A 72,089-nucleotide genomic window follows, 5' to 3' on the forward strand; every position below is an offset into this window, starting at 1 on the left:
TAAGGGAGAGGGAAAAAAAGTTTTAACACAAATGTATATTATAACTCCACTCAAAAATCATAATAATTTAGTCGATCTTAATGAAGAATTTCCATGTAATACCTCTCTTTTATCCTCGGTTGACTGATATGTACTACTTTTTTTTGATACATGATATGTACTATTCCTAAGTCCTATAATAACTGTATATTTAACGTAGATGAGGAACGTCCATATCAAGCATGAAGAGGAAATATTCTTCCAACGCAAGGTGGTTGAGCTGTTATATTTTCCTAAAGAAAAAGGAAAATGAAAAAGAAAAAGATGGAAGGCAGAGACTTCAGCCTAAGAGCACTATTAATTGATTATTTTTTTGGGGCCTAAATAAATTAAAGTCATATTTAATGCTGTTATAAATATCAAGATCCAATCTTAATTATTTTAGCAATGAAAAATCTTATTTAAGGTCCAAGTCTATTAGAAAAGTCAATAATTAGTATTCAACTACTTGTTGTTGGGGGCATTTTTCGTCACCCACATGATGTTAGGGGAGTCAAGACCGAGACTCAACTTTAGGCTTGGAATATGGCCCAAAGGTTATCGGTGAAGTGTGAAATGCTCATTTTGCTCAAGGTTTAAGTTGCATCCAACAAAGATTATAATAAGGCTCCAAAAATACATCTTGCAAAGATAAGCTAATACAAAGGATGACTCACTATAACAAATGCTTAAATAATAGTCTAGCGGTAAGTAAGAGAAACATCCAACGGTAGATGTTTGGAAAATCAATAAATGTATTTGCGTAGTAAAAATTATGCATTTCTTCCATAGTTGGTTAATATAAAAGTGGGTCCATCATGAGAAATATACAAGAGGAAAAATGGTCTAGCAGTGAGTATGACAGACTTCCAGTGGTAGACATCTGACAGTTTAATAAGTGTGTTTACATGGTAAAAATCATATGTTTTCCTTATTATTATTATTATGTCAACATAAGAAAAAACTTCTATAGTATCCAAAACATTATGACTTTCATTATAATAGCAATAAAAAAGAATTAAAGGCTTTATAATTACAAGTAAAAGAGGAAAAATAGAATAGAATGACGGGAGAGAGAGATTCCAGCTTAGTGTAACATATATTGAACTAAGATGTTTGGAGAATATATATGTGGGGCATGAATAGGGTTGTATAGGCTGTTTTGAGTGAGTGGGTATGTAAGCTTGTGATGGTATGATAGAGTTAATATTGAGACTAAGTCTTTAATTGGTAAAGGGTTGTTTATGACTAATTAGGAAGCATTTATGAGCTGTGAATATGCAGAAAAAGAAAGGGAATGTCTGAGGCTAAGTGAGTGTGGGCTATGGGGAATTATTTATGACCTTGGAGAGAGTTGAACCACAAGCAAAGTGACAAGAAAATCATAAATTTCAGAGGGGTTGGTGTGTCTATTTTAAGGTGCTGGGATTTTCTGAAAATATGGAATGTGATGTTTATGGGTAAATGTGTGTGAGCATTTATGGACTAAAGGTTAGTTTTTGAACTAAGGGACTAACTTATGGGCTGAAAATAGCATGATGGGTGAAGAGTTTTATGATAAGATTTCTTGTCTTCCATGAGTTGATGGTAGTTCCCTTTTATAGTGAAGCTTGAGGGATTGATTAGCAAAATTCTAAAAACGTAGAACTGATTAGGGGCAGGACAACAGACTTAATTATCCTAGGAGTTGGCCTAAAGTGGGAGATTTTCTTTTGGGGCTGTTTTGCTTCTTTGGGCAATGTTACACATGGGTAAAAATCAGCATAATCTTGCATTAAATGCTAAGAATTCTGAGATTGTGTTAAACCAATGGGATTAAGGCAGGTATTAAGGAGGAATCTTAATACTGCAATTGAGATTTGGATTCTAGGAAGTAGGATTCAACACCCCAAGCTAGGTGTTAAAGTTTAAGTCTACTTCAGAGGGTTCTGCCGGAGATCCCTTTTCGCCCTCCAAACCACATGTTCCCAAATTTTCCCCTTTAGGATTCATGGGCTTGGTTCATAAACCAATTACATACATATTTAGTAATAAAATAAACTATTTGGTTGAGGATTTCATGAGCTTGGAGGTCTTGGTTATGGCTTCCTTGAGTTGTGACTAAAACTTGGAGAAGAAGGGTATTGATTACCCTTTAGCCTTTAGGTGTTAGCTTCCGGTACTGTTCACGATAGAGTTGGCCGTGGGACAGGTGGCTAGCTCATAATTTGGTTTGGGAGGTTGGTTGCTTCTTGAGGTGACCTCTAGCAGAAGGCAGAACTAAATGGAGTTCTCTAGTGGGGTCAGTTTTCACACATGAGTTGTTTTGGCTGAGATTTCATGTTGGGCTTGGCCATGAGGGCTGAGTATTTTAGTTGGCCTTTGACTTGGTGGTTCTCTCCACTTAGGCCTATCCTTTTGCTTTCCCATTGTGAGCCCTACAAAATGGACAAAGCTATCATATATTGCCATGGATTTTTATTCCACACAGGCTTTAGTTGTTAGTGGAAATAAACTGAATCCATAAGATTTAATAAATATTTATGATAGGTTTTGGGTATTAATTTCCATGGGCTTTAAATAACAACTTGTATAGTTTCTCATAATTTTGCTATGGATTATTTCGTAAATGATATTTTCTTTGGGGCTTTTAAATAATGACCTCCAATATTTCTTGAGAATAATATTTACCATGGATTTTAAATAGAGGAAATATCCATGGGTTTCAAATAAAATATGGTAACAACCACAATAGTGGAACAATGTGCTATTCTCATGGGTTTTTCTATAGATAATCATTATATGCATGTAAGGTGAATAATCATCATGAGTTTTGGAAATAGATATTATAAATGTTGTGATGTAAGATAAATAGTGAACATGAGTTTATAGTATGATATGAAATAAATAAATGTCATGGGTCTAAGATAAATAATCATAACTTTTCATGGACTTTTATAAGATGATTGCCATGGTTTTTGAGAATAGATCATTCATAAATTCCATGAGCTTGTAATATTATGATAATAAGTTTAAGAATCTAAAGTATTGTTCATTATTGGACTTTTAAGTAAAATATTTATGATATAGTATTTTGCCAAATATTAATAACCTTGGGCTTTTGATAAAATAGTGCCAAGTAATTAGCTTGGGCTTTTAATAGTGCCAACGTAAGTTGGGTTTTTGATATTGTCAATGAGAATTGGGCTTTGATATTGGCAATGAGAATTGGGCTTTAAATATTGCCAGCGAGAACTAGGCTTTGATATTGCCAATGAGAATTGGGTTTTAAATATTACCAGCGAGAACTGGGTTTTGATATTGTCAATGAGAATTGGGCTTTAAATATTACCAACGAGAATTGGGCTTTGATGTTGCCAATGAGAATTGAGTTTTGATATTGCCAATATGAATTGGATTTTGGATAAATAAATTGCCATGGGTTTAAACCACGGGCTTTGATTATGGATTTGAATTCAATTGATAAAATTGCCATGAGTTTAAATCATGGGCTTTGATTATGGATTTGAATTCTATTGAGAAATTGCTTTGCCGTGGACTTGAATCATGGGCTTTTCAAATATTGCTGAGCATACGTATTCTTGGACTTTATATAGAACAGGATGTGTGTATTGGGTTCATAGGGCCAGTTTTGGACTTAGCTAAATAATGATAATAAAATTGGATAAAATATGAGTTTTTTGGGCTTTTTGTGATAGTTTATATCATGACCCAATTTAGATAATGAGATATGAAATATTTGTGATTAACATAATAATAGAGCAAAAAATATTTGGGAAAACCTAATAACTTATTAGTGGTATTTGAAAATAAATAGGTGGTACTTAAATAAAATTAGGTATAAAAAACAAAGTATCTAACACTTGTAAATGTAGAATAATCTTGATTCGTTATCCCACTTGTAAATGCTATTACTTATAAGAGCATTAGTATTGGAGGGTGTAAACACCCCCCCACTTGCTATTTTACAACCAAAACTACTAAAAACACGCTCCATCCAGGTTGCTAAATGCAAAAAATTATACAACCTGTGAACAGTAAGTTTCTACATTTACAACCAACTGTTCATGGGTTGTAAACTTAAAATTTAATATTTTATTCTCTCTCTCTCCCTTTTTTCTCTTGTCTCTGACTCTCCCCCACTCTTCTCTGTCTATCTCCTTTTCTCTCTTTTCTCTTCCTCACTTTCAGACCCTCTTCTTCCTTTTCTTTTCTTTCTTTCTCTCATTATCTCTTTGTGCTTTCTCTTCTCTTCGGATCGGCATTGGATTTGTGTAGTGGGTTTGTGTGTTTTGTGTTGATGGTGGTGGGATGGGTTGCAGATGTGTTTTGCGTGGGGGTTGTGGTTATGGCTACAGTTGGGGTTGGTGTGGTGGAGGCTTGAAGGTGACGGTGGTCGTGGGTTTTGGATCGTGGGTCGTGGGTTTCAATTCCTGGGTTAGTTTAGTGGATTGCAGGTTTTAATTCTTAGGTTGTGGGTTGTTTTAGTGGATCGTGGTTGGGTTGTTTCAGTGGCAATGAATAGGGTGGGTGCTTGTTTCTTCCAGGGACGAACGCAGGAATTCAAGCTAGGGGGGGCGGAAATAAGCATAAAAAAAAAAATTCGGGAAGTTGGGGCGGACATTTTTTAATGTAAGCCCGTCGAATTTCATCTAACAACTTATAAAAAAAATTGCTATATTAGGGTTGAAATTTTTTTATCAAGGGGACTCTAAAATTTTATCACTTTTTTATTTTATAGCAATTACAAAAAATTGTTTCGTTTGATAAAATTTGAAATCTATAGAGTAACATGGGGAGTTGAAACGATGACGCTTCTCTCTTGAACCAATAAAGTCACTCAAACTCAGTCAAGTGTCACAGTCACTCTCTCTCTCTTTCTCTCTGTCTCCTCCTTCCACCTCCATGAAGGAGAGGACTTTTGGGTTTCCTTTCTCTTCTTCTCTCAAATTTTGATACTTCCAAAACCCGAAAAAAAACAAAAACCTCTCTCATTTTGTTAAAAACTCATACATTTTTTATTTTCAGACATCCTTAATCTCTGTCTTTGCTTATGGCCAAACCTAGACCTGGGAAAAAGGACTTGGATGCCTATACCATTAGAGGCACTACCAAGGTTGTTAGAGGTAACGAACTTTTCAACTAACACAACCCCAATTCTTTGAAAAATTTTCAATTTCAGAGATGTAATTTGGTGGAGCCGTTGAAGTACGAGAACGGAAAGCCGTTGAAGTACGAGATGGGTCTCTCAACTCACAAGCATCACGGCGTCACGGCGACACGGCGTGGGCATCGGCGGCGGCGTCACGGCGTGGGTGAGTGGGTCTCCGTCTCTCTAAGTACTCTCTATCTCTACTCTGTCTCGCCTTTCACTTCTCTTTCTTTTTTTCCTTTGTTTCCTTTGTTTTTTGCTTTCTCCGTCTGGTTTTGGACTGTTGAGAGTGAGAGCTGAGTTTTTTTTTTTTTTTTCAAAGATTTACATGGGTCATGGGCTCCTGGGCTGTCCGGATGATGGGCTAAGGTTCATGATTTTTGGGAGGGGGGTCGGGCTAAAAACTCAAGGGGGGCAGAGCTAAAAACTCAAGGGCCCAAGCCCTTTTTTTGAAAATTTTACTTGCTAAAAAAAAAAAATTTTGGACCCAGGGGGGGCCCGGGCCCCCTTAGCCCTCTACCTGGGTCCGTCCCTGGTTTCTTCGATGGTGGGTGTTGGGTACTTGGGTCGGGTTGTGGCTGTTGGTTCAGTGGTGGGTTTGTGGTTCAACGATGGCTTGTGCATCAATGGCGGTAGTGGGTGGTTCGGTGGTGGTTGGTTGCATTTTGCATTTTGCTGTGTTTGGGTGGTTGCATTTTACTGGGTTTCAGTTGTTGACTTGTTGCGTTCTGCATTTTGAATCGTGTAGGTTTCGGTTGTTGTGTTTTGCATAGAGAGAGTGGGGTAGAGATCTATATGGTGGAAAGTAGCAGAGCTTATAAGCTCTGGCCATGGTGATTCAACCATGAAAGGAAGAGAGAGAGCTATGGTGGTTGAGAAAGAGAGAGAAATGGCATGGGAGAGGAGAGAGGGTAGATAGTTTTATGTTTATTTTATTATTTAGTTTATATTATTTTATTAAGTTGTATGTAAAGATAAAAACTGAGATGTGGAGTGAGTTGTAAAATGAGATGGTAAAATAAATAAAGTAGGTTTTGAGAATGTAAAATAGACACTATTTTACATACTCGGATGCTAATGCTCTAAATGCAAGTAAAATAGCACTAAAGTTATTATATATACTATTCAATAAGTTCAGGGGCAGAGCTATGTAACAGGGTGGCCTCCCCAATTTTGATTTTTTTAAATATATATATATATATATATAATTATTTTAATGTTTTCAAAATTTAGTCTACAAAAATAAAAGTTAACTCACCCAAATATTTGAATTAGCCCAATGATTCTCTTAAAAAAAAAATGGTCTAATAGTTATAGAGATATAACTTTATTTTTAATGATTCTATTTTTTATTGTAAAATGTGCTCTTATATCCGTTAAATATTTGATAAAGTTTGGTACCAAACATGTTTAAATCTATCTTTTTCAACCTGTTATGTGGTGACTAACAAATTTATTGACTCATTAAAAAAAATCTTGTCACTAAATCTACATGTGAAATTTCTCTTTAGCTACTACATAATGGGTTAGAGTAAGATATCTTCAAATATATTCGGAACTTAACTTATTTCTCTAAATTTTGGATCATTCATATTTTTGAAAATTTCATTAGTTTGATTGAAAGATTTTTAAAAAATTTGATAATTTATATTGAAAATGAAACATTTTAAGAATTTCACTATGAAAATGATAAAAATGAATTTTATTTTATCTTGCCATCAGACATAATTTTGATTGAAAATACTTTTTTTTTTTTTTTGGTTGGGTGTGTGTATATATAACTTATCAAATAAAAAAGTATGTGTATATATAATAAAAAAGCGTGTGTGTGTGTGTGTGGGGAGGCGGGGGGGGGGGGGGGGGGGGGGGGCGTTGTCTTGATAATATATTAGTGCCGCAACTTGGCCCCTCCAAACAAAAATTTATGGTTCCACCCCTGAATAAGTTCATTGTAATGCATAGATCTTTTTCTATTTATTTTTTAGAATCATCTTAATCGTAAATATACAATCACTACTAATATTTTATTTTGTATGTAAGTACCAAACAAATTCTAATTTTGCTTCTACTCTCTATCTCCCTCTCTTCTAACATTTCACACTTAATCAAACTAAATTTTTATCTTTCTTCTTTTTTTTTTTTTTTTTTTTTTTTTTTTTTTGAGGAACAACCCAACTAGGCATTTTATTTAATAGCCGACAAATCATGAACAAAACAATTGTAAAGATCTGGAGGAACATTCTCCATCTAGACCATAATAGGAGATAAAGGTCTTGCTCTTTGTGCTAAGGTATGGGCTAAAGCATTACCTTGCCTAGATGTGTGAGAGAAAGAAAAGCTCCAAAGAGAGCTAACATAAGACCAAGTGTCTTTTATCAAGTGACCAAAGGACTATAGGAGGTTGGTGGTGTTGGGCTTTGTGGAGCCTAGTTTTGTTTGATCCAATTCGACAACCCGACCCGATCCGAATAATATTGCGTGGTTTTTAATGGGAGGTTTACTGAGGCTTAGTCCATGGAGCGGAGGCTTGGGCCGATAGGAAGAAATTTTATCCAGGGGAAACACAGCTTGATGAACGGACCTTATTCCTCCTATTCCAAATTAGCCAACACATCATCGCAAACTGAGCTAGGCTATTGGGATTTTTAAGCACCAACCCAAATAGATCAGAAAAAGAGTGAAGCTAGTAATTAGCATCAACCAAATTCTTTAAATTTGTACATCCCCACAAGGCGTGAAGGGCATCCTCTGGAGCGTAAAGACACAAAGCACACAGCGGAGAGCTAATTATTGTCCTTTGCACCAACTTCTTCATCGTTGGTAAGGAATCATTGCATGCTCTCCACATGAAGGTCTTCACCTTATTTGGGACTGTCATCTTCCAGAGGCTAGTCTAGAAAGATTTTGAAGTTGCACCATCAAAGGCTGAAGTCGATTCACTACAACACTCCTTGCATAAAAACTGATACCCTGATTTCACAACATACAACCTAGAACTGGTATGTGGCCAAAACAGAAAGTCTACTTGGGAAAAGGAGGAGAGTGGGAGAGATTTGATTTTTTGAGCCTCAAATGGAGAGAAATTCTGATCAATAAGGGAGGTGTTCCACCAATTTGTGTTAGGATCAATCAGTAGGGATACCTTAGCTTCATTGTGTAGGAATTTTGGTGGTGAGACAGTTCGGCCACTGCCCTCCCTAGGTAACCAACTATCCTTGTAAATTCGAATAGACAAACCATCCCCTACTCGCCATTTTTCCCCCATGGCAATTACCTTTCTAAACCCAAGGATGCTCTTCCACACATATGACCCCGACTTCTCCTTTGTTTCAAAGATAGAACCATTCAAGAAGTATTTAGCCTCGAACACTCTATAAAAGAGAGAATTCATGTCATGGATTAGCCACCTCACTTGCTTTGCTAGCATTGCCTTATTAAACTTTGTCAGTTCTCAAAAACTCATACCACCTTTTGATTTTGGTTGACATAAGGATTTCCAATTCTTCCAATGGATTTTCCTTCTATCTCCACGTTGGCCCCACCAAAATTTCCGGATCACGGCTTCAATATTGTGACAAAGGCCTATAAGTAGTTTAAAGCAACTTATGGTAAAAGTAGGTATGGCTTGAACAACAGCTTTCAATAACACTTCTCTCCCGGTTTAAGATAGCAGCTTCTCCTCCCAACCTGAAGTTTCCCCCCATACCCTCTCTTTTATATAATTAAGGCTCAATCTTCCATTTTTCCCCCATAATAGTTGAAAGCCCAAAATATTTCTCATATTCTTTGATTTTTGGGACACCCATAAAAATTTGTATGGAATTTTTTGTGCAAGGTTTCTACCACTACTTCACCAAAAAATAAATTGGTCTTCTCCCAGTTAACCTAAGGCCATTTCGTTCTGCATTAAGATGTTTTGAATAGTTTTTACATCCTCCATATGTTAACTTTTGTATGTTAGATTCTTTCTTCCTTTTTTTATTTTTATTTTTATTTTTTATTTTATTATAACTTTGTAAGATAGACTCAAGTAGGGGTGTCAATGTTCAACCCAACCTGCGAACATGACACGAATTCGACACGGGTTTTTGCGGGTTATGGTTGGGCCTTAATGGGTTTGGGTCATAAATAGGTCGACCTGAAAGCGACACGATAAGAAACGTGTCATAAGCGAGTCAACCCGCGTAACCTGCAATAGACACGTTTGACACGCCAATTTATTTGTGTCAACCCGAAATGACCCATTTAACACAACTCGCTTAGCTAGTATAACAAATAAATATTCATTTTATTTTAGATTTGTCAAATATCTTTTATATCCAACATATATTTTAAATTTAAAAAGAAAAGTGAGTAATTACAAAAACTTATAAGGGATATAATTGGAAATTGAAACTTTACAAACCCTAGATCTCTAAACCCTACAAACCGTAAATCTCTAAACCTTCTTATAAATATCTAATTTTTTTAAAATTTTTTTATTTCAGCTGTACTACTCATTCTACTATCTTATAGTCTCACACCCAATTCTCAAACTTAAAGTCTCAAACCGGTTATTGCTCTCTGTCTCTCTGTCTCTCTCTCTCTCTCTCTCATGTGTTTAGAGAGTTTTAGAATTAAAAAAAAAAAAAACCGTTTTCTTGGTATTTTAAAATTCTGCAGTAATTTTTTCTACATAATGTTTTTGTTCTATAAACTTTAGTCTATTGTTTTCTCCAATTCTTTCAATATTGATACTTAGCATTTGGCAAGTTCTAAGGATGTTATATTTTTGTTGAACTATGTTATTTTATTTTTGTTAAACTATATTATTTTGAATTTGGGTTGAAGTGTATACATTTCTTTTGGAGTGTAAAGCACTTATTTCTAAATGAATGTTATATTTTTGTTGAACTATATTATTTTGAATATAGGTTGAAGACTTAAAGTGTATGCACTACTTTTGGGATGTAAAAAAAATTATTTCTAGATGGATGCTATATTTAATATTATGTAGGTTAAAATGAGTTGTGTTATATTCGTGTCAACCCAACACGACTCGTTTATTAAGTGTGTTAAATAGGTTGGGTTAGGTTAACCCGCCTTATTAACAGGTCAGGTTAGGGTTGAAAAATCATGACACGATTATTAAATAGGTTGGGTTAGGGTTGAGCTCAGGGCCGGCTGAACCATATAAGCAATTGATGCAATCGCCAAATAAAAAAAGGCCTCCACTTGTTAAAAAAAAAAAAAATTATATATATATATATATATAATATTTATCTATATATTTTAATTACAAAAAAAATTAGATACTTTTATTGGTCAATAAAATGCATTAAAAAAGTCACATTGTATTCTAAAATGCAGAATACTGCACACAACTTGATAGGACAAGACTGCGTATTGCACATAGCACTGTGCAGTCTTGTCCACAAGCCACAACGCATCACAAGGCCTAAGTTAAGCTGGCCCCCACATGACCCTACACTAATTAATAAGTTATCACATTTTTTTTAATGTAAACTCTTACTTTATCAATTATTATAAATTATCACACCAATTAATAATTTGATGTATATTATATCAACTTATTTGTATTATAGTGATACTAATTTATTGAATCATGTAATAAATTAATTTTTATTTGTACAAATTTGGACTTTAAAGTTAAAAAAAGAATCCACTTAAAATTTTCGCCTAAGACCCTCAAAATTGTTGAGCCGGCCTTGGTTGAGCCATTTAGTCGAATACCTTTACCTTGATACGACACGAACCTAACACGCTAATCCGAATTGACACTCCTAACTCAAGAGTGAAGCCTTTATTTGCATACACAAACAAGCTACTGCAAAAATCCAAAGGAAAGTGGAAACTAGAAACCAAGAAGTATCCATACAAAAAATAGCATTGTCCCAGCTTTTTATCATCTCATATAGTCATATATAATATCCTCGAAAAGAAAAAAAAAATATACTTTTTGATACGTTTGACCCCAAATTCTGGAAGAGTTTTTTATTTTGTATCACCGACAACCTTTTCTTTAGGTGCCTTTGCACATTCCACGCCTGATGTCCTGAACTAGGTCTATCCTTATTAACCATATTTATGCTTCTCTGGTCGGTTTGATTTATTTGCTATAAAACTTTATGGAACACTATTTGTGCGTTTCAAAAAGCTGAAAGTTACACAAGGTTCCGCGTAAAAATCTGGAACATTCAGGGCCAAGGCATCTGATCTGTACCAGAAACGAACAAGGGATTGCGCGTTTCAAAAAGCAGCGTTGTAATAAGTTGTAAATGAAAGTGGGTGTTTTGGATAGGAATTATATATATATATATTTTCACATATTTCAGTTTTTAGAGACAAATTTTACTGTTTATATACTGTCTACATATTGTTTATGTACTGTTCATGCACTCATAACTACTTTATTCAGAAAAAAAAAAAAAAAAAAAGGGATCCACGCACTATTTACACATTTAAAAATTATTTTACTACAATATTTTCAATTTTCAGCAAAATAAATTATATCCAAATAAACTTGAAAATTTTGGATAATTTTTAAATGAGTAAGTTTAGTACCACGCCTATTTCTATAACTTTGTCACAACCTTACCATATGATAACTTGTGAGTGGTGGAATCACATGGACCCATTATTCAATCAAATAGATCCATTATTTTATTTTCATCACCTACAACTCGTCACATTCTGAAATTGTGATAAAGTTGTAAAAATTAGTGTAATAATAGCATCTCTAATGATGTAGCTAAATGTATAAAAATCTCTATAATAGCGAATGACACCATAAAAATAGTCTCCAATGAACTCTCTATACTTGGAATTTTTTTTTACTCATGAATAGTAGCTCATCAAGTCTGATGGGCTACTGTTCATTCTTCAAATGTTTTTTTATCTATTATAATAATCAGGTACTAAATAAAAAAATGTTAGAAGATGTATAGTTGTTAAAAAAATAATAAAAAATAAATGAAAAAATAATATTTAAATGAGATAGAAAATGAGATAAAAAATTTGTTAAAAAGTGTATTTAAAAAAGTGAATAATTAAAAGATAAAAATTACAATTTATCCTCCAACCAAAATAAAAATTTGCCTAATTTACTGCTGAAGATGCGCTAATAGACTTATTTGCTGTTTATAGTTTGGCTTTCTGTCCAGCTTCAGAGTTCAGAGTTAAGAGAATTACTCTTAAGATAAGGTATTCTGACAATGTCAACCTGATGCAATTAGAAGATATGGCTTCCAGTCCACCAATTGCGCTAACGTATCTTGAGCTGGGTCCATCCTTTGGGTGGGCAAAGATTTATTGCTTTTTCTCACCTGTGTTTTTGTTTTTAATGAATAGATAATAGTTAGAAGTAAGAAGAATCCAAACGCGAAGAAACAACAGTACAATTTACAACAAGGCCTCGTCGGTCAGATTTACACTCCTGTTATGGCCCAAACCCGCTACCGCTAGACATGGGATGCTTCTTTTCACCCAGTTAAAGGAAATATTGATTAGGAACTAGCTGAGAAAGCATTTTGGCTTCATCAATATATAATAAATTAGATTTTTTTTTGAAAGTTATAATAAATTAGATTTTGTTATATATATATATATATATATATATTAACATGTATGTAAATTAGAACGAGAGGCTCATAATGTTTGTCATCCTTATTTAAATTTCTTGGGTCGTGTACAAGCTATGGGATTGATGTGCCTGTGTTCAATAGCTCGAGCCACTAATTACAATTGATATTAAAAGAGGGAAAATTCTTAGAATTTCTAATTTCAGCTGATAAATGAAGAGGGAGAGATTTCATGTGAGATGAGACCCTAAACTTTTTTTTTTTTTTTGGGTTAAAAAATGAGATCCTAAACATTTATTCTTTTCTTGATTGGATATCTTCCTTAGACTCTAGAGATGGATTCAGTCCTTCCTTTTTTTTCTTTTTCTTTTTCTTTTTTGCCTTAATTTATAATACTTTTTGTAACGGCAAAAAAGCAAGAAACCACCCTTGTGGTATTAAATCATGATTTTATTGTTTGCTATCACAATAAATTTCTTTAGAGATGGTAAGCCAAATCTATTTTATGATATCCAATGCAAAGTCTAAGAAAGCATATGTCATAGAATTGAATGAGAAATCGGTATTTATTTCTTTAATTTATAGTTTGAAAGTTGATTAAGAAAAAATACAAGTGTTGGTTCTCGGGTCTAGTTCAAGAACAAGGTTACAAAATGGATGAACTCTTTCTTTCTTATTTATTTATTTATTTTACTCTTGTTTCTCCCCCTTCCATTTGGATCTTCTTCTTGCTTTTATATCCAGCTACAAGGTATCTGGATCCTACTCTTGGAGGGCTAGGTTCGCACTCCTAGAACTTTTGTCCCATCAAGAACATACTAGCAAGCTTTACACTAAAATTTTAGATGTGTCGTCACTGTTCATGGTCATTTCCTTATTGATGTGGTCAAAGGAGTGGTTGTCTTGTATTTAATGCAGAGGGGATGGCTTCTATACCCTTTTTTCTTCATCCTTTTCGTATTCCGTCTCATGCTTTTTTTTTTTTCTTTTTGATGGTTTAACCTTGTGTCCCTCATACAACTAGTGCTCGTCCTCCTAGATCTGAGGTATGTCCTCAGAACCTTCATCAAGTGTGTTACACCAATCTCTTTTCAAATTGTGAGATCACTACCTTAAATCAATTGTCGAATTTTAGGTCATCGGAAATAACCTTGATTGCCTATTTAAATTGTTTTTGGGATCCTTGTCCCCCCACAATTTTACTTATAAAAAAGGGTAAAATATATTTAACACTTCTAAATTTTAACTAATTTGGTTGCTAAATGGATCAAATTTATTAGTTTAAAAAAATTTTGAACTTAACTAAAACTAACTCTCAGGTGTTAACTATATTTTATCGTATAAAAAAATAATGAAAAAGAATGGATATATTGACTCATAGATTTATTTACTTACACCATCATCATAGTTACGGTTGCAGGATGTTGCCACTAGAATTATATGAAATTTGTACATGTACATGTACATGAAAGTGAAACTAACCATTGTGAAAATAAATTAGTCATTTATGAGTGAATGTGTGAAGGAGTTTCTTTATAAGATCAAAAGTATACTATGTGATCTTTTGCACTTAATTATTCAAATATAATATAATATAATATATTTATCCTTCCTGATTAAAAATTTAAAAAGAATGGTTGAAGACAAAATTAATGACATCATACTAATCATTTTGGGTGTCAATATTCCTTCCTTAAGATGGTTGGTTTGATGCCAATGGCCAATGGGCAAAAAATTAGTTGGCCCTCTACTAGTCAAATACTTGAGTCCCAAGCAAAGAACAGAGAGTGACCTATAGAAGCAAGCATGCATTTTACACAAACCTTAATAAAAATGAGCAATGGAGATGCGTCTAGTACTTAACAGATTGATAGATTCCAAAAAAGGCAAAGCATTTTTTTCAAAAAAAAAAAAAATTCTTCGAGCGTGCTTTTGCTTGGTTAAATGAATTAATTTAAATTTAGTCAAAGTAAAGAAATAATGAAATATCTCGGAATCAAAAAGAAATATCTCGGAATCAACCCCAAATCTAGTCTGTACACGTTATGAGTTCACATGGGCAGACACCTCTAAATCTATTCTCAAATTAAATATAGTATCTTTAATGCTTCCTTCACTCAATCACAATCCCACCCGCTGTAAAACAAGTCACAGTAGTTCTATGGTACTGTCACACCCTTCATGTCAAGCAAAAGCTATGCTGTAATCCCATATACTCATAAACAGGTGTCCTTATACTCCTATAAAAAAAAAAAAAAAAAAGTCACACCAATTTGTATCTACATAGACAGGTGTCCATTTGGGCACAGCGAGTACCACTGGTTTTTTTTTTTTTTTTTTGGTACACACCCCCTAGCCCATATAATAAGACCTCTAGCCCATAAAATAATACCAACTCCGCATCCAACAACTTCATTATTGCTTATAACTTTTGTTTAGTATCAAAAACAGCGCTAGCTACTGATACAAAGAATTCAAAGAATCAGAATCTGAGTGATAACCCAAAGAGATGAGAAGTAGTAACCATTTGATTGGACTGCTAAACTTCCTCACCTTCCTCCTCTCAATCCCAATCCTTGGAGGTGGGATATGGCTAAGCACAAGAGCCAACAACACTGACTGCCTCAAGTTCCTTCAATGGCCCCTGATCATTATTGGGGTTGCTATCATGGTGGTTTCTCTAGCTGGTTTCGCCGGAGCGTGTTACAGAAACACTTTCCTAATGTGGCTATACCTATTTGCCATGTTCTTCATCATAGCTGCGCTTTTAGGGTTCATTATCTTTGCCTATGTGGTCACGGACAAAGGGTCAGGCCGGCCTGTGGCGAACCGGGCTTACGATGACTATTATCTGCAGGACTACTCGGGCTGGCTGGAGCAGCGTGTAGAAGATGCTAGCTACTGGGCAAAGATTAGCTCTTGTATCAGAGACTCTAAGGTTTGCAGCAAGTTGGGGAGGACTGTAGGTGGTATGCCTGAAACTGGTGATATGTTTGTTCGTAGAAAGCTCAACCCTATTGAGGTATGCTCTCTTTCAATATTTCCTCTTATTTTCTTTATTCGTTTTTATAAAATATACAGGAAAAATTATGTGACAAATTTTCATTTCCATAAAGAAGTAATAAATTCAACCTGTAACTTTAAAAAACATGAACCATGAAAAAGTAAATAGGCTTTGTACTGAAACTCTGTTGGTTCTCTTTCTTAATTTTTAATGCATCTTATTTCTACCAAAAAACAAAATCTCATCTAAGTGAATTTTATTTTAATTTTTTAATGTTTAATTTAAGTTCAGGTTTGATTTTTAATCTTTTTTTTTTTTTTTAATAAAAAAATTAAGGTTTAATTGGTTGGGAAATTAAAATTAAAATTTATGTGGGTTCTGGGGGTTCTCTTTGATAAATTATGAGGTGGTTTTATGGTTTTTTTTTTTCAGTGAGTTCTAATACGAGAAAAATGGGTTGGAAAGTTATGGGCCTTAGTGTTAAAATTTATTAATGATTTAAGGGCTTTAAAGTTATGGGCCTAACGTAGATTCACTTTTTGGTATTTGCTTTTCTCTCTCTCTCTCTCTCTCTCTCTCTCTCTCTCTTTCCCCTTCCTTTTTGAAAGCACATCTTCAAAGTTAAAAGATATTGTAGGAATTTAAGGTTTTAAATCCGATGGAGGAAGATGACTTTTATGTATATGTGAGGTAGTTCGGTTTTTAGGTGTAAATCTCAATTAGGCTCAAAGTTCAAGTGCGGATTGGAGTCATTCGAATCATCCTCAAAGATGCTCTGTCCCCATCATCACCATTGTTCCTGGGCCAACTGTCAACTGATAATTACATGTCGGCCTAACTTCTTTTTAAAATAGTTGTATTTACATTTTTCATTTAATATTTTCACAATAAATCTTAATTTTCACAATAAATCTCAAATGCAAGTTATTATTAATGGAAAAAAAAAAAATTCAGTGGTAAAGTCAGAATAAAATCAATAACAACTTCTCATTTAAAATATTTTTATAAAATATTGTGTACATCAGATTACTCTTTTTTAAATGATAGATTAGAAACCCACCACCTACAAAACCATTATTGTATGTGTCACAACTGCATAATTTTCGACTAATTATTTTTTTTCTACTTTTTTCCTGCAATCCAAAATATTTAACCGAAATTTAAACATCATATATATATTTGGCCAAACTACAATTTGTTCTCCAATAATAGAACAAAATAGTATTTGTAGCAAATGTATCTAGACTAAAACTAAAGTTTGTTTATTTGGGGGATGTGTTGAAAAATGTATGAACTAGATTTTTCACATTGATATAGATTTAACGTGCTATGATAGGGAGGTGGCCCCATTCTGAAATATCTAAATTCTAAAGTCTAAACCCAATAATTATGTCTACAAGACAGCACTAACTAGTAAAACAAGAAAAACCAAAAACCTGTCGTTAGCTTATTTAGCAGTCCAACAACCTTTTGTTTTTGTCTTTAATGTTGAAGATTGATGCTCTGAGCAAGATATTAATTACAACAATATAACCCAGTGCCAGTGGTTGCTGTCCTCTCCTTGTCTAGTTATCTTAGCCAAGAGATTTACAGCCCTCCAAATAAAGAGAGTTCTAGCTATGTTCTGTTTGGAAGTATTGGGTTGGTTAGCCTTGATTCTTAATCCAAATTCCAAATGGTTTTCTTTGGCGGAATATATATATATATATATATATTTTTTTTTTTTTTTCTCTTTTGTTTGGTTGCTTGTTTAGGGCTATAAAAATAAAAGGACAAAACTTAGTTACACTACCTTAGGTAGTGTTCCTTAAGTCCCTCTTAGGATTTAGTTATGTGGCTATTTAACTAAAAAATACACTTCCATCCCATGAGAAAAATCCACATGACAATCTTAAGAGGGAAACCAAAGAAATAGCACCTAAAAAGTGTACCTTAGTCTTGCCCAAAATAAAATATCTAAGGCAACTTGTTTGGTGGAAGTGGAACGATTATTAACATAGATATTATTTCATAGCTAGATGGCGAGGAGCCTTTCCTTCCCAAATCTCTCATCCCTACCTAAATATAAGTTTCAATAAAGTACATCTTATATAATCATAAAAACATAAAGGGACGTAATTGGTTGGTCCAAGCCTAAATTTCCATCACAACCCTTTTGATGGCCTTATACAAGGAGTTTTATTCTTACAATCAATATATATATATATATATATATTTTGGAGAGATTATTCTTATAATCATTTGGTATGTGACTATGTGTGCAAGTAAAGATTTATCTATTAGTAAATTAGTTAGTGTTCAGAGTAAATCAAATCTTGTTAGAAGAAAATTAAAATAATTATTAATGATGTCAAGAATTATATAGATTTTAACCTTCAATTCATAGGTATTTTTTAGTAAATTTATAGTTACAACAACGAGAAGGAGAACCTAATTCTCTTAATTAAAGAGATCAAGTTATACCACTGAATTATAAGATTCTTGACGTTCAGCTCATAGGTTTTAGTAATAATTTGATAGGCGGAGAATAATGTGTGTTACAGAATATGTATAAGTTTTATTTGATTCAAGGTTTTAAAAAGCATTCTTAAATTTCAACCTAGAAGATTAAAATGAAATAAACATAAATATGTATGTATGGGTATATCACAAATTTGAATGAAAAATTTGGGAATAAAATAACAACTATGCATGTCAAGTCAGTAGCATCTTATCATATCTTATCTTATTTTAATATTATTTCATAAGATATTATTAAAAAAATAAACTAATTAAGTATTGGTATTTTTTTTTCAATATTTGGTTGTATTTTCAAAAAAAGATAGCAAAATATATAAAACTATTTATAGTCCCATATTGCTATAATTTAAACTTATTTTTATTTAAAAATTTTAATATACGCCCACACATGTTATATTCGACATTAAAATCTAATCATTTAAATCTTATAGAAATTTTAATCAATGAAAGAAAAACAATTGAAGATTGTAATAAAAAATATAAAAATGTTGATATGTTATATAAATAGTAAAACATTGAACTAAAGATATTTATTTTAATAATTTTATTGTTGTATACAATGACACCTTTGCAAATTAAATAACCAATCATATGAGCATTAAAGTTTAATCAAGTTGGAAGTGTTCTTGTATTAGTATATATGAGAAACGTTGAATTACGTATCATATACTTTTAATTATAGATTTTTGTTTTTTGTTTCGTATGATACCAGAGTTGTTTATTTATTTTTATTTTTTTAACAAAAAAATATGTGCATCAGTGCATGTGTCATACTGTATAGAATGCATATTTTTATAACCATGATTCAGTAATTTTCTTTTCATGGCGCAATCGCACATGGTGGTTGTTTTAGTCATTTCATTCTTTGCCTTAATGATAGTTTAGTTATTCCGTTCTTTGTCTTGATAATGCTGGAGTAGAACTTGCATATTTTTGTTGCTGAGTGTGAGGATCTTTATTGAAGAAAGTAAGAGAGAGTAGATGGGGGATGGTAATCTATCTCTATCAGAAACAAAGTGCTGCTGGCCACATCATTTGCTATCTCAAGCAGAACCTTTTGTGTTTTAGTTGCTTTTGTTTTAAAACAGACAAAATAGAATGATGCAAAACCAAAGGTGCTAATTTCTAGTTAGATTTTTCCAAAAGCAATTAGCATTAATATTTTTTACAAACAGATATTTAATGATTTATCTCTACAAAATACTATGTATGTGTGTTTCTTAGTACGCATTAATTGTTCAAATACCAGCTGGTGTAACAATAATACTGTTTTGTCTTTGTATAGTCTGGTTGCTGCAAGCCCCCCTCAGACTGTGGCTTCGTCTACAACAATGAGACGTTTTGGACCCCTGGAACAGGAATGGTAACCAACACTGACTGCAATAATTGGAACAATGACCAAGCGCAACTTTGCTATTCTTGTAACTCTTGCAAAGCTGGTGTGCTGGCTAGCCTCAGGAAGAGTTGGAGGAAGGTCTCAGTGATCAACATTGTTGTATTAATCATCCTGGTAATCACTTATGTGATTGCCATTGCAGCGTTTAGGAACAATCGCCGGATTGATAATGATGAACCTTCTGGCGAGGCAAGGATGACAAAGGAAAAACCTAGTAGGATCCAGCTTTACTAAGATGGGGAGGAACGGGCACTCTGAAGCTTAGTTTGTCAAGGATTTATTTTGGGGGGTTTTGGTCTTTTACTTAAGGGCTGGTTTGTCATGGACTAATGAACTCGTTTGGTTTGGTTTTGGAAAGGTGGTGGTATATGTAATTTCATGGTGCTCTTTTTTGTTGTTATCACAATCTCACTAATAAGGGAAAGATGTTACTTGGTATGGAGATTGTGGAGGGATAGGATTTCATTTACCCGTTGTGAATTCATGTACATATATTATGGGTAAGATTGCTCTAGTAGAACTCAAATTTCAGTTGGCTTTCCAGGACAAAAAGATCAACATTTAAACATTGTAAACAAGAGCCTTGATAATGTATTTTAGGTAGCCAATCAAGTGCAGATGCTTTAGTTAAGCTTGGAGCTTTTCAATCATGTTCTTTTGTCATGCATGATAATCACCGCATGTGATGGAAACACTACTAGACTTTGATAAGATTGAGCTTTCTTGATTTGGATCTGTTAATGTCTAATATATGTTCACAGCAAGTTTACAACATAACCTAGGTGATAAGTACTTAGTGGTTTTAATTTGAGCACATTAGTTATGTTACTTTTTACCAGCCAATAACAGCTTATTACCTAAATTTTGTTATGAAAATATTGTGCTTGTATTTTTATTCTTTTGGAATTGAAGCTCATTATGGGATAATTCCGAAATGACAAATATTTATACCAAAATATTTGGTTTTAGTAATCAAATCCGAAATGATCTTCAAAACAGAATTCAAAACTATGTAGGAAATTTTATGAATTTCATGGGAGCTTTGGAAAATTGCTGGGGTTTGTTATTTACTTATTTTAGAACCTAGCGCCTGAAGAAGAATCGGAGAAATTGAACCATAAACAAAGTAACGCTAATTGAAGATTTGTGTAAAACTAAAAACTGGGCTACAAATTACGATAACGAAGTGGCACTGGCTTTTGTGAATGGTATCTCGATAGAGGTATCTCGATAGAAGCACCAAATGTCCCCAGACCGACAGACATGCAACAAGAAGCACGTGAAGAAAAGCACGTGAAGATTCTGTTCAGGTTTGTCCTTTTAACACATGCATGCTTCAAAACTGAGAAACTGCTACAAGAAAGGACACAAACAGCCAAGAGGCCTCTGATTTAGGACCAAACGGTTTCTTTACGTGCATATGAAGAACTGAAAGAAATAGAACAGAGTGCAAGGCAAGGTACATTAGATTAGATGACACCAATCCCATTATCATACACTTGAACTTTCATCAGAAGAGAACGAAATCGAAAAGGTAGCGTAGTGGGGGGTGAAGTTTTTAATGCAATGAATCCCCCCTCCCCTTTACCAGTAACTATCCTGGACAACTTTCACACGCGAAAAGAAAGTAGGAATTTTTGCAGCCAGTGAAGGATTTGTAAGCTTATCAATTATGGCACTGATACCTGTCCTTATAAATCCGATAAGAGCTGAGCTTGTTGGGGGTAGAAGTGCATCACTAAACAAGTCAATACAAATGCATTTCCAAATTTCCCACAAACATTTTCTTTTTGGCCAAAATTAATTCTCCACATTTTGCTAACCCCAAACATTTTTGTCCTGCAAAATTTATTTGGATGAAGATGTCTAAGGTACACACAAGCAACTTATCACTGGATTAAGGAATAGTTTCCTGAAATACGGGTAAACTTTCTCCCCATAGCAAATCTTATTCCCTACATCTTGATCTTATATTTCCCTTAGGAAAAAAAAATTGATGACTAGAGGTGTATTTATACTTCTCAATTGCTTAAATTCATGACATAAAGATACAGGTTGTAGGCAATGTTCCCCAAAAATACTATAATGTACATTATGCATTTCTTAATACCTTGTTCATTTGACCAAAAACTTCCATTAAATTTCTCACACATCTTAGAACTAATTTCCTTAATCACATCCCATAATTCAAAAATGCTGCAATTCTACCTCTATTATTGTAGCATGTATTCGAAGTTCAATAATGTCATGAATTTTCATTAGGAAGGCCGTCCCTTCCAATCAAAGCTTAACATGGCAACTCAGGAGTAAGAAGAGGAGGGCAGGAACTTCCACTTGGCAGAGAGGATAAAACCAACTCATGTGCCTTAGTGCAGCCCATTCAAAAAAATATTCTTGCGGATTTACAAGTATCAACTACTAGACTTTGATATGAGTGTCAATTTCATGCTTGGACTTTCAATTTGAACAATTAACCCCGTGCATTTTAGGTTTTGTGACAAATCAAACCCCTCCATGAAATATTGCAGTTAAAGGTTAAACAACATTTTCTGCCATGTCATTAATATTTTTGAAGTACAATTATTCCTACCCCTTATTATTGAAAAAAAAAGTTAAAATTAAAACTGCTTCAACTTAAAAGAAACAAATGTGGTTTGCCAAAACAAAAAAGAAAAAAGAAAAGGAAGCAAATCATTCTCAAAAAAAAAAAAAAAAAAAAAAAAAAAAGAAGAAGAAGCAAATGTTGATTATGGTTCAATAATCACTGAATCTTGCCTGCTTTTCTCAATTATGGCCTAACTCTTAGTTCAAACTATTTCATTTAGAGTTTTATTGAGAAATTAAAAACAACTGAAAAAGATGATAACTCAGAAGCAAATATACCAAACTTTGTCATTTGTGGACTTGTAGTTCTACAAAATTGGCTCAACAAAGTGTAATTCAATAAAGGTGTCAAGCACTTAAATCTAACTAAAGTGATCAAACCACAAACACTAAAAATCATAAACCAATTATAATTTCAATAATATACATAACAATGTGCATATACCTTAACAAATTGTTCATATAACAAACAACAATATGCACTATGTATGTGATATATATGTTGACTTACAGATCCCAAGATCTTCTTTTCAGGCCAATGAACACGAATAATGCAAATCATCTTCCCAGCTGAGTCCTTAATGTCCATAATAGAAACAATTTGCTCCATTTTACATCTTTGGGCGGTGAAATCCAATGGGCATTTGGTTCTCTTTCAGAAAGTCTTTTTCAGAATGGTATTTTAAAAAAGTATATATTGTTGACATGAAGAAACCATACATCAACCTTTAATGATAAAATTAATGGAATATTTGATTTGTTGCAAACCTAAAATGTAGGGGGTTAATGGTTCAAATTGAAGGTCCAATGACTAAATTTACACTCAAGTCAAAGTCTAGAGTGATATGTTTAAAAACCTCTACTTTATAACTCAAGAAATCTTAATTAGACCAAAACCAGCGGCTTACTATAAAGGAAATCAAGGCAAAAACAAGACTAATACTAACTAGACCAATACCTCGTTCAATTCCAACTAGGCCTGGCTTCAATTTCACATCATGTTTTTGAGTAAATTTGGTCTTTAAACTTGCTTTTCCAAGAGCTTCTTGTTGCCTGCACCAGCATATTAGGCATTAGACTCATTAAAAATACTATAGAAAAGGAAGAAGATCCATTTCATAAACTGAAAATACATGTCAAGTGGTGTGGATTATCAACACTTACTTGGTTCTGTTTTCCCCTATCATATTATCTTCACGGCATTGTTCTGGATGCCATCTCCTGATAGTTCGCTCTACAACAGTGTATTTTTCCAAACATGATGGAGAGGCAACATCATTACCATTTTTAGTGATCCTAAGAACCAAAAGTGTCTTCACAACACTTCCACTAACTCGAGTAGTGCAATGAAGATCAGACCACAACCTCAACCGGCCATTTCCCTCATCCTCTCCTTCCGATAACACAAGCACAGCATATTCAGAATGGACCAGAGACGGGTGGTGCCGGTAGGCAACAAAATCCACTCCATAATTCAAACCTGACTTGACAACCCAATTCTTCATCCGAAGATGAGAATAAGCCTTGTAGAAATCAGGGAAATTCGGTTTTCGGGATATCATGCACTGCCATAGCTCTACATCATTCTTTGGACACTTATCATCACCTACAACCTTGAGACACTTTAACGAAAAACATAGGTAAAAGGCTTCTTCTAGACCCAGCTGAAACCACTCATTATCCTTTTCAGCTGTAACAATGCGTTTACCAAAACATGCACGGTCAAGAAGATCAGTTTGCTCTGGTTTTACAGCTATGAGTACAGTACACCCAGTAAGCAATCCATGAGCATCTGATTGAATTAGCGAAGACTGCAGCTGGGATACTATCTTTGACATGGGCTCTGCAAGAGCTTTAGCTTTGAAGCCCTTCCCTTTCCATCTGGGCTCCATTTAATGCTGAAGAAAGATTAAATAATATGCTAAGCTAAGCTAAAATCAACCAAATTTACTAACATATGGGAACTTGCCAAAAACCAAAATAACTTGCACAGAAGGCCTTTTTACCAATATAACACAAGATTAAATGGATTCCATAAAGCAAAATTTCTCACAGGCATTTTTACAAATACTAGGAATACAAATGAAAATTCTCCAAAAGGTACAAGCATTTGGAATTTCAAAGGACATGTAGTAGTAGTTTCTTATATGAACGTAAGAATAGAACTTCAAAGAATTTATAATTACAGGTAAAAAATTTTCGTCATCTTAATGGTCCTAACTGGGTTGCACATCCACAAAGAGAGAGGAAAAGAGTAATACCTGATATGGTTTGGCCAGAGAAGGGAGGCGGAGGTTTCTGTGGACGATGACGCCGTTGCCAGAAGAGGGAGGCGGCGTTGCGTGGAGGAGGACGACGGGTCTAGGGCTCAACTAATCTCTCCTCCTCCTCTCTCTCCCTTAACGCCGTTGCGCGTTCTAGTTTCCAGACTCGGGATTTTGATTTGGTATTACCAGTTAAGAACCGGGTCAAGTATTTGGAATTAATGGATTTCTGATGTGTTAAATATACTTTCGTAATTTTTTAATCAAAAATATGCTACATCATTAATAAAAAAAAAAAAAAAAATGTCATGTTACTCACTACTCCATTAGTCATGTAAGTAATGACACTAATGGCAATTAACAAAATAATTAGGGGTGCTCCTTTTTTTTTTTTAAGAGAAATATATGTCCATAACATTTTTACAATAAATTCTAAGTAATCGATGTTATTTGCTGTTATTAATAGGAAAAAAAGTAATTTCAATTGTGTGTTCAAATTAAAACCAATAACAACTTACCACTAAGATTAATAGAAGGGGAAAATTACACTTTATAACCCAAAATTATATCTCATATTACACTTTACACCATAAATTTTTTCAATGCACGCTTTTTTTTTTTTGGTTAATTTGGACAGAAATTCAAAGTTTAGGGTGCAAAGTGTAATTATTAGTATAATTTAGGGTGGTAAACTGTAATTTCTTATATGTTTTTAAGAGATTGAGAAGATGGACAATTAGATCTTTTCACGCGGTACTATACTTTTCCATCCAAGTTAACAACAAACTTGATATTAGGGTGCAAAGAGTAACAAGGATCATATTTTAAGGTGCAAAACGCGCATTCGAAAAATTTAGGGTGTAAAGTGTAATCAATTATAAGGTTTAAAGTGATAAAGTGTAATTTCTCCTAATAAAAATATTGTGAAAATATTATGAACATAACTCTTCTCTTTTTGAAACTTGAGGACGAATAGTACTTATTTGAAACTTGAGTAACCAATTGCGTCATTTAAATAAACTTTAGGGATTAATAGTATATTTTGATCAAATTTTAATTTTAATATATTTATAGTTGGGTATTAGTGAGGATTCTTTCATTATACATGTGGCATAAGGGATGGTATCCATTTGTCACAATTATGATTTCTAAGACCTAATTTTTATTATATAGTATATGATTATAAACATCGCATTTTGTAACCTTCGTTAAACATTGCAATGGGCAAAACTACCACTTTAAGACATAAGGTGATTTTGATCGTTGGATTTCTAAATTATTCATTGAAAACAAATATAGAAGTCCTATCAATCAAAATAATTTATTATATGCTTAAATTGAACCACCAAATTAAAAGTTATAGTCAAATCAAAGTTTAACTGTTAATACACATTTCTATGATTAAGACTAAACACATGTGATTGTAATTGGTTCTTTAGAGAATTAATTCATTTAATTGTCATGTGACATAATTCCATTAGTCTGGGTTTAGGAAAAAAAATGTTGGAAAAAGTAGTTTTGCATCTCAAAAAAAAAGTATTGGAAAATTAATGGATCTACATTATTCACATGAGATAACATGGAATGTCTAAATTTTAGAAATAAAGAATAGAAAAACGTACCTTGATGTAGTAAAATTCAAAACAAATAAGAAGATTGAACTTGGGAAAACCTTGATCTTCACCCTAATTCCACATAAGCCCAAGACGTGTAGTCTCTCAATTAGTTCTGGACGTTCTTTCTTTTCTCAAAAGCTTGTGTTCTTCCCAAAAACTGTTTTTTTTTTTTTTCTTAAACATATAAATAACCAATAGGGGCAGCTATGTTTTTTAATAACTTTTATTAAATAATTAACTGATTATCTAATTGGGTTGATCTTTTAGGACAACTCAACTGGGTTAAGGGTTATAGTGTGTGGCTTAGGATGGGACCAAAGGGACAAATAAAGTTCTAACTCCAATGAGCTTCCGGCTTATCCGTCAATTTTTGACAAGCCCAAAGTTACAATTAATGATATTTAATAAAACTATAAAAATATAATTGTACTCTAAGCTTTATTAATAAAATTATATCACCAGACTTTATTATCTAATCAATTAACCCCTTCATGAAAATATTCATAATAATACAAAGTCATCAAATATAATTGTCACTTTGAAAATTACTATCTCTTGATCCTTGGGTTCATAATTTAATCCTTTAAGTTATTTATATATTTATGAAATCAAATCTTATAATATATAAAGTTGAGTAACTCTTTATTAAAGTGGTTTGACCTAACACTCTAAATAACTAAATCCATTAAACTTATCTTAAAAGAATATTTTATATCTCTAGAAAAAGATTATTTCTTGTCTATTTGGGAATAGCTTATCTAGCTTTTTTTTACTGAATTTTTTTTTTTGTTGAAAGTGTGCTAAAGTACACTTGTACTTCGAAAAATTGAGGAAAAAAAAAAAGAGGTTTTAAAAAATTATACATAAAAACTAAAAATTGAAAACTGAGCTTATAAGCTCAACCTAAACAGACATAAACATCTTAAGAATATGTGTCCTCTCAACACTACATGTGGTTGCCTAACATACCGAGATTTTGACTGTTAGATTAAATCTCATTTTTGATATATCAAAGTAACTTACATCTCATGATCGGGTTCACAATCCTCTTAGGATTAAGAGTTTATATAAATGAAAGTCGTGAGGTTTATTATCCAGTTGAAAGTCGTTAATAGAGTAATTAATCTCACTGCAATTTAGTTTAATATTTATTATACATTTAAGACACATCAACATATTAACTAAAAGTTTACAGTTTCATGATCAAGACAAATTATTTGAGTTGACATATTATGGTCTTCACAGATGAAATGTCTAATTTCATCACTGAATACAAACTTAGGTTTTGAGTTTTCAAGGAACTTAGGATTTATATCTTCTATGACTAAATCACATAAATGCATCTTAAGAACTATATGATTATATCCAAATATTCATGCTACCATTATCTTAAATAATAAAACAACTTTTATTATTTTAATACATAATGGCATACATAACAACATACAATAGGATTTTCTAATCCTAACAAAAAATTCACCATCAAATATAGGATCATTTTTAGTTCTAACGAATATATGGTCTAGGTTTTATATTTTAATCAAATATATTAAAAATAAGTGCTTAATTAAAATAAATTACTACTTCCTAAATATCCAACAGTCTTATTTGATCCCAAAACGGCTAAATTTAAGATCGCTCAATAAGATGGAACTCAAAAACGGATTTGAAAACATTAAAATTGCTGAGAAAAACAAGAGAAAAACAATTGTCAGACTCATGTAGGGGTGATTTTAGCATAGATTAGTAAACATACGAATTAAGATAAGCCTTTTTTCATAATAAAGTTGTTAAATTTGAATATTTTTTTTTCTTCTTCTAACTATACTATTTTCACCTCAATTGGAAGTGTGAATCGAAAGTTATGATCAAAACACCGAGATATGCTCAAACTCTAAAATTCAGCCGTTTTGACTCGATTTTTGCGATTCCAACTCATATCCAACAACTTTTTGAGATAGAGATCCAAATTTCTCAGTTTTGGAGAGTCCCAAACTCATCCAAACTTGTCAACTAAGGCCATCCTCTCCCTCTATAAATAGAATAGGAATTCATAATTCGAAGCACACAATTTCCTAAAAAATCCAAAGTAAAGCTAGTAATCCTTTCGTGTCTATTTGGGAATAACTTATTTAGCTGAAATTGAAAACTTTTTGTTGAAAATATTATAGATAAAGCTAAAAAGTAACTACAGTGAAACTTATGAATAGTACCAAAAAGTGAAATGGGACCTATGAATAATAGCAAAAATAAGCTGAATAATAAAAAAAACTGCCTTTTAAGCCATGCCAAACGCACACTTCATTTGGCATTGACATGTAACCAACTCCCTATTGCTCAACTCTCTAATCTCTAGAACCCTACAACATTCCCAAACTCATCCTAAACAAGAAACCATAGTGCTAAGATCATTTCTTTTACCCTAAACTAATCATCAAGGCTCGTACATGTAGCGGTTGTTTTTCATTTTCTTTTGAATTTTCTTTAATTCAATAAGAAAACATGTTTGTCTTCAATGATATAAATAATTTAGAATCAAAGCAAGGTAGATTTCAATTGAAAGTCATACGTTGTTTTGGTGTTCAATACTATATTTTTCATAACCCTAGATGCTAAATCTTGTTTTTCAGTGAATGGCATGCAATTTGCTATCTTTTTATATGACATGTTGAATGATTAGATGACATGACATGATAACACCACGTCTTAATTTAACATCAGATCCAAGATCAGTGGTTCATAGATTATAGGTCATATAAAATGTAATTATCATCTTTTTAAAGTCTAACTAGGACTTCAAGCCATGAAATTTTTCTTAGATTGTATCTACAGCCAAGGCTATATAATTTTCTTATTATATTTGAATGGATGTAAATTAAACATTTTTTATCAATAAAATGAAGAATTATTTTAGTGTATGTTTTTTTTTTTTTTTTTTTTTTTTTTTTTTTTTTTTTTTTTTTTTCATAAATTAAAATAAGTGATAACTCAAAGTGTACAACCCTTAATCAAGTGGACAAATATCATTAGTTGATCAAACTGCCCATTTTAAGAGACTCTTAACATGAGCTCACCCACTCACGTGGGATTAGTCAAAATACAACTAACCTGCAACCTTGATCTCTCATAGTGATATCTTAACAAAAAAAAATTCATTTCTTGGGGCCTAAATTTACTAGACTTGGCAAAGCAAGTAGGTTGGGTCAGGTTGGGTCAATTGGGTTGACCTGTATTTTTCCACATAATTTTTTTATTTAAAAAAAAATGTATTTATCACTTGGTAAGTTATGTAGCAAATTACATGGTGTGAAATGTATTATTTTGAATTCACCACCTATATCAACAAAAGAACTTAGCTCAATAAATTGATATTTGTTCAATAATTATAAAATTATACAAATCCTAACATTGCTAACCAAAACATAGCACAAACACAAAAGAATCCGGTCTACCCTTTGAAAATCTAATTAAAACAAACAAACACAAGTTTCACTTCTATACAATATTACCACCTAAAAATAGAGAATAAAATTACAAATGCCTTATTAGATAACTAATCTGACAAAGAATAAAAATATATAAGAAATTTACAATCTTGAAAACTAATTTCATAATCTAATATCTTAAAAAATAATCTAATAGTTGTGTTTAATTTTAGATACACTATTACTTTGTTTCAATTTGGAAATATACATCAAAATTTGATTGTTTACTTATTTATATATGGTATCTTTTATGAATATCATGTTATTATTAAGTAACACACATTCTAGGAAACATCATCTTTTATTTTGAAAAGCCATTTATTTTGGCTATGAACTATTAAAAAATAGGCCTAAGTATTCATAAATTATGCCAATTTCATTGATATACTCCGGCTTCACTTTTTTCACACTTATAATGTTTTTCATACATGTTTATAATTTCAAAATATATGTTTTTTACCCTACTTCAACCAGATGGCATGTCTCATGTGGCACTAATATTATATTTGTGAATTGAGTTTGAGTTATGTTTTGTAAAGCCCAAAAACAAACAAGTTAGCCAACCACGTCTTTATTTATTTATTTTTAATAAAAAAAATGTTATAAAAAATGGGCGGAATCATGAGTTAGTCAGGTCAGATTGGGTTGATCCACAAAAAGGGTCAAGTCACAAGTTAATCTATTTTACTTTGGGTCAAACAATTCTAGTTCGGTCGGGTTGTATGGTCCCAACCCATTTTGCTACGTTTAAGATTTACATTTTACCTTTAGATACAAAATGTATTTAGAGAGAAGGTTTTGGATTCCATATTCAAATTAGTTTAAATGCATGAATAAAGTACGAAAGGAAAATTTTATTTTTTTTATGAAATGTATTGATATATATCTTGAAGTCAGAATTTTGTAGCATATAATTGTTTCGTCTGTTCAGAAAACCTTATTTTGAAATGAAATTGATGGAGAACTCACAAAGTGTAATTTCTAGCGAATAATGGGGTCACATATTCATGATATATAATTTTTTTCCTGTTAATTATACATATGCATTTGATAGGTCTTAAACCTGATACCTCACCCTACATCCAGTACTTATAAGAAGAGCCCCCAGTTGAGCTAGTGCTCATTGGCCAGGACTCACAATAATCGTATCACCTGAAATTATGTGACACGATTATCACCTGAAGCAGTCCCAAATATGTGACACACTTATTACCTTTATCACCTGAAGCAGTCCCCAATATGACACAATTATTAACTGAAATTATGAATGCCTCACTTGCTGTCAAAATCTAATTTAGAATACTTTCAATTATAACGGAGTATCAAATCAAATTAATAGTATGGATTAAATATTTTAGCTGCTGTATAGCTGTGACACAGCAGAATATTTAGCTGTGACACTGCAGATATATCACCAGAAGAATTTAGAACAGACTTTGCACATCAGCGGCAAGCATATACTGCCCAGAAATGTGAGCTCCTTCTATAAGTGCCTCCACTACCTTGTTTAACCTTCTATTCTAGTCACCAAAGTTGGCTTGCCAAGTTTCTGCTTTTCAGCACAGAATACCAGTCACTGAAACTGAATTATCTTTACAAAAAAGAATGCAGACATGCATTTCCAGAGTCTTAAAATTAATCAGGATATGCTTTTAACTTGAGGTAGTGACAAGAGGGACCTCAGACACTTGTACAACTACAAAAAGAGCTATCACGATTAAATTTCCACTTTTTTATAACGGCAAACCTGCAGTTTAGAGGAGGTGATTATATATTTATATGTGTCTAGAGGCCATTTCTAGAAGACAAGATTATAACTCAGTGCATATATATTTCTGAGACTACATCCACAAATTCATTGAGAGTAAGAGCCTTCTTTGACTCTATGGATCTGAACCATTCATCTACTAAGTCTTTCTGGAAAATAAAGAACACCTAAATTCAACAAAATGGAGCTGCCATCACTAGGCAGATGTTTGTTGTATCATGGAAATGTATTTCAATTTATTTTAATTCATATGGCACCATTGTTTTCATGAGATCAGAAAGTAGTCCAATTTCCATTAAGTAAATGATGAAAATGTTGATTATTTTTGGTATTTTGAGAAATGAAATCATGAACATCGTGAAGTGTCCAGTGACCCATTACAAACAAAAAAAAAAGTGTAAGGAACAAATATATACCAATGAATGATGACTTAATATCCGAACATGAGTAAATGTAATTGGGCAACAAACAAGAACATGGAAGAATATATGGAAAACAAATTCTATAACAACCTAGTTAAATTCAATCCTGTCATATTAAAAACGAAAACAAAAATGTTGACTTAGTATCCATAAGAAAAATGGCCTCTAACATAAAACCTCCTCACACAATTCCCAGATGGAAATCCGCAATTCAATGACATATTCACAGATCATATGAAATCTCTAATGCAGAGTTTGGAAGTTTAGGACTGTCTTACCTCATTTAAAGCAGATTGGGTTTGTTGTTCAACTTCACGTACTTGTTGCATTGTCATCCCATACCATTCATCAATCCAACTATAACAATTCCGATGACTCTCCAAAAAAAGAGCCTTTTCACCCTACAGAAAGCATAAAACAGCATCAATGAGGTTTTTGCTTTTGGGTGTTTAAGGAAAACTCTGATAATTCTGTCTATTTTATATATGATGAAATATTAGGGCAAAATCATGTATCCACCACCAAAACAAATAATGAAAATACATGAAAATTAGAATATACAACTAAAGATCAATTCCATTTAATACTATTGATAATTCAGCAATTCCAAATGCATGTATCTTCAATTTTTCAATTTAAAAAATTAGTATAACAATGCAAGGAACATTAGTATAATAATGGCAAGTTACTTGGTGCAAAGGTAAGTGCCTTCCACCCAAAGTGACATGTTGTGGATTTGAGTTGAGATCAGCCCCTCCAAAAAATTGGAGGTAAGGCCACCTACCAAACACTTCTTCCAAATCTTGTAAAAGTGGAAACTTTTTTGTGCATTGGATGACTTTTTTTTTATTAATTCATTGTTGTTCAACCAACTTTGTTGTATTAGTCAATAAAGCAAGTCCAAGTTTTTTCCCCCACTTATCATCCATTCAAAGTTTTTCAATCTTTCCAAGATATGCCACTTTACAAAGTCACTCAGTAGTTCACTCGATGAAACTTGATAGGGATGACAATGGGGTACGGCGAGATTGGACCAAGGGTGCCTCATCCTTGCCCCATCCCCTCTTTGGGGTCAGGAAAACCCATATGGGTTAGGGTGGGTTCGGGTAAAGTTGGAGGTATTTACCCATCTTTGATAAGGTGGCTTCAACATAAATGAGGTAAAGATGATAATGGAAGGGGATAGACAGTTGCAAGATACTAAAAGAGAGAAAACACAATTGTTTGTGGGATGGTAATAAAATATGTACAAAAAATTATAAGTAAAACATGTATTAAAAAATTAAACTACACACACACACACATAATCAAAGTGGGGTGGGGTGGGAGGAGGCATGCAAAACCTGTCCTTGCCCCGTCACCTCTTTGGGGTGGGAAAAACCCGTATGGGGAAAGTCATTTAATAGCCTGTCTCTATTTTCCATCCCTAAAATTTGCCTTTTCGAGTTGGCCCTTTTCTTTGGTTATTGTCCTTCAAACTAGTCATGTTAGTAGCCTGTCTATTTTTCAAGAAAAGGTATTGCCTCTCAATCAAGTTCCTAACACAATCTATAATTTTTCCTTTCGATAAGTGTTTATATTATTATAGAAGAACAGGTAAAAGTGACAATGCCCAAGTTATGAACTACATTTTCCATACATGCAGAGTTGCATCAACCCCCCAACAGCAGCAAGATCTTAAGAACTGGAAGGCAATAGCCAGGAAAAATCCAAATATGCATGCTATGACATCCTTCATGGATGACAGAAAACCAGTTTAGTTAGTTGCTTCAATCGGTGTTATCTTATATACTCAACTTCTGTAGAAGCATGCAGCACATTGCCCCAAAATAAATCAACAATTAGACAGGCTACTATGTCTAGGGAATTGCAAACTGAGTCTAACGAAGCTCTACAAACATTTTGAAAACCAAGGGAAAAGATAAATAATGTTCAGCCTTTTGGTAACTTCCATAATGCACCAACATAGATGAAACAAAAGTTTCCTGCCTTCTCTTGTAATTAGATGTCATCTGCTGATTTTGTTAACAAAAGAATTGGCCTTACGCACAAAATTAAATTGAGCATAGAACATTGATTCTTCAATCTTCATTATAAGTAATAATCCAATTGCATGTGTATATTTAAATTCAAATTTAAAATCTGCTTAAGTCCTATTAACATCTTTCAACTTACTGATATATGGCATGTTATTAGGGTAAGCAACCCAGGAAAAGTGTGGGCATCTGCCTTCACCAAAAAATTTGTATTGAAATCAATATCTCAAGAATTGTTCAAAGCAAAGAGGTTTTACCGCTACTAGAGCTTGTTCAAGTCGGTATCCAAAGCCCCAGTATGGTGCATCAATTGTTACCAATTTGTATGCTGTCATAACAGGATCACACCTATCCTGCAAACAAATTTCATGAACAAAGTAGAAAATATTTTTGAATGAGGGTTTAAGAGACATGCAAATCATAGGAAAACAACAATTGTTTTGCAAGATAGTTGATCCATGAAACTGTGATAGCCAAAGAAAATGTTATAGCTTGAGTTTGAATAACTAAAAATGTCGCATTCAGTGCAAAAATCTCCCACTTTTGCAGAGACTGGGAGTAGGGATTGGTAGTAGCCTTACCCCAATTTTTTTTTTTTTTTTAGAGGAAGACCCACAACCTATCACTTTTGGAGGAAGGCACTTATCATTGCACCAAGGCCCAACCTCTTGTGAGGGTGAATAACTAGTTAATAAAAAATGAAAACCGGTCTACATATTTTATCTACAAATTTTTGAGCCTTATGTAAAGTGAGGTGAGGGATCTAGGGACTCCCCCCAAAAGGGGAAGAGAAAGAATGGGGCTTTCTTTGAAGGAGAAAGCTACAAACAATGGGATGATTCTTGCAAAAGCCATCAAAGAGGGGAAGTGAGTTATCAACATGACAGGCCCACATGACAATTAGAAAGAAAATAATAACTGAAAGAATTAAGCCAAGTTCCTTGAGTAGCAGCATCCATACAAATATGTATTACAGGATCAAATAACATGTAACAACCTGCCATCCCTCCAAAAGTGGGCCATGGCCAGTTCTTTCTGATTTGAATTTGGTGAAGTCCACATTGTTATTTCCGACTAGATAACTCCAATAATTCGTTTCAGTAGAAGCTATATCAATATATTCCACTTCCCTGGTTGCTAGTTGTTCTTCACTTAGACCATGCACCTAGATTTTCAGCTACACAGTTGAGAAAGGCCAAAATAATAGACAACAAATAACAAACAAAAAGTTGAAAAACAGGGCGAACTTATATTTGATTAAAGAAAAGTTAAAGCCATGCAATTGCTAATATAAAGATATAGATATAAAGTGGCCAAAGAAACAAACAGTCAATTGTCTTTTCCAGTCTGATCAGTGTGTGCATGCCTCTATCTCCTCTGCTTCAATTAGTTAAATGGGTACCTTTGTTTATGCCCACAATGATGGTATGGACAGAAGGGATTTGTGGACAGACTTGGACTCTATTAAACTTTCTGTTGGGCATTTTCCTTGGTTACTAGCAGGAGATTTTGATGTGGTTTTATCTTCTTTGGAGAAATCTGGAAGGGAACCTCTGAGTATCTACAAGAAGGTGTTTGCCGAGTGTTTGTGCTCGGTTGAAGTTTTGGTACATAGTTTTTTGGGGCCCATTTTTACTTGGAGTAATAGAAGGGATGAACAGGCTTTTGTTGCTAAGAATCTTGATAGAGTTCTTGCTAATTTAGCTTAGTTTAATCAATTTAGCCAGGTGGTAGAAGAGTTTGGAGGTGGAGTATCTGATCATTGTTACCATGATTACTTTTGGAGATAAACCAAATTTTGGTCCAAAGCCTTTCAATTTCTTTAGGTTTTGGGCTGATAATGGAAATTTTCTTGACTGGGTTAGAGAAGCTTGGAATGGTGTGTATCATGGTTCTACAATGTTCATTCTTTGTAATAAGCTAAAAGCAGTAAAAGCTACTTTGAAGAAGATAAATGGTAATCAGTTCAATTACTTGTCTCAAAGGGTTCTTAAAGCTAGGATGGAATTGGAGCAGGTGCAAAGTCAGCTTCTTTCCTTCCCTAGTGTTGAGTTGGTTAGCAAAGAGAGGGAATGTTTGCATCATTACCTTTCATTGGCTACCTTTCAACGCCCCTAGGCTGGAGTTGGAGCAGGTGCAAAGTCAGCTTCTTTCCTCCCCTAGTGTTGAGTTGGTTAGCAAAGGGAGGGAATGTTTGTATCATTACCTTTCATTAAGTAATGCAGAGGAATCATTTATGAAGCAGAAATCTAGAAATACTTGGCTCAATCATGAGGATCAAAATACTAGCTTCTTCCACAGAGCTTTAAGCATTAGGACAGCAAGGAATTCCATTAGATGCTTGGTGAATGATGGAGTGAGGATAGAGGATACTAAAGCTATTAAAGAGCTTGATTTGAATTTCTTTAAGAAGCTTCTTGGCCCTCCAAGCAAGCTTAATGATGTTGACATTGGAAAAATTGACTTGTTTCCTGTCCAAATTTCGAGCATACATAAAAGATATTTTATGAAGCCTGTGTCTGGCCAGGAAATCAAGAGCATTTTTTTCTCAATCAAAGATGATAAAGCCCCTGGCCCTAATGGTTTTTCTGCTTTCTTTTATAAAAAGTCTTGGCCTATATTGAGGAGGATGTTATTAGTGCAATAAAGAGCTTTTTCAATACTGGCAAGTTGCTTGGTGAAGTTAATTCTACTAACATAAATCTTGTCCCAAAAGTCCCAAACCCATCAAAGATGGGAGAATTCAGGCCTATATTTTACTGCAACCTTATATACAAATGTATTACCAATATCCTTGCTAATAAATTGAGACCTCGTGACCTCGTGATGCAGGAGCAAAACCAAAATTATTTTAAAATTTATATTTTCAGATTTAATTTTTTTAATTTATCTCATAGGAAATTGGATAGTTGTAGACTTTTATTCAGATAGTTATTAGACTTGAGATTAGATAGGGATTAGTATTTGAGTTCAGTTAGGATTAGTTTTCATTAGTTATTATCTTTTATCTATTTATTTCCTAGAAGCTCTAGCTCTATATAAGCTGCTGATTTATTTGTATTTGAGAAGAGAATATTGATTAATGAGTTTCAGATTGGAGATTTTCCAATCCATTGGGTGCTAATTCCTAACACCTTAGATGCTGATGCCTAAGTTTTTTTTGCTAGGTGCTGATTCTAAGCAACCCCTAGGTACCAATTCTCAGGGTTTATCTTCTAATTTCCTTCTTTTGCTGATGCTGATTCATGGACTGGTGTTGTATGTGCAAACAGAGTGGGGAAGCGGTGGATAACTTCCTTCTTCATTGCCCTATAGCATATGAGCTGTGGACAATGGTATCTAGCTTGTTTGGAATCCATTGGGGTATGCCGCACTGGGTTGTGGGGGTGTGTGCCACATTGCTTAATGTGGTGCATTTGGGGGGAACGAAATGCTAAAGTTTTGAGGGATGTGAATGTTCTATTCTCGAGATTAAGTCTTTCTTCTTTCATACTTTGATCGAGTGGAGCTTAGCTCTACAATCTTTGTCTTGCTCCTCTATTTATGATCTGTTGGATCTTTGTAATTTGGGTTCTTGATTGTTTTTGTTCCCTTAGTACATTTCTAGTGTACTTCGGTTTCTTTTTGTTTTCAATAAATTTTTTTGTTACTTATCAACAAAAAAAAATTCTTGTTCTTTTATTTTCTCTTGATTGTCTTGCATCAATTTGGTATTCAGAGCAAACCAAATCTAATTTCAAAAAAAAAAAAAAAAAATATACTCGTTTTTCCTTTTCCACCCGTCACAAAACCATCTGTCAAATATCAAAACCCAAATTACCGTGCTCAGCCACCCCGCCATCGTGTCAGCCATTTCGATTGGTTGTATCCAATACCTGAAATTTTGGTCAGATCTCACTGGTCTTTCAAAGTTCCACATAAAACTAGACTCAACCAATTCTAATACAAGATCTGACCCATCATATTGAAAGCCCAAAACCAATCAGTGACTTCCCTTTGACGTTCTGCAGTGCCAGGCCCAAGCTATAGAGCGCATCAGCTTGAAGTGCAATGCTCAGGTTCAACTCAAGTGTGCAAGCTCACGTTCTTATCACAATTTTTTTTTTTAGAGATTTATTATTTTAGTGCACAATGGTAGCAGTTCAACCACCTATTTTTTATGGTTATCAAGATGACAACCCATGGATTTTCAAATTTTGGATATTTGCAGTGGAACAATTCTTTGCACAAGTGCATTTATCAAATGACAAACAAAAAATGTGGTATGCCAAAACAAGTGTTTCTGGTAGAGCTTTGAAGTATTGGAATCATTATGAGAACCTACACTTTCGAAGGCATTGGTCGCTAATTACTTGTGAAAGCATGAAAGAAGACCTTTGCATTGTATATTTTCCGCAAATTTTCACAAGAATAAAGAGTCAATTGCACAATTTGAACGGTGGACTTAATGAAGGCTTATGATTCTATCCCTTGCGACTTTATTCTACAATGCCTCACTGCAGTTGGAGTTCCTGCAATCTTTGTGGGTTGGGTCAGAGAATGTATTTCTTCTGCCTCTTTCTCTATTGCATTGAATGGTAGTCTTGTGGGGGATTTTAAGGGTGGCAAGGGTCTCAGACAAGGGAATCCTTTGTCATCTTACCTATCTGATCTTGGGACGGAGGTCTTCACTAGAATTATGCATTGCAAAGTCCAGGAGGCTGAGCACTTTAAATTCCATCCAAATGACCTTCTAATGCTTAGTGTTATTGAGTTAGGTATTGAGGAGTTTAGAAGATTTTCTGGCCTTCGTGCTAATCCTTTTAAGAGTGAGATTTTCTTTGGGGGAGTACTGAACAGCTTGAAAGAGAGTATGCTGAACGTCGTCATGTTCAAGAAGGGGCATCTTCCTGTGAGATATTTGGGTGTTCCTCTCATTCCTGGTAAATTGAGATACCAAGATTGTTTGCTTCTGTTGGAAAAGATCACATGCTAGAGTCTCCTCTTGGGCCTCCAAAGTGCTGAGTTTTGCTGGCAGGTTACAATTGATACAATCTGTACTGTTCAGCATCCAGGCCTTTTGGTCCAATGTGTTTATCCGGCCTAAGAAGACTAAAGGCTATAGACAGAAACTTGCTAGTTTTCTAGTTTTCTATGGAAAGGTTCAGATGGCCTAGTAAAAGCGGCAAAAGTAGCCTGGGATGTCATTTGCTGCCCTAAGAAAGAAGGTGAGCTTGGTCTGAAGAGAGTGGAGGAGTGGAATAAATCTGTGTCATGAAATTTCTATGGCTTCTCTTCACTCAAGCTGGCTTTTTATGGGTAGCTTGAGTAAAAACCTATCTTCTTAATGGCCAAAGCATATGGAGTGTCAAAAATCCTCACAATTGTTCTTGGGTGTGGAGAAAGATTCTAAAACTTAGTGTGCGTTTGGATATTGATGAAAAATGAAAATTATTTCATTACTCAGCTTATTTTTGCTACTATTTATAGGTTTTACTGCACTTTTTGGTACTATTCATAGGCTCCACTGTACCATTTCAACTAAATTTTATCTTTATTTACAGTATTTTCAGCAAAATAAGCAGTATCCAAACACACCCTTAGGAGTCTTTTCAAACCTCATTTTAAAATCTAGGTGGGAGATGGAGCTAATATCTTCTTGAGGCTTGAATTTTGGAGCCCTGAAGGCCCCTATGAGAAGTTTGGTCATAGAGTAGTGTATGATGCAGCTAGTAGTGTTAATGCAAAACTTGCTAGTGTCATCTCTGACAGAAATTGGGATTGGGGTCAGGCTAGATCAGAAGATTTGGTGACTATTCTTAGCAAGTTACCTCTGCTTGAGATTGGTTAAGTAGATAAGCTAGATGGCTCCCTTCAGGTTCTGGTATTTTTCCTGTAGCTAATGACTAGGATCAAATCAGGCAGCATAGACCTGTGGTGGATTAGTGGAAGGTGATCTGGTTTTCCAAAAAAATTCCAAGATGGGCTTTCATAGCATGGCCAGCAATGAAGGGTAGGCTATCTACCAAATAAAGTTTGGCTAATTGGACTATTACAAGTGACCTTCTGTGTGTCCTCTGTAGGTCTGCTCTGGAGAATAGGGAGCACTTGTTCTTTAAATGCTCCTTTTCTCATAGAATTTGGGGTAAGTTAATGTATTGGTGCTGCCAAGATAGGATTGGGGAGATAGTATTGTGGCCTGGGCTGTAAAGAGTTGAAGTGGTAAGTCTTTGAAGGCTGATTGCAGCAGGCTAGCATTTAGTGCTGCCATATATCAATTTTGGGCTCAAAAGAATGCTATCACTTTCTAAGGCTTGGTTAAATTTGAAGATCAAATTGTGGAGCTTGTTAGGGAGCAAATCAAGTTTTAAATTCATGTGTTGTTAGCAGAATCCGTTCTTAAGCAAGTTCACCCTGTTTCTTCTAGTTGTTAGGTGTATTATACTCATGTGCTGATATTGCTATCTGTTGTTAGCCTTTGCTTGGGGCTTGAGGTTGTATTTTCAAGCCTTTTGGCTTGCGTGGATTCTGTATTTGTTGCTGGTTTCCAGCTAATGTTTCAATAAAATTTTGCTTGATTATTAAAAAAAAAAAAAAAAAAAAGAACAAACAAGAAAGAAAACATAGAATCCAATGCAAAATCATACAATTTAAGAGATGGAACTCCTAGTCTCTAACCCCCCACCCAAAAAAGAAAAATTTGCTACTCTAGATAAAGGTATGATTTTTAGTAAATTGGTCAAAGAAGAGAGAAACTTACATTTTCTGACTGCCCATTGCCAGACATATGAACAGTTTCAATGGTTAACTGAAACCTGGGAAAATATGGGCACTGCAGAAATGTAAAACCAATAAGTATGCTCTTCACTATATACTGAAATATTTGCACAAGAACATTTACTGAATGGGAAATTAATTGGGGAAGTTGTTACCTTCATTACTGGGTAATGTGGCATCCATTTGCAAATTACCAAAAAGAAAAAAAGAAAAAAGAAAAAGCATATTAATTTAAGTTCTAAAAGGAACATGTTACACAGAGAATGATATCATGACGATGTGGTGAACCTGATTTGCATCTTGGGAATGCATTCCAGGCTTCCTCTTGCATGATGAGAGCATCTGCTGGAGCAAAAGTAGTAAGCCAAGAAGGAACTTTGCTGCAATAAGAATTGCAAGAGTAAGAGATTGTAACAGTTGTAACCATAAAGTTCATATCCACAGTAAAATAAGTATCTAGCAGTGATTCACTTAACAGAAATGAACTTAATCGGGAAGAAGAAAAAAAAAATCTGACAGAACTTGTAAGGACTGATTCAACTGAATGGCAGCAATTATGATCATTAGAATCAAAATAATTACATTGATTATATAACCACTTGTGGCAGTCATAACTCATAATGCTGTTAGTCCAATATAAAGCAAAAACCTTTGTCTAAGATTGCACTATAGTCACCCTACTAAAATTTTAGTTCAGTCATTGCTCTTCAACCCATGAAATGCAGTCAAAAGAGTCTGACTTTGTAAGTCAATAAGGCAATAAAGCAGCTCAAATTTTAAGGGAATTTTAGCTAACTAACTAATTATAAGAGGGCCTTGAAAAACAAAGGAAGCCACTTTCACATGCCAAGTCACAATTCAATAACAAATTCATTCTACCATACTTAGCATTCACTGCCTTACCTTTGTAGGCGATAAACTTTATTAGTGTATCGACCCTTTCCAAGTACATCATCTTCAAAATCTTTATTCTCCAAGACTTCTACCCCTTCATTATCAGTTGTGTGCTGTTGTGACATCTTCATGACCACGTACGTATGAGCTACATGATACTACATCACAAACGTGCAAAGTTTGTAATTAGTGGCAATCTCACAATCCAGTTAGGAACTAGACTGGGTATGAAAAATTTTATAGTACCTCTATGATCATAACCATGTATTTTCAAGTGTTCTAATCTCCATCATTTCTTCATGAAGATAAATAAAAGGGCTAAGATTAGAACACCTGAAATGAACAATTCTGATCATAGTGGATATCATACCCTACCATAGAAGACCCTTTATTATTACACATTTTGTAAATTTTTGAAAATTTAAGCACATTCTCTTGGTTTACCTCTTCCAACGACATGGGCATGACAATCCGACTTCACAAAAGAACCCCAGTTGAAAATTAATAGGTTAAGGGAAACCTCCAAAAACAACAGAGAAATTTACTTGTAATAATTAACAATTGCATAAAGAAACTAAAAATAGCACTTCTTCATAACCATAACCGTTACCGCACATTACTGCATAAAACTAGCATAAAATAAAAATATCAAAGTATCAGACTAATGGGTGTCACTGATATCATTTGAAGTCGCTAAAATTAAACTAAGAAAAGAAACTACTGCTTGACAATTTTATCTGAAATGGGTCAACCATATTAAGGCAAAACTACATAACAAGAATTCAATTATTAAGTTTTCTTAAACATTGAATCCTAAACTTAGTATTGAGTAAAACATAAACAACACTAAGCCCACTTACAAAACAACATTAGTAAAAAATTCAATTCAAAAAACAAAATCATGCAACAAAAATTGTACAAAAACTTGAGAATAATTTGAAAGACAGAAAAAGGATACAATTCCTTGATTTGAACCATCTCTTCTAGAATGGAGCGTTCAAATGTAGAAAATATTAATGTAAAGCTGAGAGAGAGAGAGAGAGAGAGAGACAGAAAAGGAGAGTATAAGAGAGAAATAAAAAGAGAGAATATATTCGAGTGAACACGAAAGACATACGAGGAATATGCTCTTAAAGAAGAAACGAAAGGCGCGCTTAAAGAAGAAGCGAAAGCTTAAGCGCAAACGTAAACGTCAAGTCGTAGACAAATCCACGACTGCTTTCTTTTGACCGTTTAGTGGACTTTTCACAATTGGAATGAAAGTGGTAGGAAAGTTCTTTTAAAAAATTATTCTAATTCTTTTTCACCGTCCCAAACAGGGTGTCCATTGTCTTTTATACGTCTATATAATGCTAATGACTTCATTAATAAGTATGATATATAGTTTTTAGGAGTATATTTCTAAGTAATATTTTATGATATTGGTTTTGTTTTTTACTAATTACCAATACCGACATCTCACGAGACTTGGCTATATTTTAAACATTGGTTTTGAATTGACTAATCTTCATCATTAAAAGGTCCGTTCAATAAAGCTACCATAAGCCAAAAGAAAATAATATAGATATAGACAGTAATATTATGGAATCTTACTCACATTGACAATTCCAATTTTATTGAAATTGATTTAAAAATAAATAAATAAATAAAACCTTTTAAGTTTTAACTGTATTTGGGGTGTGAATTTAAAAGTCACCAGTTGAAATTCTATCCTATCTTAAAAAAATTTGTACTAGAGACAAATTTAATAACTCAATATATATATATATATATATATCATATCATATCATCATATACTATACTAGCCTCATGCGCGTGTTTAAAGACTCTTCTATTTTTTGGGTAAAGATTAATAATTTGTCTTTATTATAATTTAGAAATATATATATATATATATATATTCAAACAAATAAAAGGCCAAAATGGGCAAATGCTCTTTTCTCGCAAATTAAACATCCTTTTGCCCCCTTTCCCAAACTAATTAGGGAAATGCTCCTCTTTTATAACTCGATTCTTATATAATTGAGTTAGCTTCAGCTTTGTGCCACGCTGGACAGCCAACGTGGCATTTTCTTTTTTCAATCCCAAAATAACTAGATTTTAAATTAATCGAGTTATGTAACCGACTATTCAGATATCAAGTTATGCTCTTATTAAACCTATTTTCAGACTGTCTTTGTGTCAAGCGTACGGGTACATGTCTTTTAATATAACTCGATTACTATAATATCGAGTTATAAAATATACTCAAACTCCGTAAAATTGAGTTATTCTCATATAATATCTCCACACCTCCTCCCATTCAGAGTGTCTTGCTTTTCGCTGAACTGAATTCCACTCTGCTCCACAAATCAACAGCTGCTTTCAGACTCAACTGAAATTTGTATCAGCTCAGGTAAAAAACTCACCAGAATTTTAGGGCAATGGTATTTTCATTTGATATTGTACTGAATTTTTATTTTTTTGGTTGAATGAGTGTGAAGTAAGTACATTGGTGTGATTTTGGTTGTTTGTTGTAGTAAACGTTGGTCACAAGAGAATGAAATCTTTACTATAGCAACATTTTGTATTGCACATAATCATCATTGATCAAACATTTACAACAACATTTACTATTGAACACAATGTGTAGACATTAACAACAATGTCTAATGTTTATAGTCAAATGTTAGTGTTAGTGTTAGTATTTCATTTTTAGCACGCAATAGTACACAAATTTATGAATGTCTTTGTCGTGTACCATCTTATGCAGCATTACATTATTTACCAACAGTTGATACACATTGTTAACTTGATCATTTGGTGTTATTGTATTCAGCGTCAATGTCTAGTTCTGGCAACCCACAACTCTATAGGCCTCATGATATGTTCACTGCTATGAGTCGTTGTTGGGTATTGGAAGATGAGTTCAGCTATCCAATTAATCTGAATCTGCGAAATAGTGCTTACGTTCACAATACCATGAGACAGGAGTGGGCTTGGTTATTTTGTAAACAGAAAATGTTTTATGATGAGCTGGTTGGTTTTAAGTTGTCAGTGCCTCGGCGACTCGCATTGCAAATGCCCAGAGACATGATTGACGAATTTTGTAAAGCATTGAATCACATAAAAAAATAAAATAATCGAATGAAGATACATCTTAGCAGTGCGTGTGAGACAGGAGTGGGCTTGGTTATTTCGTAAACATAAAATGTTTTATGATGAGCTGGTTGGTTTTAAGTTGTCAGTGCCTCGGCGACTCGCATTGCAGATACCCAGAGACACGATTGACGAATTTCATAAAGCATTGAATCACATAAAAAAATAAAATAATCGAATGGAGATACATCTTAGCAGTGCGTGGTTTCCTATTGGACATTGTCAAGCAATAGTATTGTCAAGCAATAGTAGTAATAGGAAGGCGCGCTTAAAGAAGAAGCGAATGCTTAAGCGCAAACGTAAACGTCAAGTCGTAGACAAAGACCACGACTGCTTTCTTTTGACCGTTTAGTGGGCTTTTCACAATTGAAATGAAAGTGGTAGGAAAGTTCTTCTTTTAAAAAATTATTCGAATTCTTTTTCACCGTCCCAAACAGGGTGTCCATTGTCTTTTACGTCTATATAATGCTAATGACTTCATTAATAAGTATGATATATAGTTTTTAGGAGTATATTTCTAAGTAATATTTTATGATATTGGTTTTGTTTTTTAATTAGCAATACCGACATCTCACGAGACTTGGCTATATTTTAAACATTGGTTTTGAATTGACTAATCTTCATCATTAAAAGGTCCGTTCAATAAAGCTACCATAAGCCAAAAGAAAATAATATAGATATAGACAGTTTTATCATGGAATCTTACTCACATCGACAATTCCAATTTTATTGAAATTGATTTAAAAAAAAAAAAAAAAATGAAACCTTTTAAGTTTTAATTGTATTTGGGATGTGAATTTAAAAGTCACTTGTTGAAATTCTATCGTATCCTAAAAAAATTTGTACTTCAGACAAATTTAATAAATCAATATATATATATATATATATATCATATCATATCATCATATACTATATAAATAAAGTTGAGTTTAGAAGCTGCGGTTGCGCCAAGTGACTTCACTAAATTGCACAAATTTTTTTAGATTTTTAGATTTTAAGAAAAAATATATACAATTTTTCTTCTCCTATAATTTCTAAGTTGATAAGAATCATAATTTGATTACAATCCAAATTCTTCATCTAATCCATTTAATCCTTATTTTTTACAATATATTTGTTCTTATTAATTTATTTGGATAAAATAACAGTAAGTGTATTAACAAAATGTGCAACCTATAATAAGTATTTTCTAAAATTTCAAAAAGAGATTAAATTTAGTTGGTTGGTTTATCTAAAATATTATCAGCAAAGCCTAAAATGAATAGGATATAATTACCTAAAAAAAAAGAATTTCAATAAATAAAAAATACATAAAATAAAGCAAATAAGATAGAATTACACAAAAACAAACAAAAGAATATTAACATGTTGTGTATAATTTCTCCTATACAATATTAATTTGGTGTTTGTCATTTTTGTTAATTTTTTTTAAGTTCCTTTTTTTTGGATAAATATGCATTTTTATGTCCTCTTTTTCCTAATAATCAAGTAACAAAAGAAAGTAGTATTTGATTTACAATTACAACTACATTTGTGTCTATCTAAAATGTTATCAACAAAGGCTAAAATCAATAGGATAGAATTACCAATATATAAAAATGGACAGAATTTAAATAAAAAATGAATGAAAGAAAAAAGATAGAATTAAAAAAAAAAAAATATATATATATATATATATATTTTTTAATGCGTTTCTTTTCCTTTTTTATGGATAAATTTGCATCTTATGTCATCTTTTTCCTAATAATAAAGTGTTAAAAAAAATAGTATTTGAGTTTCACCTAAACTCCTTCTTTTTGTTCATATCATCTTCTTCATAACCTAAAATTCTCTCTATATATACACACGTTTTTTTAGTGTATTATTCTTTCTACTACGTACCTTACAATTATTTACTATATTCTTCCCTTCTCCTCTCTACCCTACCTACAACCTTGCAGGTATTTTTTTTATTTATTTTTATCAAATTGAATAGATTTTGTGTATTTGTTGCCTTTTTATTATATATTATATGACTTTTGTCAATAAGTTTTATAAATAGGCTGAAATTCTATGTTTGATCGCTCCCTTTAGTATTTTTTTTAGAGGTCAACATAGCAAGCAATATATTTGTATTTTTTTTATTTTCTTATCACATGATTTTTTGTTATTGACATCAATATTTTATTGTACGTGGATTTATTTTGTTATGGCTTTTGTTTGGTACTTTGTTCCATGTAATTTATCTTCTTTAATTAAAAGCAAAATTTGCTATTAAACATGAAATTAGATACGAGAGAAAAAGAAGGATCTAAAAATGTTTTTATATCCATCAGTCCAAATTCCTATGTAAGTCTATTTTTACTTAACTCCGTTTTCATTTTTTTAAAAGTTTAGAAATTTAGATATTTTTTCATTAATGAATTGAGATTTTGGCTTAATTTTGTTTTCAATTGTTTCAATTATTGAATTCATTATTTTTTCATGTGTAATATTAATATCTGTGTTTTTTTTTTTATTTGAAAAAAAATATGTGTTCTTAAAGGCTAAAGCACAATAAATTACAAACATTACTTTAAGTTAGGATGTTATATTTATTTATTAGTAACTTAAAATGTTACATTAAGTTATGGTATTATATTTTTATTTATTATTAAGTTAGAATGATCCCCTCTTCATAAATAAATAGGAATTATTAAAAACAATTATAAAATTTTTTATTGATCATTGTAATTAGATATATTATATATAAGGACAAATATACAAAATTCAATTATTTTTTAGATTTAAAAAAATAGATATATTTTTTTTTTTTTTTATCTTTTGTGTATATATATATATATATATATAGAGAGAGAGAGAGAGAGAGAGAGAGAGAGAGAGAGAGAGAGAGAGAGAGAGAGAGAGAGATTTCATTAATAATTGTGTGAGAGTGTCTTTTTCGGGATACTCAGGCCCAAGGATCCCGAGCCTGAATGAAAAAGAAAGAGGGGATTTGGTGGACTGGGCCTTGACTCACCGCAGCTAAGTGGCTGTTTAAGAATCAAGTGAATACAGAGAAAATGCTCCTGACAAAAAAGAAAAGATGACAAACAGGGATATCGAGGAGTGCCAGAGATTAACAACGTAAGCTCAAAAAAAAAAAAAAAAAAAAAGCAGGATTAGCAAAACAATAAAAGAGAAATATTGTGGGGATCCCGGGAACGATATTTAATTAAAGCATTATCTATTCGATCACAACAAGCTTACTAGGACGTGATACAAGGTCCAATCAAGCTCAAAAATTGCAGCCTTGAATGGCTATTTCAGCCTTCAAAACTTGCGAAGTTTGATTCTCGTTGGATCCGAGTATGTGCCATAGTTGCTTTTACAGGATATCGGGAAGCAATATTTGTTTTTCCCTTGATATTTTCTTTCTGCCTAAACTTTCTGGTAATTTTCTAGAGAATCTCTTCTTTCTCTTATGTTTCTTTTCCCTTTTTCTCGCTGTTTTCTTCACAACCCATCCTCTCCTTTTATAGTGGAGTTTTCTGGGCGTCTTGGGGAACCGTTGGTTCCCCTGTTTTGGTCTTTTGCAAACAGAGTTCGTTCTGTCTTCATCATCTCGGTAAGTCCCCTTTTCCGTTTTCATTCATTCTTTCCTTCTCTTGGTTCTGGTTTCTTTGAAAGCTTCTGGTTGGCCATCCTCTTTGGGGCGTGCTGAGGTATGCCCTTCTCGACATCCTCACTTCTGGTGTCTTTTACTTTTCCGTTTCTTTCCTATTTGGGCGGAATCCTGTTCTGCTCTTTTGAAATCGCTTTTGTTAACATTCTTCTTCCTTGTTTTGGTTCCCCGACGCCTTTTCTGTCTGTGCCATGAAGGGTCACTTGCGTCCTTTTGTTTTTTTCTTTGTTTTCCTTTCTATCGATCTGTCCTGGTCTTCTTTTTTCTTCGCGCTTGTTGATGGTGCCCGAGGATCCTTGCGCCTTGTATTTTGCTGTGATGTTCTCTCTTTTTCTTCTTTGGTCGCTTTTCCTATTCTGGGCTTCGGGATCCTCAGGGCCTTTTTGTATAATCGCTTTGGACTTGTTCTCTTCTTTTTTTTTTTTTTCTTCTTCTGGGCTTAACTTACTCGTTCTTGGGCTTAGCTTATTCTTTCTTGGGCTTATTTTACTGTGAATTTTTTAGACCTCAACATTTAGCCCCCCGAGCTCGTGGGTTGCCTGAAGCCCACGCGTGAGTGATTTAGGTTTCCTTAGGTTTTTGTGGTATCCCCCTTTTCAACCTCTACTGGGTTCCCTTCCTATTTACTTGGGATCCCGGCTCTTTTCTGCTGCTTCTAGTCACCTCTCTTTCTCTTTTTTTTGCGTGTTGTATTCCCTTATTCTTTCGCAGCTTCCTCTTTATACGGGACGTGGCAGTTGGGTATTTGAGGTGAAACTCCTCTACCCACTTTCCTCGTTTCCCGTTACTCCTCATTAATAACTGCTGTAATTCCTACTTCAAATTAAATTCTTTGGCAACTGGCGCGTCTTTTCATAAACTGTTTTCCCTAACTGCTATTTGCGCCTTTATTGTAGCCGTTTCATCTCATCACTTTGCTTCTCTGGGTTATTTTGCTCTCTGTGTTTTCTCTTTCTTTTCTCTTCTTCTCCGTTACTCTGGTCTTCCCTTTTTTGCACCTTCAATTTCTTTCCTTCTCACAGTGTGAGTTTCCATGGCTTCTTCTTCTTCTCGGAAAAGGAGAGAGCGTACTCCCGGTCCTTCTGAGGGTGAAGGTTCTTCTGGTTCTGCTCCAAGCGATTCTCATGAGGTTGTTGGGCGTCCAGCCTTTCCTCTACGGGATCCTTGGTATGCTCCCAGTTTATTTTTTCCTCATATTTCTCATGGTGAGGCTCCTCCATCCCCTCACGTTTGGCTATTTTCTGGCCAAGCGGGTTTCGCCGGTTCCGCCCAGGTTCCTGACCCTAGAGAGATTTTTGATCTCCAGATCAGACAAGGAATCCGAGAGGCGGTTCCTATTTTCTTCGATTTTGTGGCGGGGAAGATTCAAGGTTGGCCCATATGGGTAGACAAGGAACTGTCTGATGCTGAGTTTGTGGGTCGTTTGGAGCGCGCCGGCATCCTAAAGGCAGTGGCTATTTCCAGAAACCTTGAGGGTTTCAGAGACGCCAAAGGGCTCAGGCATCTGGTACGTCGTTGGTGTCCTTCCCTTCATACTTTTTTCTTTTCTACTGGTGAATTGACAATCACCTTGGAGGACGTGGTTAATAACTTCCTCCTCCCGGTGTTTGGTGAAGAAAATCCCTTTGATATTGATCTTTCTAGTGAGGATCTTGTGGTAGAAGAGAAATTATTTGGTCATTTTGGTGGTCGCTCCGCCTCTCCTGGTGGTAAGCCGGCTAGGATGGGGAGATGGGTGATGACCCTCTCTTGTGAAAAGGATAAAGAAGTGAGGTGGGCCGGTTTCCTGGCCTTCTGGCTTAGTAAATTTTTGTTTAGTGAGTTCCCTGGGTACGGAGTCAAGTCTTCACTTTTTCCGTTGGCAATCAAATTGGCTCGAGGTACCCAATATCCTTTGGCCCCTCTGTTTTTGGGTCACGTTTATTCTCAACTGGACCAGCTTCACGGAGATGAGGCTGAGGGTGACTCCTGCTATGTGATTACTTCATCCCTTCACTGTGCCATTCTTCAGATTTTCATGTGGGATCGTTCCGCAGCTACCTTGGCTAAGTGTAGAAATTTGAAGTTTGTGAAGGACAAGTTCCAAGGATCCCCCGACATAGTGAAGGGTCTTTGTGGCAATTCTACTGATGCCTTTCCCATTATTTTCCGTTGGATTAGCTTAAAAGGTGGTGGCCTCAACCTTGTGGAGTTGTTTGACCAAGCAGGGAGCTTATGTTGGAGATCCCCTCGTGAGTTTGGTCCTGGCTTTGCGTGTGATTCTGTGTTGTCTTCCTTTTTATCTTCAACAGGTAATACCTTCGACTTGCGCCGTGGCGATGAGGGCAGTCTGGCTTATCTTGCCTGCATTAGCCCCTCCTGGCTTCCCGTGCCTTCTTCAAGTGGCCCAAAGTACACTCATTATTCAGCACACCGGGTGCTTCGACAGTTTGGTTTTGATCAAGATATCCCGCCAGTTTTCAAGGATGTGGTGCCATCCCTTCCTTCCTTGGATCCTTTCTTGAGGCTGCAGGCCTTTTCTTATTGGTTTCGGAGGAGCCCCCAGTTCGTGGTGCCTAACTCCCAGAGAGGAGTCTTTGCTTCCAGTGGCTATACCGGTTATTGGAGAAGAGTACAGAAATCTTTTGTTGACTATGTTGGCACCGGTACAATTCGGGAAGTCCCGAACTCTAGCATTGTTTCTGCTCCGACAGCTAATAGACGCTTATCCCTTCCTACTGCTGGGATTGTTTCTGCTGCTGCAAGCAGCAAGACCGGGTTCGCAGAGTGGCATTCCTCCAGGGGAGGTTGGGTGACTTATGGACAGGATCTTCCTGAGGCCTGGCTGGGTGATAGTCTTATCATTGGTACCTCCTCTGGGGTACCCATCAAAAAGGGTGCAACAGAGACAATTAGTGCCGCTACTGCTAAAGGTAAGGATGTTAAGTTGAAGAAAATGAAAGCTGCTGATGTTGGCGAAAGTGCAGGGGGTGTGGAGATAGGCTCTGAAGCAAAAAGAAGGAAAACGGGGAAATCTCAAGCACACTTGGCATCTCACGAAGGCAAGGATGTCAAGGAACCTTTAGTTTCAAGGACCCGGAAGAAGACCAAGGTAGAGTCTTCTTTTCCCCAGGTTCCTGTGACTGCTTCGGTCCATGGTTCTTTAGGATCCCCTGGCTTGGTATCCCAGCCTCCTTTAGGACCCTCTGGGCGTACTCGTAGTAAGCAAAAGACTTCCAGAGATTCTGTAGAGAGAGAGAGAAGGGCAAGACTTCTTTCCTTCTTCTCTCTTTTTTTTGTTGCACTCTTTTTTCTATTTGCTAACGAGTGGTGATTTCCTTTGCAGTCCAAGCGCAAGTCTGATTATAAGAAGGGCAAGAGCCAATCTTCTGGAGACGATGTGGTACGTGTGTTCCCCTTTCTTCTGTTCTTTCCGTGTTGCTAGCATTCCTGCTTTTTTCTTTTTTTTTTTCTTAGTATTGCCTTCTCTGCTTCTCCCTTCTTTAGGTGGAGGTATCCCCTCCTGTGACTGGCAAGGTTCTGGGGGAAGAAACTGTCACAACTCTTTCCGTCATTTTTCCTGTTATGGGGAAGGAGCCCCCCACTGATGACCCTGCTGATGGAATTGGGCAGCCGATGCAAGGTTCCCAGGACTCTCAGGATCCCAAAGCTTCTAGGATCCCATCATCTCAGATTCCCCATCTTGAACGCACTCCTAGTCCTATCAAGACTGTGTTTCCTCTGTCCTCGTCAGATAAAGATGCTTCGGGAGACACTCCTTTATCCAAACAAACAGGTAAACCTTGTTTCTTTTGAAATAACGTTATGTTTCACTCTTTTTCCCAGTTTCTCTTGAGTTCCTTCTTTTCCTTTTAGGTCAAACCAGTGAGAAACCCGCTCCCAGTGTTGCCTCTTCTTTAGAATCAGAGAGCTCAGAAGGTGAGTGCAAGCTGTTCCATTGTGTTTTCCTTTTTCTTTCCCCCCTTTCTTTTTTTTTTTTTTTATATATATGGCGAAGCCCCCTGCATCTATCCCTTCCTTTAGCCAATTTGCCATCGGTCCTTCACCTTTTCTTCAACTTGCCTTATGTTCTTTCCCAGAATCTCCGGGGACGTCAGGAGATCAGGAAGAAGAGGTTCTGCCTCAAGAAACTGGAACCGGTTTGCTTCTTCTAAATCTGTTCTTCCCCTTTTTTTTTGTTGTTTTTTTTTTGAATATTGATACAGGCTTTGTAGGTTCTGAGCCTGTTATCCCTGAAGGAATTGTGAGACCTGTTGAAGTTGCTGACCCTCATCCAGAACAAAAGGCTGCAAGTCCTCAGGTTTCTGAAAGTGGTGACGTGGTGATGGGGGATGCCTCGAAGGTGGCTGCCTCAGATCTTGATTCAAGGCTTTCCTCTTTCCTGGCTCGCTTCGATCTTCTGGAATTCAACAGTCTTCCTGCCAGCCACTTTCATGTCTTGGGGTCTTCTTATGGCAGCTTCCTGCGCTTCTCTGTTCCTGTGGAGGGCTTGCCGCTGCTAGAGAGCCTGCTCAAGAGTCACGGGGATTTTACCAGTGGCTTTAGGGGAGGCATTTTTCTAGGCAATATTCTGATGGAGTTGCTGTGTGCTGTGTTGATTTCTCTAAAGAATTCCTCTGTGGATTCGTTGTCTGAAGAAAAGCTTCTGGAATGGAGAGGTGTGGTGCAGGATCTTCTAGAGGCCAAGTTTAATTTGTCTTTCCTGCTGGATCACTTGCGTCTGCTGGCTCATATGCTGTTTCAAAGGCAATCATTCAAGAGCATAGACACTGAGATAGCTGTTGCTGAGGAAGCTTTGGCTCATGCTCATAAAGTTCTACAAGATTTGAAAGTCAAGCGGCAGAGGATCCTTTCTTCTTTGGCTGTTCCTGCTATTTCTCCAGATGCTTCTCTGCTGGCCGGCCTCATTCCTTAGCTTTTTTTTTTTATTCATATGAACAATCTGGGGTTGTATAATTTTTTTTTTTTTTTTAAAACATTGCTCTGCTCTTTCTCTTTTATGCTTCAAAACTGCTTCTTATTTCTTGGTATGTGAATCTGCCTTTTTCCTTGGATGTATATATATTGTCTTTACTTGCTTGTGATTTTTTTTTTTTTTTCTGAGTCCTGGACCATGGTTCCCACAGGCTTCACTGTAAGTTCTGGTCCAGGTACCTGGTGATTTATTGTGCAAGTACTGAACTGGGTACACTAGTATCCTTCTCTATGCATTATTTATTTTTTTTGAGATACGGTCCCAGTTCATGAACTTTTGACAGGTTCCCTTTTTTTTGCCAAGTGCTAGGCTAGGTATCCTAGGTATATTTTTTTTTTATTCCGTGATCCTAAACCTATGCACTTGGAACTGTTTGCGGAATATCTGAAATTATTGGTGAGGTGGATCCTGGGCCATATGAAAAAAGGGTATTACATATTCTCCTCTTTTTTTTTTTGACTCAGGTATCCTCCCTTAAATTTTTCCACATTTGGTCTTTGCAATAAGAAAAACTTAAACTTTGAAGAAACAAGAATTTCGTTAAAACATAATCATTTCTTTGGAACAAAGCAAAAGTCTTTTGGTGCAGCATTGACCACAAAGTGTCAATCTATCACATGTTCCTGAACAAAATTATCTTAGGCCAGAATTCTTGATAAAAGCTGAAAAATAAAAGATAAAATAAAATAGGAAACTTAGCAGATGGTGAAGTTGGTGAAAGGATCCCGAGGTACGGGGAATCCCCTTGTCCTCATGCATAATATTGCTTCAGCCATTTCCCGTTTATGGGTTCTGTCAGGACTGTCCCATCCTCTTTGGTAAGGTAATAATATCCACTTTCATGAGCTTCATTGATGATGTAGGGTCCTTCCCATTTTGGGGTGAACTTGGAAGGCCCTGGCAGGTTCCTCCTCACGTGCTCCGCCATCCTTAGCACTAGTTGCCCTTTGGTGAACACTCTTGGGCGTACTGCTTGTGCATACGCTCTAGTCATTCTTTGCTGGTATCTTTGATTCCTTTTCTTGGCCAGTTCTCTTTCTTCTTCTACTCCTTCCAGATCTACTAATCTCTTTTTGTTGCTTGCATCTTCACTTTCTCCCTGATTTTCCTCAAGAACTACCCTTTGTGTAGGAATGATTAACTCCACAGGACTGATGGCCTCTGTTCCATAAACCAGGGAGAACGGGGAGAATCCTGTGGCTGTCTTTACAGAGCTCCTACATGCCCAAAGCACATCTGCCAGATGGTCACTCCATTTTCCCCCATACTCATGCTTCATTTTTTTAAGGATTTTTAATATTACCCTGTTAGTAGCTTCAGCTTGGCCGTTTCCTTGTGGGTAGTATGGGGTAGATCTTCTATGCTTGATGTGATATGCTTCAGCTAATCCCTTCACATCTTTGTTTATGAATGGGGTTCCATTGTCGCTGATAAGTCTTCTGGGGATCCCGAACCTTGTGATGATGTGGTCTCGAATGAAATTTGCTACAGTCGCTCCAGTAGCTTTTTTCAAAGGGATGGCCTCTACCCATTTTGTAAAGTACTCCGTGGCTGCTAGGATCCATATATAACCATTGGATGGAGGGTTTATGGGCCCTATGAGATCGAGCCCCCAAGTATGAAAAGGCCATGGTGTCGTCATATCCTGTAGGACATTTGGGTGAGTGTGAATCGCATCTCCTAGGACTTGGCAAGCATGACATGTTCTGACCAGCTCCTCAGAGTCTCTTTTCATCGTTGGCCAGTAATACCCCAACAACAGTAACTGCTTGTGCAGCCTTCTCTTTCCTGGGTGACTTCCGCAATCTCCAGAGTGCACTTCTCTGACCACTTCTCTGGCTTCCTTTGGTCCCAGGCACCTGAGGGGATCCCCGTGGTATCCTTTTTTGAACAAAATATCATTCTGCAAGAAATACCTGCACGCCAGTTTCTTGAGCTTATGGGCCAGCTCCTTGTCGGTTGGCAGGATACCCTGAGCCAGGTATCCTATGAAAGGAACCCGCCAATCTTCCATAACAAACACAGCGTAGCTTTCTTCTTTATCGATTGCCAAACGACATTCTTTACATTTCCCCTGTATGACTGCTGCTTCTTTGTCCATGTCTGGCCAGTAGTACCCCATGCGTTGCATCCTCCTGTATAGGCTGACTTTTTCTACAACTCCACATGTTTGGGCGTGTAATTCTTCTAATTTCAACTTCCCTTCCTTCTCGGTGATACATCTGGACAGTATTCCTCCTGGCAGTCTTCTGTACAATTCTCCTTCTATCTGAGCGTAATCCATTAACTCTTTGATGTTCCCCCTAGGATTTACTTCTTTCATCCTTTCTTTGACTTCGTCCCTCCAGTCCCACTGCTTGGATTCCCCTGGGTACATTCCTTGGAGGATCCTCACAATAGAATGCTCCTGCCTTCCTATTTTTATCAGTGTATCTCTCCCATCAAATGGTATTTGGGATCCCAGGGTGGCGAGAGCATCTGCGAACTTGTTTTCGCTTCTTTGAGTGTATTTTATGCTGAAGGTTTGAAACTCCATTTCCAGTCTTTGTGCCCAAGTTCTGTAGGCTGCTAAACTTTGTTCTCGTAATGCAAAGTCACCTTTCACTTGGGAGACTACAAGATTAGAATCTCCTAGCACTCTCATGTGTTTCACTCCTATGCTGAGTGCTATAGCCAACCCGGTCAAGTACGCCTCATACTCAGCTGCATTATTAGAACACGAGAAACCAAGCTTAAAAGATAGGGGCATGACATCCCCATTTTCACAGCTTAACACAATTCCTACCCCATTTGAAGCTGCTGTAGCTGACCCGTCGAACCTCATGGTCCATTTCTTTACTGGGATCTCCATCACTGCTACCTCACCAGGGATTTCTTCGCTGAGCGGGCCTTCTTCCTTCCCTGGGAATTGGGCTAGCAAATCTGCTATGGCCTGGCTCTTTACAGCCTTGGGAGTTCTTGTGCCTATATCATATTGTGAGAGCAATACTAACCATTGTGCCATCCTTCCCGTGAGGAGGGGCTGGTGCAGTAGTGCTTTTATGGGGTGTGACTTGGTTACCAAGAGGATTTGGTGAGCTGAGAAGTACCTCTTCAATCTTTGGGATGCATAAACGATTACTAGGCAGGCTTTCTCTATTCTGGGGTACCTGGTTTCGGTATCCTTGAGTGTTCTGCTTACATAGTATATGGGTTGCTCATTTCCTTGGTCATCTTCTTGTGCCAGTAAAGCTCCTATTGCCTGAGAGTTCGATGCTAAGTATAGCAACAGAGGTCGCCCACGTACTGGTGCCTGGAGGGTGGGCAGATGGTTCATAATGCTCTGAATTCTTTGGAAAGCTTCCTGCTGCTCTGTTCCCCAGGTGAATTCATTTCCCTTTTTCAGTAATTTTGATAAGCCTGCCGTAGCTGAGGCTAAACCAGGCACAAACCTCCTGATATAGGAGACCCTTCCCAGGAAGCTTTTGAGTTCTCTAACAGTAGTTGGTCTTCTCATCGTGGCAATAGCTGTGGCCTTGGCTGGATCCACGCTTATGCCTTTGTGATGTACCAGGAACCCAAGGAACTTTCCAGCAGACACTCCAAAGGCGCACTTCATGGGGTTCATGCGTAACTTGTATTTCCTGCATCTTTCAAAGACTTGCTCAAGTACTTGGAAATGTCCTGTTCTGGTTTTTGACTTGACCACAATATCATCTACATAATCCTCCATCTCCTCATGCATCATGTCATGGAAAATGGCTGTCATGGTCCGTTGATACGTAGCCCCCGCATTCTTGAGGCCAAAGGGCATTACAGTGTAGTAAAAGTTCCCAATCGGAGTTCTGAATGCCGTCTTTTCTGCATCTTTGGCTGCCATGCGAATTTGATTGTACCCACTGTACCCATCCATAAACGAGAACATTGAGTTTCCTGCAGCTGAATCTACAAGGAGATCGATATTGGGCAAGGGGAACTCATCTTTAGGACATGCCTTGTTCAAGTTGCGAAAGTCTACACAGCAGCGGATTTGACCATTCTTCTTCTTCACAGGTACAATGTTGGACAGCCATTTTGGGTGTTGGATGGGTTTGATAAAACCAGCTGTTAGTAATTTCTTGACTTCTTGGACTATTTGAGCTTCTACCTCAGTGTGGAAGACCCTGACTGGCTGGACTACTGGCCTCACCCCTGGTTCCACATTAAGAGAATGGGCCACTAATTCCGGGTCTAGACCAGGCATCTCATCATAAGTCCATGCAAACACATCTCTGTATTTTTGAAGTAAGGTTACCAGTTGTTCTCTTTCTTGAGCCACCAATTGACTGCTAATGAAAACAGGTTTCCGGGATCCTGGTTCTGTTCCCAGGTCTACTTCCTTCAGTTCTTCCTCGGGCTGAATCTGGGCCTCCTTAACTGGTTCTTCTGGGATTTCTTCTTGGGCCATCATGCAGCTTGGTGGTCCGGGACCTTCCTGCACAATGCATTCGGGTCCCGCGCACCTTCACAAACGATAAATTAGCCTTCCCCCAGGTTCCCGCACCACCACACATTCTCGGGATCCTGAAGAGCTGGGCTCCCTCTTTTGTCTTTTTCTTTCTAAAAGGTTTCTCAGGTCACGGGTGCCCCTTCCTCCTTCTTCTTCTTCTAGGATAGGTGCCCCCGGGGTCCCTGGGGTGGGGTTCTCATCATCTGGCTCCAACTCATCATAAAACATTGTTTCTGCAAAGTTTACTTCTCCCTGGCTGAAAGGATTATGATTGGCAGGGATCCTTATGGGCCTCCCATTCAGTCTTCCTTTAATGCATTGATGGAACGTGGATGGAATAAGGCGATGTTTGTGAAGCCATGGGCGTCCCAGCAGCACGTGATAAGAAACTTCTGCATTAATCACATGAAACCTTGTCAAAGCTACTATTGGCCCTACCCTTAAGGCTAGCTGTACGTATCCTTCTGTTGCTTCCACCGATCCTCCAAATCCTGTTATCTCCATGGGGGTCCCCAGGATCCTTCTGTCAGCTAAACCAACAGCTTCCAAGGTACTCAAGGCTATAAGGTTGAGTGATGCCCCTGTATCCACCAGTGCTCTCCTGACTTGAACGCCGTTTATGGTGGCCATTAAATAAAGGGGTCTACGGTGGTCTGGGTGCTCAATCTCCATGTCCTCATCAGTGAAAGTTATTGCATTGGTTGTCTCCAGGAAAGCTCGGCTAGCATGTGACTCAGCTGTAAAACATTCCATCCCTGAATCTGCTGCTATACTCATGAGAGACTCTGTGGCCACTCTTCTTGCTTCTGGTCCGAATCCTAATTGATTGAATAGTGACCTGAACTTAGGATTCTTTTGGAGGGTCTTGACTGTACTCGGGTGGAAGGATCCTTCAGATTCTCCTGCCTCTGCTGGGTTCCCATGTATTACTACTGCTACCACCCCTTTTCCTTTGTGGTTAGGTAAGGGGTTCCTCTGCACTTCTGGTTCCTTCTGAGTGAGTTCCAAGGTTCCTTCCCTCAACTTTTTGTGGAAGAGCCTGCGAAGGGTCCAGCAGTCCTTAGTGGAGTGCTTCACATAATTATGGATTCTGCAAAATAAAGGATTCTTCCTTTCTTCCTCGGTTGGTGGCCTGGACACAGTGAATGGCCTGACAACCCTATCTCCAATCCATTTGTCTAGGACATGGCTTAGCTCCTCAGCTGTGCATGGGATCACTGGCGGTTCCTCAAACACCTTCCCATCTGGTCTCTTCCTTTTCTCTCCTGCTGATGCTGTCATAGCTTGGGACGCGGGCAGCCTTTTTGTTCTCATAGTTTGCGCTGTCCTTTTGGTTCTCTGTAGCAGGTCAGCAAACTGTGTGATACATAAATTTTCAAGGTTGAGCCTGTAATCAAAAAGCATGTTGGCTACACAGGTTTCCACGAGCTCTTTTTCTTCATGGTCTCCATAGCAGTCCAGAGACACATCTTCGAATCTTTTAATAAACTGAACAGGATCTTCTCCAGGTCTCTGCCTCACCATCTGCAGGTTCTGGAAAGTGATTTTGTCTTCACCAGGGTAATATTTGGCGCAAAATTTTTCCATATCTCGTCCCAGGTCTTGATGGACCCGGGTCTCAGCGTGGTGTACCAGGTGTATGCCCTATCTACCAACGATTTGGCAAATTCCCTTAGACATAATTCTTTGTCTCCTGCATAGGGGCCCATAGTGTGGACAAACCTGCTCACGTGTTCCACGACGCTTCCATTCCTCCCATCGAAAGGATGGAACTTTGGGGGTTCGTATCCCTTTGGATATGGTTTGCCAAGGAGTTCTGGAGGGAACGGGGGATCCCGAGAGAATTGCTTGGGGATCCCTGATAGTTTTTCCCTTTCTTGCTCCAGGAGGGCATTGACGTCTGCCAATGTCAAATACTGAGGGTTGGCTCTTCCTCCTACTGCTGACCCTCCTTCTGGCTGGGTCCCACCTTGGTGGCCAGTAGGGGGAATGTTGTCTCTGACTTCCTGTGTCCTGCCTTCTTTGAGAAGACGAACTTCCTGCTCCAAATCCTTTAACATTGCTGTCATCCTGGCCATTAGGTCTGGTTCCTGTCCTGTGTGTCTTTGTTCCGACACAACCTCCTATTCTACCAAGGGTATCCTACCTCCTTGCCTGGAGACTTCCTCGTTTTCTCCTACAGGCTCAGAGGCCGTAGGTGGCACATTGGTTCCTTTGCTGTTCCTTTGTCTTGGAGGCATTCTCTGTGAAGGGATTGTTTCTTCCTTCTTCTTTGCCCAGTCCCCAGCGGAGTCGCCAAAATGTGAGAGTGTCTTTTTCGGGATACTCAGGCCCAAGGATCCCGAGCCTGAATGAAAAAGAAAGAGGGGATTTGGTGGACTGGGCCTTGACTCACCGCAGCTAAGTGGCTGTTTAAGAATCAAGTGAATACAGAGAAAATGCTCCTGACAAAAAAGAAAAGATGACAAACAGGGATATCGAGGAGTGCCAGAGATTAACAACGTAAGCTCAAAAAAGAAAAAAGAAAAAAGCAGGATTAGCAAAACAATAAAAGAGAAATATTGTGGGGATCCCGGGAACGATATTTAATTAAAGCATTATCTATTCGATCACAACAAGCTTACTAGGACGTGATACAAGGTCCAATCAAGCTCAAAAATTGCAGCCTTGAATGGCTATTTCAGCCTTCAAAACTTGCGAAGTTTGATTCTCGTTGGATCCGAGTATGTGCCATAGTTGCTTTTACAGGATATCGGGAAGCAATATTTGTTTTTCCCTTGATATTTTCTTTCTGCCTAAACTTTCTGGTAATTTTCTAGAGAATCTCTTCTTTCTCTTATGTTTCTTTTCCCTTTTTCTCGCTGTTTTCTTCACAACCCATCCTCTCCTTTTATAGTGGAGTTTTCTGGGCGTCTTGGGGAACCGTTGGTTCCCCTGTTTTGGTCTTTTGCAAACAGAGTTCGTTCTGTCTTCATCATCTCGGTAAGTCCCCTTTTCCGTTTTCATTCATTCTTTCCTTCTCTTGGTTCTGGTTTCTTTGAAAGCTTCTGGTTGGCCATCCTCTTTGGGGCGTGCTGAGGTATGCCCTTCTCGGCATCCTCACTTCTGGTGTCTTTTACTTTTCCGTTTCTTTCCTATTTGGGCGGAATCCTGTTCTGCTCTTTTGAAATCGCTTTTGTTAACATTCTTCTTCCTTGTTTTGGTTCCCCGACGCCTTTTCTGTCTGTGCCATGAAGGGTCACTTGCGTCCTTTTGTTTTTTTCTTTGTTTTCCTTTCTATCGATCTGTCCTGGTCTTCTTTTTTCTTCGCGCTTGTTGATGGTGCCCGAGGATCCTTGCGCCTTGTATTTTGCTGTGATGTTCTCTCTTTTTCTTCTTTGGTCGCTTTTCCTATTCTGGGCTTCGGGATCCTCAGGGCCTTTTGTATAATCGCTTTGGACTTGTTCTCTTCTTTTTTTTTTTTTTCTTCTTCTGGGCTTAACTTACTCGTTCTTGGGCTTAGCTTATTCTTTCTTGGGCTTATTTTACTGTGAATTTTTTAGACCTCAACAAATTGTTATACTATTTTTACAATTTGCCATAGTTTTTAAAATATTTTTTTTTGAAAAAAAAAAACGCCAAACTTGAACTTACATAATATACATCTTCCATGTAACTAAATTTTTGTTTTTCATTTTAATTGTTATTCAATTTAATTATATTATCAAAATATTTTTTATTAAGCTATGCATTGCACGGGCATAATACTAATATATATATATATATATATAATATACTATATAATAAAAGTTAGGTTTAGACATCGTGGTTGTGACAAGTGGCTTCACAAATTGCAGATTTTTTTTATAGATTTTTATATTTTTTAAAATATATATATATATATATAATTTTTCTTCTCCTATATTCTCTAAGTTGATAAAAATCTTAATTTGATTACAATCCAAATTCTTCATATAATCTATCTAATTCTTATTTAATCTTAATTTGACTGCAATCCAAATTCTTCATCTAATCCTTATTTTTTTACGTGTAGTGTATTATAAAAAAAAAAAAAAAAATATATATATATATATATATATAAAACACAACAACAACAGCTTTCTTATTTTTTATTTTTTAATTACTACACTACACGTTCTGATGTATCAAATTGCAAATTTTTTTTAAGATATATATATATATATATATATATGTGGTTACACGATTTTCCTGGCCCAACTCGTGTTGATTAGGCCCTGGCCCAAAGCGCAACCCACAATAATTATTTGTAGAGAATGGGTTAAAGAACTTGGCCTCAGTGAAACTAGCAGGTCTAATGCATGTAGTGTACTGTTTGCAGAAAGAAAATAAGAAACTAAAGAAGGATTCCTCAAATCTGATTTTATTTCTTTTCCTTTTTTCTGATACCGTTCTCCCGTCCCCTTCTTTGAGGGACTCCACTACATTATATATTTTTCTTCTTTTCATCCCAGCCTTACACCTGTTAATTATCCAAGCATCCACTCGAGCACCTGTCCCATCAGATGCCCTCATCAGACCCTTTGTGAGTTGCAGAGGCCAAGGCGGTACTGTTCAGGAGTCTTTTCCTCATTAATGCGGCCAAGAGGGTGGTTGGGGCGCAATTAATGTGGTGGTAGCCTTCCGTGAGATATTTTGAATTTAATTCGTTTTATATGTTGGGAAGACGAGCTGAAATGGCTGAGCAGAGTTTCTCGTCTGGGCTTCGCGATGTTCGAGGAGGAATTACTTCTCGGACGGGTTTCCTTCGAGCTGCTGGGATTGCGTAATGCTGCATACGAGGCTTTTCCTCGAACAGGACTCTCCTCGGACGGGCCTGAGTCTGGAATAGCCCATCATTTTTGGGCCGGCCCCCACAATAGCCCCTCAAAACTGCGGTTTTAACCTCCCTCCGAGGAGAAAAGCGGGGTTTTGATATTTGTGAGTGGAGGGAAATAAGGAGATCGTGGGGTGCGCGTGCGGACCGTTACTTTTGACGCGCCACAATTTACGAGGCGTGGCCATTAACTTCTGGAGGCGTTATGTTCCCTTCATCCAACGGCTTGGCGTGGATCGAACGGCCATCGTTTTTTTCTCGTATTTTTAGGCAGGGATGATCTTTTCTCTCTCCTCCCTGCTATATAAGATGTCAGCGGGGTTCAGTTTCTTCTTTCATCTGCACTTCTCAAACCCCAAAAGACTCCAGAGAACTCCACCGAATCCCAGAGACATACGAACATTTGCGTCCGTTACGCCGCCGTAGTCGTTTTTGTGAGGCGCTTCTTCCAAGAGAGATTTCCAGGCGTCCCCTTGAGTGTTTTGTGAAGGTACCAGTACATTTCGCTTTTCTCACCGTTTCAATTTCCTCCTCGGACTCTACTTTTCTTTTCAGTCTTTACTTTCATTTCCTCAGTTCGGTTCAGATGGGTAGATTCGAAAAATTAGTAAAAACTCCTGCCGCTATGGAAGCCTTTAGGGCTAAATACCACATTCCCCCGAGGGTTGGGCTGCGGCACTGTCCTCTTGAAGGAATATTGACCGATAGAGTTGAGGGAGAAGTCATTATCCCCATGATTGCTTTCATAGAGGGAGGGATGACACTTCCCATGCGCAGGATCACAAGGGAATACCTGTTCAACCATAGGTTGACGCCGTATCAGTGTGCCCCAAATATGTTCAAGATACTAGGCTGTGTAGATGTCTTAAACGAGCGGATGAATCTAGGCCTCACTTGGCACGATGTGGCTTATTTGTACGAATGCCACCGCCTCGGGGATGATGGGTATTATCTTAAATCCCGGAACGAGGACGTTAGGTTGATCTCTTGTCTTCCAGTTTCCAATAAGACCGTGAAGAATGACTTCCTCATTGCTTCTGGGGAGTGGTTCGACGGTATTCACTGTCCAACTCGGGCAGGAAACCCAGGTGCGGCGCTTTTAGGATTGATCCTTTTTGGGGAAAGGACTTAGTGTTGAGGGGTTATTTTTTTTTCTCTGGCTTTCTTTGTAATTGGAAAATTTCATGATCTGACCTCACTTTTCTTGGTTTGTTTGCAGACAAAGGTCACGTTGCTCCTCGGATAAGATTTGTGAACGTGCCAGCGCTAAACTATCTTCTCAGGTCGGAGATTTACGTTACCGGGGACGGACAGTTGCGTGCGGCTCATCTGGTTTTGGGCTATCAACCTCTGAGCAGCGCTTTCCAGGCAATCGGTCACGCTATAAGGGCTGGCAGCCCAAGGCTAGCCAGAATTGACGTGTCCCGGGACGGATTCCTAGCTGACCAAGATTTGCCACCAGTTGTGTTGCCAGGTGTCAGAAATCCCTACTTAGCGGAGCAGTTACCTCCGGTAAACGAGCCTGGTGCTGCTGTTTTGGTTGAAGAAGAGGCTGAATCATCTCGTCTTTCCCTTGAAGAGGAGATAGATAAGTTTTACTTCGAGGAGGAAATTCAGCAAAACCCCTTGGTGGAGTCTTCTAATCCCGAAGTAGAGCAGGACCAACATTCCGCAGTTGGTGTTCCCTCAATTGTTATCTGCTCGGACGATACTTCAGACGAAGAGGTAGAGCCCATGGCAGGAAAGGGAAAGTCTCTAAAGGAGCTGATGACCTCTCGGGGGAAAGGTCAGTCATCAAAGGTTCAGCCATCGAAGGGACCAAGTCCATCAAAGGTCAAAACCCTTCCCCCTGTGGTCCCCCAGGGCGTCTCGGACCCTGGCCTTAAGGTTATCCCGGACCTGAAGAAGAAGAGGCCGGTGGACACGCCTGAGGAAGGCGAGGTAGCTGTCCAGCCGACCAAGCAGCAGAAAACCACACGGGCGCCAAGGAGCAGAAGGGGCACCTCCTCGGACAGCAGGGATGAGGGGAACCTTGCTGAAGTGCGCACTTCCCCTCGTCCATGGGACCCAAAGTTGGAGCTGGATGGGCTCGCCATTCCTTACACCGCTTCGGTCCGAGAGTATAATCGTGGCCGGGCAGGGTACGTGGCGGAGGCCTTAGAGCAGCCCCTACTTCTTCCTCGGGACATGGAGGCCTACAGGCGGTGCACTCAGTCCGAGCTCTTCCTATCCCTTAAAAGGGATCTCGCGCTGGTAAGTAATCCTTTTACTGCTTTGTCCATTTACTTGCTCCTGTTAGATTATATGTTTTTCTTTTAAGGACACTCTTGCTTTGTCTGCAGATTACTCAGCAGGTCTTCGTGGCTGAGGAGTTTTGCCGTAATAGCCGCAATCTGGCTGAGGCCGAGACCCAGGCTCGGACAGAGGTGGAGAAAGCCTTGGGGTCCCTCAAGCATGATCACATTAAACTCACGGCTGAGTTCAAGGATTCGGAGAACCGACGTAAAAGTGCGGAGGTTGGCTTGAAGAGTGCCGAGGATCAGGCGGAGGACCAGCGCAAACAACTGTACACGGCTCAGCTTAACCTTAACACCGAGAGGCAGGCAGTGCAGGACCTCAAAACTGCCCTGCAAAAAGTAGAGGATGAGTTGAGGCGGGTAAAGGAGGATGCTCAGCTGATCCGAGAGGCAACAGAGGCCGAGAAGGAGGCCGCTCGACAGCTTGGGGCCGAAGAGACGGAGGCCAGGCTATCTGAGGAGATTCCCGAGGTATGCAGGGATTACTGCAGTATTTCATAGGCTCATGCTCTTGATGCTGCAGGAGTTCCTGCGGATTCGGCACTAAGATTGCCCGAGAGCATCTTCTATCCTCCGGAGATCCGAGCTAACCCTGATGAAGCCCAAGTCGCTTCGGAGCAAGACCTGGCGGTGCCTGATGCCGTCCTTGTGCCTGATGTGGCTAAGGATCCTGCCACAGACTCTACCATTGAGGTTCCTCCTCCTCAGCCCCAGCAGAAAGAAGATTCTCCTGCTAAGGCTTAGCCCCACTTCTTTTTTTTTTTTTTTTTTTATTATTTTTTTTTTATTTTTTAATGAGAGTTGTCTTGTTTTTTCATTCTTTTGTAAGAACCTCTCTTTTTAATGTACTCGGAATATTAATATAAAATGTTCGTTTTGCTTACTAAGAAGGTATGTCAATAGCGTTCTTTTTTTTTTTTTTAAACATTTGCAACGAGGTAGATACAAGCAAACGGTCAAAATGAAAATGGGTTTTTGGGGTTGCTCATTTGAGGGTCGCGATGGTGCTAGACTGTGCGCATGTATTAAAAGTGATTTCCTTTAAGTAATAATCTCCCAATCTATCACAAGTAATAATCTCCCCAAAAGTCTGTGGTCCAAGGAGCCAGGCAGGACTTAGGTTCTGCTTAAAACTATGACTTGTCATGAGTAATAATTTCCCCTAGAGTCTGTGGTCCGAGGAGCCATGCAGGACTTAGGTTCTGTTTAAAACTATGAGTCGTCATGAGTAATAACTTCCCCAAAAGTCTGTGGTCCGAGGAGCCATGCAGGACTTTGGTTTTGTTTAAAACTTATAAATAGTTGGCTTAAGTAACAATTTCCCCCAAGTCTGTGGTCCGAGGAGCCACACAGGACTTGGGTTCTGTTTAAAACTTATAAATAATCGGCTTAAGTGTTAATTTCCCCCAAGTCTGTGGTCCGAGGAGCCATGCAGGACTTGGGTTCTGTTTAAAACTTATAAATAATTGTAATGTAGACTGGCAAGCGGCAAATAGTCATGAAGAGAACGTATGCTAAGCCATTCTTATTAATAATAGTACTTCCTGAGGTTATTTACATTCCATGGTCGAGGTATAGCTTTTTCATCCAAATCTTCTAGGTAGTAGGCGCCTATTCCGGCCACGGATGTGACACGGTATGGTCCCTCCCAATTGGGCCCCAACTTGCCCCAAGTGGGGTTCTTTGCGCTGCCAAGAATCTTCCTCATCACGAGATCACCTGGGCCCAGAGTTCGCAGTTTGACGTTAGCATCATACCCTTGTCTTAGCTTCTGGTGATAATAGGCCATGTGAATCGTGGCCTTCTCCCTCCTTTCCTCGGCTAGGTCCAGACTTCTTCCTAGCAACTCATCGTTATCGCTTGGCGTAAACGAGCTAGACCTCAACGTGGGGAAATTGTTCTCGATCGGAAGCACAGCCTCAGCCCCGTAAGTCATTGAGAAGGGGGTCTCACCGGTGGAACGCCGCGGCGTTGTCCGATAGGTCCATAAGACGTGCGGTAGTTCTTCTACCCATCTCCCCTTTGACTGATCCAATCTTTTCTTCAAGCCGTTCACTATGACCTTGTTTACGGCCTCGACTTGCCCATTTCCTTGGGGGTATGCGGGGGTGGAATATCGATTAATGATCCCAAACTCACGGCAATACTCCCTAAAATTCTTGCTGTCAAACTGAAGACCATTGTCGGAAATGAGTGTTCTCGGAGTTCCGAAGCGGGTGATAATGTTCTTCTAGATGAATTTCTGGGCGTCCACGTCCCTGATGTTGGCCAAAGGCTCAGCCTCCACCCATTTAGTGAAGTAATCGGTTCCGACTATTATGTATCGCTTGTTCCCCGCAGCCTTGGGGAAAGGTCCGACTATATCAAGACCCCATTGCGCGAATGGCCATGGACTGGAGAGTGGGTTGAGAACCCCTCCGGGTTGGTGGATATTCGGAGCAAATCTTTGGCACTGATCGCATTTCTGGGCGTATTCCTGGGCCTGTCTCTGCATGTTCGGCCACCAGTATCCTTGAGTGAGTGCCCTGTGCGCCAGTGATCTTCCTCCGGTGTGACTTCCACATACTCCCTCATGCAATTCTTCAAGAAGAGACTCGGACTCTTCTGGATGTACGCAGAGCAGGTACGGTCCAGAGTAGGAGCGCCGATAAAGTTTGTGGTCCTCTGATAGCCAAAAACGAGGAGCATTTCTACGTATCTTCTCGGCTTCTAGTCTTTCTTCTGGTAGGATCTCATCTTGGAGGAAATTCCTTAGGGGGTCCATCCAACTAGGGCTCTGTCTTATCTGATGGACTTGGGTCGGGTTTCCACTGATGGGACTGGCCTTAACTAGATCTTCGACTAGGATCACTCGTGGCAGATTACGTGCCGAGGACGTGGCAAGAGTGGCCAGCGAGTCTGCATGAGTGTTTACGCTCCTGGAGATGTGCGTTAAACTGAAGGATTCAAAACTCTCCTGTAGCCGTTTGACTTGTCCCAGATACTCTTGCATCCTAGTATCTCGAGCTTCCAGCTCTCCCATCACTTGTCCGACCACTAATCTGGAGTCCGAGAAGGCTTCTATTACTCTTCCACCCAGCCTTTGAACCATTGCCATTCCTTGAAGTAAGGCTTCGTATTCGGCCTCATTGTTCGTAGCCGAGAATCCGAGTCTTAATGACTTTTCAATGACAGCGCCGTCTGGCGATATTAAAACTATCCCAACTCCTGATCCTCTCTGGTTGGCCGTGCCATCCACGTAGACCTTCCAATGCATGGTTTCCCCGGCCGAAATCGCGCCAACCAGTTTTCCGCCCAGGTCTTTCTTCTCGGTCAGCGTTTCTATAGAGGGCTCAGCAAACTCTGCTACCAAGTCCGCGAGGACCTGTCCTTTAATGGAGGGTCTGGGCATATATTTAATATCAAAAGCCCCCAGAAGAGCACTCCACATGGCGATCCTTCCTGTGTAGTCAGCACTTTGAAGCACGGCTCGAAGTGGAAGCTGAGTCAGGACGATGACCGTGTGCGCCTGAAAGTAATGAGGAAGCTTCCGGGTTGCATGCACTATCGCCAAAATTGCCTTCTCTAAGGGTAGGTATCGCACCTCGGCTTCATGTAGTGACTTGCTCACATAGTACACCGGTCGCTGCACCTCATTATCATCCCGTATTAATACCAAGCTTACGGCGTGGGGAGCTACGGCGATGTAGGCAAACAGCACCTCGTCTGCCTCCGGACTGGACATGATGGGTGGTCGGGACAGGTAGTCCTTAAGCTACTGGAAAGCCTGAACGCAATCCTCCGACCACTTAAACTCTTTCCACTTGTTTATCAGGAGGTAAAAAGGTCGACATCGATCCGCCGATCGTGATATGAACCGGCTTAATGCCGCAATCATGCCAGTGAGCTTCTGCACTTCCTTCGGGTTCCGAGGAGTCTGTAGACTGTTAATGGCTTTGATTTGGTCAGGACTTACTTCTATCCCTCTATGGGTGACCATGTACCCTAGGAATTTCCCAGACCCGACCCCGAATGAACATTTGGAGGCATTCAGCCGCAACCGGTGCTCCCTTAAAATAGCGAAGACTGTTCCAAGGTCTTGCACGTGCTCGGACACCCTTTTACTCTTCACAACCATATCGTCTATATACACCTCAATGATCTTGCCCAGTTGCGGCTCGAACATCCGAGTCATCATCCTTTGGTAGGTTGAGCCCGCGTTCTTTAGCCTGAATGGCATCACCTTATAATGATAATTTCCGATGGGCGTCATGAAAGCCGTTTTCTCTTGGTCCTCTAGCGCAAGGGGTATCTGATGATAGCCCTGGAAGGCGTCCAGGAAGCTCATTCGAGGGTGTCCCACGGTTGCATCCACCAATCGATCAATTTTAGGTAGGGGGAATGGGTCCTTGGGGCACGCCTTGTTCAGGTCCGTGAAGTCCACGCAGACCCTCCACTTCCCCGTCTTTTTCTTCACCACCACTATGTTCGCCAACCATTCAGGATAAAAGACCTCTTTGATAGCCCCTGCTCTTTTCAACTTGGCCACTTCGTCTCTTACGGCACCAGCGTGCTCCTTCGAAGGGCGTCGGGGTGGTTGCTTCCTTGGAGTGGAAGAGGGGTTGACGTTCAGGTGGTGGCATATGAGGCTGGGATCAACTCCAGGGGCATCGTAGGCGTCCCAAGCGAATACGTCGACATTTTCTCTTAGAAATCTGACCAGTTCCTCCTTTTCCTGAGAGGGCAATTCAGAGCCGACCTGAAAGAACTTCTCCGGGTCATTGCTGACAGCAACCTTATCTAAACCTTCACATCTTATCTTCTCGGCCAGCCCCTCGTCTTGCTTTGCCGAGGAGGTTGGTTGCTATAAGCTCTTTGGGGCCGAGGTCTCGACCAAGGGTCGATGTAAAATGGCGGCCACCACACACTTCCTGGCCACGGCCTGATCTCCTCGGATCTCTTCCACTCGTCCTCTGGAGGGGTATTTCACTTTCTGGTGAAGTGTGGAGGTCACGGCCTCTAGGTTGTGGATCCATGGCCTTGCGACTATCGCGGTGTAGGGTGAATAAGCGTCGACCACGATGAAATTCACCTCCACCACTTCCGCCCCAGTCTGTATGGGCAGTCGGATTTGCCCTTTTGGCGTTACAAGCTTCCCCTCGAAGCTGAGGAGGGGGGGAGTCATAAGCTGTCAAGTCTTCTGGCTTCAGATTCAGCCCCTTGTATAGGTCGGGGTACATTATCTCCACCGCACTTCCAGAGTCTACTAATACCCTTTTCACATCGAAACCCCCAATCCGCAAGGTGACCACCAAGGCGTCATCGTGAGGTTGAATTGTTCCTTCCTTATCCTCATCCGAGAATCCCAGTATCAAAGAGCTTCCCTTTTTTATCCTTTTGGGTTCCCTTTGTCTGCCCTCGGAGGGAAGGTGGTCCACGACCAATACCCTGGGGATGGGTGGCCCAGCTCTTCCTGGTGCAGCGAGGATGACATGTATCGTCCCGGTGGGGGGTCTTAAAGACACGTCCCTTCGAGGCTCTTGTGTCGCTTGGCCGGGATGGCCGCTCGATGGGTGCAGCAGGTGACGTAGCTTTCCTTCTTGGACTAATTGATCCAGGTGATTCCACAAATTCCTGCAGTCCTCAGTAGTATGCCCGTGGTCCTGATGATATTGGCAATACAAGTTCTGATTACGATTGGCAGGGTTTCTAGCCATCTGAAATAGGGTTCATCCCTTACTTTCTCCAGTACTTGTTGTACTGGCTCTCTAAATACGGCATTCACTGTTTGCGGGGTGCTCTGCCCAGCCTGTCGCGGAAAATCTCTCCTCGGCTGACCAGGATTATGACGTTCCACTCTGAAATCATTTGCTTTAAAGGGGATGGCCTTCTCCTTGCCCTTCCCTTGCAGCTGATCCTCCTCCACTCTCTTGTACTTGTCGATCCTATCCATCAGCTGTTGGACGTCAGTAGCTGGTTTCCCGGTGAGGGATTTCCTTAAGCCATGCCCGGTGGGGAGGCCGCTTGTGAACGTGCTGATAGCAACGTTATCATGGTTGTCATCTAAATCATTATACACCTCCCAATACCTATCCGAGTACGCTTTCAGGGTTTCTCCTTCGTGCATGGATAAGGACAGCAGCGAACTGAGAGGTCGAGGGACTCTGGTGTTTGTAATGAAACGGGAGCAAAAAGCTTGAGTGAGCTGCTTGTAGGAGCCCACGGAGTTTGTCTTCAGGTTGTTGAACCATCTCATTGCCATCGATCCCAAGCTAGAGGGGAAGATTTTGCACATCAGGGCCTCGTTTTGCGAGTAAATTGCCATCTTTTGATTAAATTGACTCACGTGCTCCACCGGGTCTGCTTTGCCGTGATAAATGGCGAACGCCGGTTGGTTGAAGCGTCCTGGCATCTTAGCCCCTTCGATTCTATTCGTGAAGGGTGATCTTGAAACCTGATCCAACGCCTTCTTCATGGCGTCGCTCCCCGAACCTTTGCTGGACGGGCGCTCATACTTTCGTACAATGCGTGGTTCCCTTTCGTAAGAAAAGGTTTCGCTTGGGGGGGTCCTTGACCTTCGTCTGTAACTCACGTCTTCCAGATTAGAAGACTCGCCTGAGTCAGAGGGAGATCGTCTTCGCTACGCACGTCGTAACTTCCTTTTTAGGTCATCTATCTCTCGCTGCATGGCCTGGTGACTATTTCGCCTCTGAGACACGTGACTTCCTATCTGAGTGTGACTCTGGCTCGTCCGGGTGGTATGCACACTCCCCTCACGATTCCCCCTCCCGCCTGGGTTGGTTGGGTTATTTTGCCTCTGGGACTCGGCAGGTTGTGTTCGTTGGGAGTTAGCTTGGTGAGGATCGTCCTGGTGTGGATCTAGTTCTTCCATGCTTGACTGTTGCACTAGCTGATGCCCTAGCTCTCCCCACAGACGGCGCCAATTGTGGTTACACGATTTTCCTGGCCCAACTCGTGTTGATTAGGCCCTGGCCCAAAGCGCAACCCACAATAATTATTTGTAGAGAATGGGTTAAAGAACTTGGCCTCAGTGAAACTAGTAGGTCTAATGCATGTAGTGTACTGTTTGCAGAAAGAAAATAAGAAACTAAAGAAGGATTCCTCAAATCTGATTTTATTTCTTTTCCTTTTTTCTAATACCGTTCTCCCGTCCCCTTCTTTGAGGGACTCCACTACATTATATATTTTTCTTCTTTTCATCTCAGCCTTACACCTGTTA

The 72,089-nt window shown here is 37.7% G+C and overlaps 2 protein-coding genes and 1 pseudogene across 5 annotated transcripts; 1 reads left to right on the forward strand and 2 right to left on the reverse strand.

The window, feature by feature from the left end:
- The first annotated feature begins 15,127 nt into the window (after positions 1-15,127).
- Positions 15,128-20,301, forward strand: LOC126733244 (tetraspanin-3-like). Its single transcript, XM_050436468.1, has 2 exons — positions 15,128-15,772; positions 19,560-20,301. Exons 1-2 carry the CDS (start codon positions 15,260-15,262, stop codon positions 19,902-19,904), a joined length of 858 nt encoding a protein of 285 aa, XP_050292425.1. The 5' UTR covers positions 15,128-15,259; the 3' UTR covers positions 19,905-20,301.
- On the reverse strand, positions 19,961-24,736 carry LOC126733220 (tRNA-splicing endonuclease subunit Sen2-1-like). 4 transcript variants are annotated; one of them, XM_050436459.1, is made up of 4 exons: positions 24,536-24,736; positions 23,439-24,172; positions 23,233-23,327; positions 19,961-21,020 (listed from the first exon to the last, which is right to left on the reverse strand). In XM_050436459.1, the coding sequence occupies exons 2-4, from the start codon at positions 24,164-24,166 to the stop codon at positions 21,007-21,009; spliced, it is 837 nt and encodes a 278-aa protein (XP_050292416.1). In that variant the 5' UTR covers positions 24,167-24,172; positions 24,536-24,736; the 3' UTR covers positions 19,961-21,006. The 4 variants fall into 4 exon arrangements, with proteins under 4 accessions (XP_050292416.1, XP_050292412.1, XP_050292403.1 ...); XM_050436455.1 differs by having other exon boundaries at positions 19,961-21,023; XM_050436446.1 differs by having other exon boundaries at positions 19,961-21,098.
- A 6,179-nt stretch (positions 24,737-30,915) lies between these two features.
- On the reverse strand, positions 30,916-42,631 carry LOC126733251 (uncharacterized; annotated as a pseudogene).
- Positions 42,632-72,089: the final 29,458 nt, after the last annotated feature.

The sequence above is a fragment of the Quercus robur genome, chromosome 1, assembly GCF_932294415.1.
Source record: "Quercus robur chromosome 1, dhQueRobu3.1, whole genome shotgun sequence".
NCBI lineage: Eukaryota > Viridiplantae > Streptophyta > Magnoliopsida > Fagales > Fagaceae > Quercus > Quercus robur.

Coding starts and splice junctions, on each gene's coding strand:
- LOC126733244 (XM_050436468.1), top strand. CDS start 15,260: ATGAGAAGTAGTAACCATTTGATTGGACTGCTAAACTTCCTCACCTTC. Junction 15,773..19,559: donor GAAAGCTCAACCCTATTGAG/GTATGCTCTCTT, acceptor GTCTTTGTATAG/TCTGGTTGCTGCAAGCCCCC.
- LOC126733220 (XM_050436446.1), bottom strand. CDS start 24,166: ATGGAGCCCAGATGGAAAGGGAAGGGCTTCAAAGCTAAAGCTCTTGCA. Junction 23,328..23,438: donor ATAGGGGAAAACAGAACCAA/GTAAGTGTTGAT, acceptor ATGCTGGTGCAG/GCAACAAGAAGCTCTTGGAA. Junction 21,099..23,232: donor CCTAGTTGGAATTGAACGAG/GTATTGGTCTAG, acceptor TATTTCTTTCAG/TTCTTCATATGCACGTAAAG.